We start from the raw sequence: 72,089 nt of genomic DNA on the forward strand, positions 1-72,089 counted from the left end.
TGTTCACGTCAGAAAGAGGCCAGTGGACACCATTATGACTCTGTCCCTAACATGAGGGGAATCTGGACTGGCTGAAAATGATAGTGATTATAAGGACTGGCTTCTTTCACCCAGATCAGACTGCAGCCATAGCCTAGGCATCAGCCCCACCTCTAGCGGGGAGGAAGTTTGTGGGCCCTGCACCAGCCTCTCAGGGTAAGTACAGGTACATTTAGCTGGCAGACTGAAGAGTGGGAAGTCTACTGGGGCAACTGTGGTCATTTTGCACATGCACACCATATCTTGTTGCTCACATCTGCAGTTCCATCCCTGCCTAGGCGAGGGGAAAGGGACTTTAAGCTACGTCAGTCTCCCTGGGAGACCACAGCCTAGGCCTGCACAATGTGGATCATTCCACACAGCTGTGGCACTATCCTAACATGTAAAGGATAAAGAGGGGAGGAGATTTATCAGTCCCTGGCAAAGCAAGGGCAGCTTGAGTCTCTACAGCGTTCAACACCAACTATATCCTTGGCTCCTACTATACAACCTGCAAGAGAGAAAAGGCAAGAAAGCCCTAAACTAAAGAGAGAAACATGCCCAGAATAAATACATATAGTAAGCCAAATGCCAAGACACCAACAAAAACTGCAATCCATCCCAAGAAACAGGAAGATATGGCCCAGGTAAAGGAACAAGGTAAGCCTCCAGATGACATAAAGGAGTTGAGACAACTAATCATAGGTGTTCCAACAAATCTCCTTAAGAAATACAATGAGCTGGCTGAAAAGATTAAGTATATTAAGATAACACTGGACAAGTACAAAGAAGAATGTGAAAGCATACACAGAAAAATAGGAGATCCTATGGGAATGAAAGGTGCAATAAATGAAATTAAAAATACACTGGAGTTATATAACAGCAGATTTGAGGAGGATAAAGAAAGGATTGGTGGGCTTGAAGAAATAGCCTCTGAAAGCAAACATAAAAAAGAACAGATGGAAAAAAGAGTGGAAAAATTGAACAAGGTGTCAGAGAACTAAATGATAACATGCAAACATATGTGTAAAGGGTGCCCAAGAAGGAGAAGAGAAGGGAAAAAGGGCAGAAGGAATATCTGAAGAAATAATCTTAGAAAAATTTGAAACCCAATTGAAGGACATGGATATCCATGTCCAAGAAGCAAAACACAGTCCCATTTGAATAAATCTAAACAGACTTAACTCCAAGACATAGTAATCAAAATGTCAAATGCCAAAGACAGAATTCTGAGAGCAGCAAGAGAAAAGCAATGCATAACATATAAGAGATACCCAATAAGATTAAGTGCAAAGTTCTCATGGAGGCAAGAAGACAGTCGTGAGTGTTACAGCTCTTTGAGAATTTGTCTAGTGGGTCTTCTGGATCTTGCTGGAAGGACCTCACATTCCCCATATTTTTTTTATACTAGTTTTTCTTCCCCTCCCCCACCCTGCTGTTACTGCTGTCTATGTGATAATCTGTCTCTATTTCTTTTTTATCTTTGTGATAATCTGTCTCTATTCCTCTTTCTTGTCTTCTCTTCTCATCTTTCCTGTCTAGAATTACCAGGATTTCATCCTGAGGAACTCTGATGTGAAGAGAGATTCCCTGTCAATTGTGCCACCTGGTCTCTTCAGTGCTTCACCTTGACTATCTCCTTGTCTATTATTGCTTCATGATCTTGGGGCGTGACTCACTTGCACGGGCACTGCCTCACCATGTGGGTATTTGGTCACCACATGGGCACTGGCTCGCTGGGCAGGTACTCAGCACACCACATGGACACTCGGCTTGCCAAGTGGGCACCCACATGTGCACATGGCACAGCATGCAGGCAATGGGCTCACCACTTGGGCACTGGTTTACCATGCAGGCACACTTTCTCTTCTTCCTGTTCACCAGCAGACCACAGGGACTGAACCTGGGTCTTCCCATATGGTAGGCAGAGGCTCTATCACACGAGCCACATCTGCATCCCACATTCCCTGTAAGAACAGAGTTAAGTTCCCATTAATAAACTGGGTGTTCTTTAAAAAAAAAAAAAATACAACATTGGTATGACATATTTAAGAAGCTGCAAGGGAAAATTTTTGAGCCAAGAATCTTATATCCAGCAAGACTGTCTTTTAAAATTGAGGGGGAGTTTAGAATTCACAGATAAACAGAAATTGAGAGAGTTTATAACCAGGAGACCAGCTTTGCAAGAAATATTAAAGGGTATGTTACAACCTGAAAAGAAAAAACAGGAGAGAGAGGCTTGTAAGAGAGTCTAGAAATGAAAAGTGTATCAGAAAAGGTAAACAAAAGTGTCAAAGAGTGGTGAAAATATGACAGATCAAACACCAATATTTAGGAATCAAATTGACAAACATTATAAAGCACTTACTTGTATTCCGAAAACTACAAATCATTGTTGAAAGAAATTTAAAAAGACCTAAATAATGGGAAGAACATGCCATGCTCACGTGTTGGAAGACTAAACATGATTAAGATGTTATTTCTACTCAAATTGATATACAGATTGAGTGCAATTCTGATAAAAATTGCACCAGCATTTAAAAAGTAAGTGGAAAGCATGATTATCAAATTTATTAGGAAGGGTAAGGGGTCATGAATACCAGAAACACCTTAAAAAAGGAAAGTGAAGTTGGAGGACTCTCACTTCTGGACTTTAAATCATATTACCAAAGTATACTGTTGAAAACAGTATGGTATTGGCATAAAGACAGATACACCAATGGAAATGAACTGATGGTTTCACAAACAGTCCACATCTAGGTTCAAGAGATTTTTCTCAAGCCTGTCAAATCCACCCAGCTCAGGCAGAACAGTCCATTCAATAAATGGTGCTGGGAGAACTGGATATCCTTAGCCAGAAGAAAGAAAAATGACCCTCTCACACACCTTATACAAAAATTAACTCAAAATGGAACAAAAACCTAAAGATAAAAGCAAGAACCATAAAGCTTCTAGAAGAAAATGTAGGAAAGTATCTTCAAGACCTGGTTTAGGTAATGGATTCTGAAAGGAGATAAGAGCAGGACTGACATGAACTACTTAAGTTTAAAGTAAGCAGAAGCTTTAATTAACCTTACTGTAAAACTGTGGAAACATACATAGATGATGGTAACATTATAGTGATTAACAGCTGGTGTATAAATGGGAATGTGGCTGAAAAGTATAGTCTAAGGATGTAAATTCTAATTGACAGAAAGCTAGAGAATAAATTGTAACTGAATAACACAGTAAACCCACAGGTGGATGACAATAGCAGTTGATGGTACAGATGTGAGAGTGTCCTTTGTGATCTAGAGTAGATATACATCACTATTTGCAGGGTGGGGTGAATGTGGAGAAGCATGGGAAAAATACAACTGGAATGATGTATGGACTCTGGTTTACAAAATTAGTGTAATATTCATGCATCTATGCCAAAGAGGTACTGTGTTGATAATGTGGGAGTATGGAAAAAGTGTGCGAAGTGTAAGCTATGAACCTGGAATAATTAGATGACATTCTTTCACAATTTTTAACGAATGTGCCACCACACAGTGGTGTGTTGAAGAAGGGTGTTGTATGGGAATTCTGTACATGTGCATGATTGTTTTGTAAGTTTACAACTTCTGTCATAAAAATATATTTAAAAAATAATAATAGGGTAGGATGGAGGAAAAATACACCAAATGTAAGATAGGGACTGTTGTTAGGAATAAGATTTTTATGACATTCTTTCGGAATTTGTTACAAATGTCGCACAATGGACACTGTTGGTAGTGGTTGATATATGGGACCCTTGTATGATGTTAGGCATGTTTGCTTCATTAAGTTCACAACTTTTAATATGCACTGTTTATGCATGTTCACATATAAGTCATATAAAAATAATAGGGTGGATTTGGGGAAAAATACTCCAAATGTAAGATACTTTGGTTACTAGTAATATTTTGAGGATGCTCTTTAATCATTAGTTAAAAATGTTTGACAACAATGTAAGGCATTTGTGGAGGATGAGGTATGAGAGTCCTGTATGTCATGTATGTTTTGTAAGTTCACAACTATTACTTTACATTTTTTGTTTACATAATTTTATGTAAGAGTGACAGACTTCAATAAATGAAGAAAATGGAAAGAAAAAAAAAAAACACCCGCAATTCAGAAGTCCCCTGGGTGGAATAAGAGAATGGAGGTAATGAAGGAAAGAATCAGGGACATGGAATGTAGACCGGTAACATGATCTAATGAAGAACACAGACTGGGGGAAAAGGCTAAACTAAAGTTAGCAGGAGGAGACGGGGCAAGATGGCATCTGAGTGAGTGCACCTCATAATCTCTCCTGCAAAGAAGTGGCTGATTAGGGATGGAGTCCTGCTGGACTGAGCAGTTTCAGGTACAGGGCAGGAGGTGTCTGGAAGCCGATTTGGTGAGACAGCGACAGAAGAGATTCTTGCAAGAGGTAGAATTTTGGGTTTCTGACACAGAGGTCAGAAGTTGTGGGCAGGACCCTTCCCCCTAGGGCTGGTGGCCCAGCTGCAGTGATCCCTGAAAACTTTGCTGTGCTGAGGTGTTCCCAAACCCCGAGTGGGCTGTTTCGGGGGCTTGGAGGGCAGGAGGTCTCTGGATGTCAATTTGGTGAGACAGCGACAGAAGAGATTCTTGCAAGAGGTAGAATTCTGGGTTTCTGACACAGAGGTCAGAAGTTGTGGGCAGGACCCTTCCCCCTAGGGCTGGTGGCCCAGCTGCAGTGATCCCTGAAAACTTTGCTATGCTGAGGTGTTCTCAAACTCTGAGCAGGCTGTTTCAGGGGCTTGGAGGGCAGGAGGTGTCTTGATGTCGATTTGGTGAGACAGTGACAGAAGAGATTCTTGCAAGAGGTGGAATTTTGGGTTTCAGACAAGGAGGTCAGAAGTTGTAGGTGGAATCATCCCCCTAGGACTGGCGGCCCGGCTGTGGCAATCCCTGAAAACTTGGTTCTGCTGTGGTGTCCCCAGACCCTAAGAAGGCTGTTTCAGGGGCTTGCAGGGCAGGAGGTGTCTGGAGGTCGATTTGGTGAGACAGTGACAGAAGAGATTCTTGTGAGAGGTGGAATTTGGGGTTTTTGACACGGAGGTCAGAAGTTGTGTGCAGGACCCCTCCCCCTAGGGCTGGCAGCCCAGCCATGGCAATCCCTGAAAACTTTGTTGTGTTGTAGTGTTCCCAAACTCCATGTTTACCAGAAGCATGGTTCCCAGGTCTGTATCCCCTAAACCCTGGTAGCCCACACTCCAGAGACTCACATACCTTGAGTCTGCAATATCACAGACTTCCCATTCCTGAATCCACCGCACCAAGAGATCCATCTGAGGTCAGTGATTACCCTAGCCTTCCAAGTTTTTTTTTTCTTTGAGCTTGGAGGAGCATGCCAGCTGACTTGGGGAGAGTCTGGGAAGAAAGGAGAGGGGAATCTGAGGAGAAAGCCCAATTTATCTAAACATCCTGGGATAGGAAACTTCCATCTGGGAGAAGGTGGAATCAGAAAATCAATTAGACCTCCCCTAGCACACCTAAGGGGAAGGGACTGTAGGACGTGTTATCCAAGCTTCCAATAGCATATTTGGGGTTTCTGGTGAGGTGTAGGTGCTCTCATGCTGGAAATAGAGAGTCATACTCTTCTGTGTTGAGTTGGTTCAACTAGGACTCACTTGAATCTCCTATGGGACATCTCAGGCTGCTTCCCTGCTGCCCTGGGAGAGAAGCGAGGAAGGGAGAAAGGAGGAAGGCCAGATCCCTAAGCGTTTTATTTAACTGCAAAGAGGATTCTTAGCCTGAAACTTTGGTTCTTTCTTTTTTTTTTTGTCATGGTTGCTACTGTTGCATTGTCTCCTGCTCTTTTCTCCCGTTTTATTACCCAAGGTCCTTTTTCATTTATTTTGTTTTTCTCTCTTTTTCTAGCTTGTTCCCCCCTTCTTTTCTTTGTTCCCCCCTTCTCTTCTCTTTTTTTTCCCCTTTTTCTCTCTTTTTCTTCTTTTTTTATTTTATCTTCTTTATATAATAGGTGCTGAAGGGAGCACTTCACATTTGCTGTTTCCTCATCATCCATTTCTTCTTTTCTGTGTGTATTGATTTTGGACACCTACACTCTCCCCTTTCCTTTACATCTTTCTAACCTCCATCATCTACTGTTTCTCTTACATTCTACCTCCCTTTCTTTGGCCCCCAAATTGTCTGACTTTTTATTTCTAATAACTTTGTTCTGTTTTCTGTCTTTTATTCACTATTGATATTATTGACTTTCTTTTCTCTTTCCTTTCTCTCATGAAAACACTGGCCTTTTAACTTACTATATTCCTCCCAATATTCAGTTGACTGTCTCATTATAGGTACTCTACTTACTGCTATAACTTTACACAACTTAAATAAGTCTAATATCTACTCTCCTAGATCTCACATTGTTGCACTGTTAACAATTATTACCAATACTACTTCATACATTTTCTTTTCTTACTTATTTTGCTTCCTCTGGCCCTAAACTTAGCCAGCAACAAGAAAATAGAGTAAGAAGAACAAAGTGACAAAGATAAGATGTAACACTTCTGCACGAACAACACTAATTACTCCCCATGACTAGACAAAGAAGCTAAGGAACTGATTAAACCCAACAAGATAAAATGATGACCAGACAGCAACAAAAAACTACAAACCAAACCAATAATCAGGAAAACATGGCCAAATACAATGAACAAACTAAAAACGAGTAAGAGAGCAGAACATCGGAGAAGTAATTAAAGCAATCAAAACATATATTAGAGACAAGCTTAATGAAGTAAAGGAAAGATTAACAACATGAAGAAAACACTTGGAGAGAATAGAGAAGAAATTTCAGTCATACACAAAGAGATAACAGATATGATGATGATGAACACCACAGTTCAAGAAATCAAAAATATGCTCTCAGCAAATAGCAGCAGATTACAAGAGGCAGAGGAGAGAATTAGTGACATGGAAGACAGTACATGTGAAATCAAACAGATAGTAGAACTGATCGATAAAAATATAGAAAAAACCCAGCTGTGACTTAGGGACCTGAATGAAAATGCAAAACACACAAACATACATATCATAGGCATCCCAGAAGGAGAAGAGAAGGGAAAGGGCACAGAAGGGGTGTTGGAGGAAATAATGGCTGAAAACTCACAAAATCTACTGAGGGAGATGGATGGACATGTCCAGGAAGCACAACACACTGCAAACACCATAAATCCCAACAGGCCTACCCCAGGATGTATACTTGTCAAATTACCCAATGTTCAAGACAAAGAGAAAATTCTAAAAGCAGCAAGAGAAAAGAAAGCCACTACATACAAGGGAGGCTCCATAATATTAACTGCTGATTTCTCATCTGAAACCATGGAGGCAAGAAGGCAGTGGTATGATAGACTCAAGGTACCAAAAGAAAAACATTTCTGACTACGAATACTCTACCCACCTAAACTAGCATTTAAAAATGATGGAGAGTTCAAAATATTCACAGATAAACAGAAATTAAAAGAGTATGCCAACAAGAACCCTACCCTTCAAGAAATACTAAAGGAGTTCTGCAGGAAGAAAGATAAAAACAGGAGAGGCAGAGTTGGAAGACACTGTAAGAGCAACAAAAAAGACAAAAAGAAAAGAAAAGCAAACAAACAAAACTGAAAAACACAAGTCCAAAGAAAATATGGCTAACATAAATAATTTCTTAAAAGTAATAACACTGAATGTCAATGGATTAAATTCACCTGTCAAGAGATCAGACTGGAAGACTGGATAAAGAAATATGACCCATCTATATGCTGTCCAGAAGAAACACATCTTAGACCAAGGAATTCATGGAGGTTGAAAGTTAATGACTGGAAAACAATCTTATGAGCAAACAATAACCAAAAAAAGGCAGGAGTAGCTATATTAATATCAGACAAAATAGACTTTAAATGTGAAACAATTGTGAGAGACTAAGATGGATACTACATATTAGTGAAAGGGACAATCTGTCAAGAAGATCGAACAATCATAAATATTTATGTTCCTAACAAGGGCACCTCTAAATACATGAGGCAAACACTGGAAAAACTAAGTAAAAGAATAGATGCCTCTAAAATTATAGTGGGGGACTTTAATACACCACTATCAACTTTGGACAGAACATCTCAGAAGAGAATCAATAAAGAAACAAAAACTATGAACAGTATATTAGAGGAGCTAGACCTAATAGACATATACAAATCACTACACATGAATACAGCAGGATATACATTTTTCTCAAGTGCACATGGATCATTTTCCAAGATAAACCATATGTTAGGGCACAAAGAAAGGCTCAAGGAATTCAGAAAGATCAAAATCATACAAAATAATTTCTCTGACCACAGTGGCGCAAAGCTGGAAATCTACAAGGGCCAAGGGCCCAGTTTTTACACCAAGATATGGAAATTAAACAGTAGACTGATAGAAAAACAGTCAAAGAGGAAATCTCAAAAGAAATGAATAACTACCTTGAAACTAATGAAAATGATAACACAACATACCAAAACATATGGGATGCAGCAAAAGCAGTACTGAGCGGGAAATTTATAGCCATAAATTCATACATCCAAAAAGAAGAGCCAAAACTGAAGAACTAACTGCACATTTGGAGGAATTAGTAAAAAAAAAAAAAAAAGTAATCCAACAGGAAGAAGAAAGAAAGAACAAAGATAAGAGCAGAACTAAATGAAATAGAAAATAAGAAAGCACTTGAAAAGATAAATAAAACCAAGAGCTGGTTCTTTGAGAAGATCAATAAAATTGACAAACCCTTAGGTAGACTAACGAAGAAAAAAAGAGAGAAGATGCAAATATACAAAATAAGAAATGAGAAAGGAGATATCACCACTGACCCCACAGAAATAAAGACTAACATAAGAGCATACTTTGAAAAACTATATTCCAAAAAAAAAATGACAATACAGAGGAAATGGACAAATTCCTAGAAACACATAAGCAGTCTATATTAATGAAAGAAGAAATTGATGATCTCAACAAACCAATCACAAGTAAAGAGATAGAATCAGTCATTAAAAACCTACCAATTAAGAAGAGCCCCAGGCAAGACGGCTTCACAGGTGAATTCTACAAAACATTCCAGAAAGAACTAACACCAATCCTGCTGAAACTCTTCCAAAAAATCGAAACAGAAGGAACATTACCAACCTCATTCTATGATGCCAACATTACCCTAGTACCAAAGCCAAAGACATCACAAGAAAGGAACAATATAGACCAATTTCTCTAATGAACCTAGACATAAAAATCCTCAACAAAATACTTGCTAGCTGTATTCAACAACACATTAAGCAAATTATTCACCATAACCCAGTGGGATTCATTCCGGGTATGCAAGGATGGTTCAACATAAGAAAATCAATCAATGTAATACACCATATAAACAGAGTGAAGGAAAAAAATCACGTGATTATATCTATAGATGCATAAAAAGCATTTGACAAAATACACACCCTTTCCTCATTAAAAAAAAAAAACTGCAAAAGATCAGAATACAAGGAAATTTTCTGAACATGATAAAGAGCATATATGAAAAACCTACAGCCAACATCATTTACAATGGTGAAATCCTAAAATCTTTCCCTCTAAGATCAGGAACAAGACAAGGATGCCCACTCTCACCTCTTCTATTTAACATTGTCTTAGAAGTACCTGCTCAAGCACTGAGGCAAGAACTAGATATAAAAGGCATTCAAATTGGAAAGGAAGAGGTCAAAATTTCATTATTTGCAGATGACATGATTCTATACATAGAAAACGCTGAGAGGTCTACAACAAAGCTTCCAGAACTCATAAATGAGTTTAGTAAAGTTGCAGGTTATACGATCAAAGCACAAAAATCAGTAGCATTTCTGTACACCAATAATGAGCAAGCTCAGGAGGAAATCAAGAAACAAATACCATTTACAATAGTAAATAAAAAATCAAATACCTAGGAATAAATTTACTGAAGATGTAAAATACGTACACACAGAGAACTACACAACACTGTTTAAGGAAATCAAAGAAGACCTAAATAAATGGAAGAATATTCCCTGTTCATGGATAGGAAGACTAAATATTAAGATGTCTCTCCTACCAAAACTGATCTACACATTCAACACAATCACAATAAAAATCAACACAGCATTCTTTAATGAACTAGAAAAACTAGCTATGAAATTTATTTGTAAAGGAAAGAGGCCCCGAATAGCCAAAGACATACTGAAAAAGAAAAATGAAAGTGGAGGAAACATACTACCTGACTTCAAAACATACTATGAAGCTACAGTAGTGAAAACAGTATGGCACTGGCACAAGGATAGATACACTGACAAATGGAACCAAATTGAGAGTTCTGATATAAATCCTCCTATATACAGTCAAACAATATTCGATAAGGCCACCAAACCCTCTCAACTGGGAGAGAATGGCCTCCTCAACAAGTGGTGCCTCAGTGGCAGACTTGGCCTAGTGGTTAGGGTGTCCATCTAACCCAAGGGAGGTCCACGGTTCAAACCCCGGGCTTCCTTGACCATGTGGAGGTGGCCCATGCTGGCCCATGTGCAGTGCTGATGTGCACAAGGAGTGCCGTGCCACGCAGGGGTGCCCCCTGTGTAGGGGAACCCACGCGCAAGGAGTGTGCTCCGTAAGGAGAGCCGCCCAGCACGAAAGAAAGTGCAGCCTCCCCACGAATGGCACCACACACACAGAGAGCTGACACACAAGATGACGCAACAATGAGAAACACAGATTCCCCTGTAGGTGACAACAGAAGCAGACGAAAAAGACGCAGCAAATAGACACAGAGAACAGACAACTGGGGTGGAGGGTGGGAAAAGGAGAGAAACAAACAAACAAACAAAAGGAAAAAAAAAAAGGTGCCTGGGGAACTGGATATCCATTTGTAAAAGAATGAAAGAGGATTACCAACTCACACCTTATACAAAAATCAACTCGAGATGGATCAAAGACCTAAAAATAAGAGCTAAGCCCATAAAGACTTTGGAAAGCAATGTTGGAAACCATCTACAGGATCTTGTATTAGGAAATGGCTTCATGAACTTCACACCCAAAGACATGTTAAATGACACCAAAAATGTATAGGGGCCGATAGGCTAAAATGTAAATCATAAGGTAAAACATAAGATAACTAAAAATTTAGAAAATTGTATAGTCTAAAATATAAACCACAATGTAAACACAAATGTTACCTTGTTTGAAAGCTATTGTCTCAATTACTGTACATCAGTTTCAGTAAATATATTATAAATATGTAAAAAGATTATTGCTGTGGAAGAGAAAAGGGTTTTATGTTGGATATGTGGGAGTACCGTATATTGTATATACAAATTACTGTGATCTAAAACTTTTGTGAAAACAAGCTTAATAATTAGGAAAAAAAAAGAATGGACATAGACACTGAGGAAAAGACGGAAGAAGTTGCCTTGCCAATTTGCATACAGGGCAACACTTATTGCAGTGATGGAAGGCAAAACATCAAAAACAAAGCTTTTGCATTTTTAAATTTTTTGATACCCCAATTAATTTTTACCTTAATTTTTCTAAATTAATATGCATTCTATATCTAACCTTTAAACCCATCACAATATTCCATTTTACTATTAATGGAACCTGGCAATATATTGGACTTCATTTTTGAATAAGTTTTGGATCACAGAGAGTTTCAACATGGCAGGGGAGGAATACTGGTGTGGGATGTTATTGACAGGGGACACATGGTTGGCAGGGAGTTCTCTGAGGTACATATCCACGGTACATAAAAATATTTGGATATTTTCATAGTGGTTATAATTAAAAACAAGTGAGGGAGTGCTATGTTCTTAGCCAGGGGAGCTCTATCACATTCCCTAAAGGAACAGCAACAATCCCCCAAGTGCAACAGCAAAGACCAAAAAAGAAGGAAGGTCCAACAATGAGCCCTTGATACTAATGACTATGTTTGTCAGCCTGTGCACCTGAAATAAGAACAAGGCCTAGAGCTGCAGGGTACCTAAGAGTTACCTCTTGAGAACCTCCATGTTGCTCAAATGTGGCCAGTCCCGAAGCCAAACTCAGCATGTAAATGCATTGCCTTCCCCCCAGCGTGGGCCATGACTCCTGGGGATGAGCCTCCCTGGTGCCAAGGGATTACTATCAAGTACCAGCTGATGATGTAACTAGAAAATGACCTTGAATAAAAGGGTCAACTCAGACCAGCAGAATATCTCAGTCTACATATAATACCAGGAGTTAAAAATGCTTTTTGACCTGAATAAAAGGGGGAAATGGAAAGGACAAATGTGTTTATATGGCTGAGTCTCCATAAGCTGGGAGGTTATCAGAGGAGTCGCCCTTATGCACACCTCAGCAGAGTCCCACAAAGTAGATACAACCCCAGGTACTGGTTCTTCTGAGGGCTACAGAGATCCACAGGTTCTATGGTCATGGCAGATGGAGTTCAGTGCCATGTCAGTTGGCCCTACTTTGGAGTTTGTGTTTCTGTGTGATGGAGCTGGACTCAGATGTGATCTTTGTCCACAAGCCTCTCCTGTTACTTTTACCAGACCTGTAGTTGGCACTGGGGTTTAGTGTATACCCAGGGGACCTGAATCTCTGGACAGACCATGTGATAGCCAGGTCCTAAGCCTCAACAGACTTGCAACTGCTACACTCTGGTTTATTGGACTTACCCACTCAGCTAACAGGGAGGTGAAGAAGGTCATCCACCACACCAGGGAGCCAAGAGTGCCTACAACTGAAAGCAGGAGAATTGCATTCAGCAACCATGTGGAATCTATGCCCCCTCTTGATACAGATGTGGACACAACCATTCCAAGGTACACATAATGGAGGAATAGAATATGGATTAGCATGGTCTTACTGATATTCTATACATAAACTATTGTGATTAGTAATCGAAGAAAATGTGGCATTGGTGTGGAGAAAGTAGCAATGGTGGCTGCTGGGGATAGGGAGTGGGAGGAAGAGATGTGATGTGGGGGCATTTTCGGGACTTGGAGTTGTCCTGGGTGGTGCTGCGGAGACAGTTACCAGACACTGTATGTCCTCCCATGGCCCAATGGGTGGACTGTGGGAGAGTGTGGGCTATGGTGTGGACCGTTCACCATGAGGTGCAGCGGTACTCAGAGATGTGTTCACCAAGTGCAGTGAATGTCTCATGATGATGGAAGAGGTTGTTATGGGAGGAGGAGTGGAGTGAGGGGGTGGGGGGTATAAGGAGACCTCATATTTTTTAATATAACATTAAAAAAAGAAAGACAAAAAAAAGAGAAAACAACAAAACACAGATTCCTGGTGCCACTGATAAGGATAGAAGCAGTCACAGAAGAACACAGTGAATGGACACAGAGAGCAGACAACTGGGGGGAGGGGAAAGGGAGAGGGAGAAATACAACATTAATCTTAAAATAAAGTTAACAGAACGTCAGAAAGCTGTAGGACAGTTAACATTCAAGCTAAATGCTGATGGGAGAAGAAAGAATGGTTCACAATAAATATGGGCTAAAACAGACTGAACACTACCCAACCTTGTGGCACACAGATCCGAGAAGCTAAGAAAATCACACCCTGACACATCATTAAAAAAAAACAGCTGATAATCAAAGATGAAAAATTCTGAAAGGAACCTAAGAAAAATGACACATTATAGGAGAATAACAATTTGAAGGCCTGTCATTTTTCCTCAGATCCAGTAAGAGGCCAGAAGAGGGTAAAACAGGATCTTTAAAGTGCTGAAATAAAAAAATACCAACCCAGAATACTACATACAGCAAAATCTGTTCAAGGATTGAAGACAAAAAAGAAGACAAATGAAGAGGACAGAGAAATCTAAATTCATCACTTGACAAGTTGCTCTGTAAAGATGTGAAAGCAACATCTTCAGATAGAAGAGAAATAATTGTAAGAGGAAAACTTTGAACTTCATGACCAGAGATGGTGAGTATCTGGGTATATATGACAACCTATTTCACAATTGTTAATTTTTTTTATTAAATAGTTTTTCTTAAAGATACATAGATGACAAGAAATGTTACATTAAAAAATATAAGAGGTTCCCACACACCCCACAACCCACCCTCCCAACACCTCCCACATCAATAACCTCTTTCATCATTGGGGCACATTCATTGCATTGGGTGAATACATTTTGGAGCACTGCTGTACTGCATGGATTATAGTTCACATTGAAGTTTACACTCTTCCTCAGTACATTCAGTGAGTTATGCAGGGTATATAATGTCCAGCATCTGTCCCAGCAATATCATTTAGGATAACTCCAAGTCCCCAAAATGCCCCCACATCACATCACTTCTTTCCTCTCCCTGTTCTCATCAAGTACCGTGGCCACTTTCTCCAGATCAATGCTATGGTTTCTTCCATTACTAGTCACAATAGTTCTATAGTAGAATACCAATAAGTCCACTCTAATCCATAATTAATCCTCCCTCTTGTTGGACCCTGGGTTGGTGATGTCCACTCCACCACTGTATTGAGAGGGGGCTTAGATTCCACATGGTTGATGGATGCGATTCTCTTGTTTGGAGTTGTAGGCACTCTTGGTTCCCTTGTGTGTTGCTTGACCATCTTCACCGTCCTGTCAGCCAACCTGTGCAAGTCCAACAACCTGTGCAAGTCCAACAAACTGGAGAGTAGGAGCTGCAACTCTGCTCAGGGCCTGAGTGGAACATGGCCAGTCCAGAGATTGAAGTCTCCAGGGTCTACACCAACCCCAGCACTAACCACAGGTTCAGTAAAAGTGACAGAAGAGGCTTATGTAGAAAGTTCACATCTGAATCCAATGCCATCACACTCAGGAACACAAATTCAATATACAAATGAATAATGAGCAGAAATCGGATGATTTTGGGGGTAGATGGCCATACTGCAGGTACAGGAAATGCATATGACAATTATAACCAAGAGTAGGGTTTAAATACCCTATATAACTGTGAGGCATCTACGTTTTACTTGAATTGTTAAAGCATTAACTGATTAGTATGTGAGAACTTATACCCAGAGCACCCACTGAAAACAATTCCAAACAAAGTAAAAAACTGGAGAACCAGATCAGCCTTTATCTAGGAGATACGATTAAGCAGCTAAAAGAGTGGCACAGAGGGTTTTTATGTGAACAAAAATATTCATTTCTCTTGGCTAGAGCATGCCATTGGTTTTGTTTTCTAGGGTTTTTTTTTTGTACAGTCACAGAACTTTATTTCTAAATCAGACAGTAAGTACTCAAAGGTTAAAGTTTATAAAAAAAAAAAAAAAAAAAGAGAACATAAATACCTATATTGACAATGTCCTAATTCTAGTGCCCAAGAGGAATTCTAACCAATGCGAAAACAAGTGATGTCCCTGAACTAGAAACAACTTCAAGAGTTTTTGGTTGGGGTTGTCACTGGTGTCCCGGTTTCTTGGAAGAACCTACCTATGACTTTCCATTTCATGGCCTCCTACTTTGAATTCTCAGGCATTCCTAATCCTAGGGCTATAGTCGCTGGGCAAGCTTTGCTCCTCCCAAGGGTCAAAGACCTATCAGGACAATGAAAGAAGGGCTCTGATGGCTTGGGAATACAGAATCTGCATTCAGGCCTCTGAGGGTCAGGGGAGGCCTGGCCTCCCTCCTGTCCAGACCCAGGCCTTAAGAGAAAACTCCCTAACAAAGCACAGAAAGCAGCTCCACGCAGAACTCCGGGATCTCTCTGAACCATGCACCATAGAAAATGCTGTCAGGAGCTCAGACTCCATTCCAGGTTTGCTGCCCCTGAGAAGGAGAGAGGTCCAGCCCTGTCTGTCTCCCAGCTGCTCCACAGGTACACAAAGAATGTGAGTGAGGATGGGCATCTTCCTATCTCCTCAGCCTCCATGAAAACCCCAAGAAAGATCCAGATCAATCAGGCCTCCAGTCACCACAGAGCAGAAAAAAGTTAAGGGATGGCTCACCCACATCTGACAGTTCCAGGCACCATTAACATTTAACATAATATTCCTCTGCTGTCACACAGGTGAGGGGCCCACCTGAGGCTGCCATCATGCGTGTGTGCGCAAGCACACCCCAGCTAGGGTACTGAGTCACTGCTGAGGATCTAGACCCAGGAAAAGGAAGCAGTGCTCTGGATGATTCAACAGTTCCCCGGGTGGAAAGACTGAAGCATCCCTGCATGCAGCACCTCACAACCTTCCTGTACTTTCCCTGGCCTGCTCCTGGACTGCTCCTCCACCAACTGCCCCTGCAGCTTCCCACAATAATTCACAGCTAAGGATATGGGAAGGACTCCCCAGGCCCAGGGCTCAGCCTGGGATCCACTGCAGTGGCCACCTAGGTGGGTCCTTTGCCTCAGAAGAAATGCTGCTCAGCAGACCCATCCTTTCCTCACTGTCCCAGCCCCACCTGACATGCTGGCACACCCTCTCCCCTCAGCCTCTTTCACCTCGCTGAGCCCTGCTGCCACCCCATCGTCAGATACCAACCAGGCTGGGCTGTGTGCTAGGCCCTCTTCTGCCCTGGATCCCGGCTGCGACGGTTTGCTCGGTCGGTAGAGGTGGGGTCTGGCTGCGGACGAGGGGTCGGTCCCACTTGGGACAAGGGGTCGGTCCGGCAGCAGACGAGGGATCGGTCTCACAGAGGTTGCACGGTTCGGCTGACGGGGTCGCCCGGGGAAGCCGGCGACGAAGGGGTCGCCCGGGGAAGCAGGCGACGAACTGGGGACAAGGGAGGCCAGGCCCTTGTCGGGGGCTCTCAGGACTGGAGGGCGCACGGCAGAAGAACTACCGCGGAGACAAGGTAAACATGCAAGTCCACTTTATTGAGGGAGAGGCAACAGTTTTATAGGGGCTGGGGAAAGCTGATTGGTCGAAGCCACGCCCTGTTCTGATTGATTGCCGGAGAAAGGTCAGTGGGCGGTACTGGACGGGGGAGGGGTGGTGGTTAGGGATTGGCTGTTGCTGTTGCTGGGGGAAGTGGCAGGGTTTAGTGATTGGTGGCTGCTGTTGCTGGGGGAAGGGGCAGGGTTTAGGGACTGGTGGCTGCTGTTGCTGGGGTGGAGGGCAGACTTGAGTTTCCCGCCCACGCCTGGCTGTTGCTGCTGTCGGGGGGGAGGGAAAAGGGCAGACTGGATTTTTCCGCCCTGCGCCTGCGCAGGGAGAAAGAAGAAGAAGGGTGCCGCCCCACAGGCATCGTGTGGCGCCATCCGGGAGGAGGGGCAGCCGCGGAAGCATGGCTGCCAAGAAGGGGAGACCCGAGGGCACTCTGCGCCCATGCCGAGCTTCCTTCAGGGGTGGCGGTGAGTCCGACCAGCCACCCTATTATGGGGGCAGCGGCTTGGCCTGCCGCAGCTGCTCCCCCGCCAGGCCAGCAAACCACACTTCAGCCCGAGGGGTGACCGCACCCGGCCCCACAGGAGGTGGGAACTGTGAAAGAAGCCCAAAGCCTGCTCCTGCAGCTGCTACTGAGGGTCCTCCTCCTTCATGGTAAAACCCATTTCGGGGAGACCCCTGAATGGGGAGAGAGGAGTCCCTCTGCATCCCTGAGTCTCTGTGACAGCTGCAGCTGATGCCGGTTCTGCCTTCCCCACAGCTCCCAGCACCTCCTCCCTCCCCAGGTATCCCTTCATATTCAGAATGAGGTCAGTGATCCTGGTGTGTGTGAACTCTCCTCACTCCTTCTCATGGACACCCCTTCCACCACTGGGCCTGGGGACCATCACTCCATGGGCCTTACAGAGGTTGCTTCTGCAGCCACTTCTAGCCCCTCAACCAGCACACCTGCAGCCTTGGCTTCCCACCTTCCAAACTTGGGGGGGACTCTGAGGAATACCACATCCCTTCACCCCACTGCTCTGTGGGCCTCCTGCTGACTGCAGTGTGACTACCTTCCCATCTGACCAGACACTTCAGACATACCCAGTGGCATCACTGCCTCAGCCTGCACACACTTGGGTTCTGCAGCCCTACCCCGAAATGTAAACTCCCCTTTACCCCTAGAGCCACCCACCATCTCTATTTGGAGTTCCTGGTGGGCAGCCTCATGGAGCCATTAGCTCTAACCATTCTTTCCAGTTTGCAAACCTCACAGCTCCCAATTCAACCTCTCCTCATGGCTAGCCAACCCCAGGCAGCAGCACACAACTGTGTGGCACTTTGGGGGAATGATACACCCAAGTTCCACCTTGGGCAGCCATGCCAGCCTCCAGCTGGTCTTTGGGTCCACCCCCACTGTTCTCTCCTCTGACACAGTCAGTGCCTCTGGCTTTGCAGCCACCACCATGCCCTGTTGCTGTGTGACCAATTCAAGCCCAACATGAAGCAGCGATGCTCAACATTAGGCAGCACCACCCCAGTCGTCTCCAGGTTGGGGGCTTTAGGAGCACAGAAGAGTTTTGGGAACCAAGTGAAGGTCACAGATAGGAGCTCCAAAATTGAAGCACTCAGTGTAAGAGCAGAAAGGAGTGGGCCCCCCCACACCACGAATCACTGTGAGGTAAGCTGAGGCCTAAAGCCGTGAGAACCTGAAGCCGTGGGAACCTGGAGCCAGAGCACCCTGTGGCCAACATAGGGACCAGCACCCCTAAGAGTATCCCTGTGTTTGGAGGCACTGATGCCCCTACATGCTGCCCAATACCCAGGGGCCTGCCCTGGCAGGGCCCCCTTACCTCCCGTGGAGGGTCCAGAACCTCTCAGAGCCCTGTTGCGTTTACATGAACGTCCATCCCAACCTTTATTCCCACCAAACCCACCAAGAGCAGCTTGGCCTTCAGGGTTCTCTCATAATGAGTCAGGGCTTTGCAGGAGACAGAACTGGTGGGCCCTCAGCCCATCCACTCCTCTCCAGGTGGGCTTCCACCATCTCAGGGTCTAAGAGGCAAATGTTGGCCTGAGGCAGCAGAACCTCAAGAAGCAGCCTTGTCCACTTTTCTGCAGGCTGGATCTGGTGTTGTTCAGTTTAAAAATGTTACATAAATAGACCCTTTTCTCTTCACTCCTAGAGCCAGCTGGAGCCCCAGAGACAAAGGTTTCCATTTCCTCTGTGTTTCCTGCAGTTTTGCTTCTCAAGTTGGGGGTTTGTGCTGTCATCTGGTAGGATCCCAGCAGTAAGATTACTCGGACAGGAGAGGAGCCCTCGGCCCGCCCCCTCCAGATGTGGAGCTGGCAGAACCCACTGCTGCCCATGGGTACCTCCTGCCTTTCCCATTTTCCTTGTCAGTCTTCCAGATCTTTTATAAATGAAACCTGGTTCTTTCACATAATTTTTCTATCCTCTGTAAATCAAGTATAGAGAAGCCATTGACTTGTAGAATTGGAGACAGATGAAGGAAGGATTAACTCTTTCAAGTTTCTGATGTCTCAGCTAATGGGGTGGGGAAAGTAGCACAACAGAGGAAATCTGAGTAGAAACCTGACCTATAAACATTAAAAATGTGTTTAGACTTTAAGGGATGGGAGCTCATGCTATAGTGGATCCAGGGAAAGGAAAGATGGGGTGCCCAGGGTAAAAGTGGTCTGGGGAAATGGATTGGTAGATGGGGAACCTGGGGTGAAGAGGGCCCTGGAGAGGGGGAGAGATAGGTGGAGGCCCAAGACAGTGGGCCCAGGGCAGGGGAATACGCTGAGTCATCACTACTACACACAATAAAACACATGGGATATATTAAGTGTTTTGAAGCTGGTGGTTATTTTTACTTTTAATTAAGTTTAGACAAATCACAGATCACCTAGAGAGTGTGAGCTTGGCATCCAGGCCACAGGACCAGAGTGAACAAGGGATGAAAAGTCACCTCTGCTCTGTAAACACTGAAATGCATATGTCTAAGATATGACATATTCCTAGAGATTTTATCTTAAAATAAGCATAGGATCCACTCAGTCCATCACTCTCCTTTCAGAGGAATAGGGATGGAAGGAGGCTATTTGGGGAGGCGGACAAGTTAAAATTAGATTTTAATTATAAAACAAAGTCTAAAAATTAGGGATGTTTTCTTATCACCATTTTACAGATGAGGAATAGGCAAAAAGACCTCAAGTACTTTCCCTGAAATGACCACCAAGTGCATGTCAGGATCTAAGTATAGGGAAGCAGTCTGTCTTCAGGCTAAACCACTGTGAATATGACTTCAGAAGTCAAAATTCCACCCAAGTTGGCCTGACCTCAAAGTCAATGACAAGTCTCAACTACATCCAAGTGCCACAAATGTGAGTCTGAAAGTGCCTGCCCTGCCAGGAGAGTCACTGTATACATGGTGGAAACAGCTGAGCACTAGGCACTGTCCTCCACTCTTTACACTCTATTAAATGGTGAGTGAGTGATGACTGTATATGTGCCCCTGTGTTAGGCCCAGGGCAGGGAGGGATGAATGAAACTTTATGGAAGTGATTGACAATCCAGCAAGAGATAAAGAACCAGCAAATACAACTTAAAGGGTCAGTGTTAGGGTAACAGAGCAGGTAAGAAAAATGTTGGAGTGGATGTGGTTCAAGCAGTTGAGCACCTGCTGCCCACATGGGATGTCCCAGGTTTAGTTCCTGGTGCCTCCTAAAAGCAAAAAAGCATACAAATGAATAAATCAACTCAAAGGAGCCTATGTGGCTCAGTGGTTCGGGGCCAGCTTCCCACATACAAGGTCCCAGGTTCAACGCCCAGACCTGGTAACACAAGACAAAAAAATTTTTTTACCTAAGTCAGAAGAGACGAGACTGGAGCTGGGGATCAAAGGAGGAGAAGGAAGCAGCCAAGGTGTGAGAGGCTATTTCCACATCAAGGAAACAGTCAGTGACAAGTAGAGAAGGAAGACAGAGCATGAGTCACTGGGTAACCTCCAAGGTAGGTGGGCATAGCAAACAAACCCATTAAAAAGGGTACAGTATTTAGATAGACATTTCTTTAAAAAAGATACACAAATGGGAAATAATCATATGAAAACATGCTCAAGTCCATTAGCCATTAGGGAAAGGCACATCAAAAGCATGATGGGTTATCACTCCACACCATTCAAATGGAAATTATTTTTTAAACTGTAAACTAGCAAGTGCTGGTATCGATGCAGATAAACAGGAAACCTTATACACTGTTGGTTGGAATGTAAAATAATGCATTGGCTGTGGAAAACAGTTTTGCAGTTTCTCAAAAAGTTAAACTTAGAATTACCATATGACCTGGCAATCCCACTTCTGGACATATATCCAAAAGAAATGAAAGCAGAGATTCAGACAGGTATTTGTATGCCAATCTTCAGAGCACAACAGACAAAAGGCAGAAGTCAAATAACCACCAGCAGATGAATGGATAAACAAAATGTGGTAAATATATACAATGGAACATGATTCAACTGTAAGAAACAATGAAACTCTGATGCATGTGACAACATGGATGAATCATGAAGACATTATGTTCAGTGAAATAAGCCAAACACAAAAGGACAAATATTATATGATCTCACTGGTATAAACTAATTATAATAATCAAACTCATAGATTTACAATCTAGAATATAAGTTACCAAGGGATAGAACAGTGGTAGAGAATGGAAAGCTGATGCTTAAATTGTGCATAATTTCTATTTAGGTTGACTGTAAATCTTTGGGAATGGATATTGGTGATGGAAGGACCTTACTATGGAGCATGTTTGTGAATGTGGTTGAGGAAAGTAGTTTTAGGTTATATACGTTACTAGAAGGAAAGTTAGAACCCCAAACATGGGATTGTTTAACTACGTGAACACTGTTGTGGATGATGCACTGCAGTTAATAGTACAAATATGAGGTTGTTATTTCATGAATTATAACCTATGACACTACTACATGTTGTTAATAATAGGAAAGTATATGGAAAAATATACCTAATGTAAATGGACTATACTTACCAGTAATATCTTAATATTCTTTCATCAATCATAACCAAGGTAGCACACTAATGCAGAGTCAACAAGAAGGATACATGGGAACACAGTTTTTACATGAATTTTCTGTAAACATAAAACTTCCCTAATTTTAAAAAATTACAATAATTAAGAAAGCATTATGCTAAGTGAAAGAATCTAGGCACACAATACCACATATTCTATGATTTCATTAATACAAAATGTAAAGATAAATTTATAGAGATGGAATTAGATTACAGGTTATGTAGGGCTGGGTATGGTAGAGGGATTGAGAGGTGACTGCTAAGGGTATGGGGTTTTTCTTCTTGGAATGATGAAATTGTTCTAAACTTGATTGTGGTGATGAATGCACAACTCTGTGATTATACTTAAGTCACTGTTGGCACACTTTGGATAGATTTATGGCATGTGACTGTATCTCAATAAAACTGCTTTAAAGACTCAGGCACACATTGTGGAGGTCCCTGTAGTACAGTATAATAACTCTGCATTTTACTGTAAGTTGGGAATGCATGGGGATTTCACTAAAGAGTGACAAGGGACTGAGAACTGCCTTAGGTTTGAACAGGATCATTCAGGTTGCTAGATAAAAATCGACCACAGTGGCAAGCAGGTCAAAGGCAGATCAGTTATGCAGCTATCACAGTAGTCCAGGCGAGCGATATGGTGGATGAGACAGAACAGCAACAGTTAGGGAAACCAGGTGGTCAGGTTTTGCACATATTTGAAGTGTTGATGTTGGATTGATGTGGGGTAAGAAAATGACAAAATCCCAAAATCCAAATGATAGAGGAATGAACAAACAGGAGGAATGCAACTATGGACTAAATTAGACTGTTATTATTCTAATAATGGAAGAACTTGTAACATTGATAGACAGTGGACACAAGAGGTTCTGAGGGGAGGGAGAGGGAAGAAGAGGAGTTAACATGGGGCATTTTTGAAACACTGGAATAATTTGGCATGATACTGCAATAACAGATACAACTCATACATTTTTTCAAAACTTATAAAAATGTGCTGTGCAAAGTGTAAAACATAATGTAAACTACAGACCATACTTAGTAGCAATGCTTCAATATGTGGTCATCACGTGAAACAAATGGACCACACTAATGAAAGATATTCATGGGAAAAGGGTGTTAAAGGGAAGGAGTAGGATATATGGGAATTCCCCATATTTTGATGGAACATCAATGTCATCTAAAGCTCCTTTAAAAATAGAGAAAAAAATTTTTTTGCTTCAAATTATGACACTGAAGCAGAAGTATCAATGGAGTCATGCTAGGCAAGAGAAAGACTGGGGCATCATCAGAACTAGTTCATAATTGAACACATGGAAAGATTCCAAAGGGACAGTACACTGACTGAGACCGTAAAAAAAAAAAAAACTGATACATTGGTCTTCACCAAACTTTAAACCACTGATCCGCAAAAGAACTATAAAGGCAAACTACCAACAGAATAATATTTGGAAATTTAACTATGACAAAGAAAGAACAGATACCTAGAATATCTGGAACAGGTATCTAGAATATTGGGACTGGATGTGGCTGAAGCAGTTGAGTGCCTGTTTCTCACAAGGGAGGTTCTGGGTTCAGTTCCAAATACCTGCTAAAATAAACAAAAACAAGCAAACAAAGGAAAAAACATGGCTTAGTGGTAGAGTACTAGCTTCCCACTTACAAGGTCCTGGGTTCAATCCCTTGCCCTAGTACCATATACACACAAAAAACAATATAGATATCTAGAATAAATTAAAAGAATTTCAAATTTCTCAAAATTCAACAATGAGAAAACAATTCTGTTAGAAAATGGGCAATACTTATGAATAAACTTTTCACCATAGTAGATATATGGATGGGAAATAAGTACATGAAGAGATGCTTGATATAATTAGCTATTAGAGACATGTAACCTACACCATTATCACACATAACTACACACTATTAAAGCAACTAAAATAAAAAGTGACAACACCAAATGCTGGTGAAATTACAGAGAAACTGAATCTCTCATACATTGCTTAAGGGAATGTAAAATGGTACAGTCACTCTGAAACTAGTTAGCCTGGAAGCGGCTGTGGCTCAGTCAGTTGGGCTCCCATCTACCATATGGGAGGCCCTGGGTTTGCATCCCGGGGCCTCCTTGTGAAGGCAGGCTTGCCCACATGCTGTGGAGAGCCTCCAGTCCAGGCATTGCGGAGTGCCACCGAGCCCGCAAGCGCAGCTGAGTGCCAACTCAGCAAGGTGACACAACAAAATAAAAGGGAGACAAGCAAAAACACAGAAGTGCATGCAGTGAATGGACACAGAATAGACAAGAAGCAAGCCACAAGGGGGGGGGAGGGAAATAAAATAAAAATAAATACAGACACAGAAGAACGTACAGCGAATGGACACAGAGAGCAGACAGCAAGCAAAATGCCACAAAGTGGGGGAGGGGGTAAAAAAAAGCCAAACTGGTTAGCAGTTTCTTATAAAACTAAATATATACTTATCATACAGCCCAGCAAGTGCACTTCTGCACATTAATCACATAGAAATGAAAACTTATGCCGAAACTAAAACATCAGTTTTTTCTTTTTAAAAGATTTAATCAAACAGATAAACCTCTAGGCTAACCAAACATAAAATAAAGAAGATACAAATTACCAATACCAGGAATGGAAGAGGGATCACTATTACTGGTTCGAGAGACGTTAAAAGGATAACTCAAACAAGACTATGAACATCCCTACGTCCAATAAGTTTATAACTTAGATGTAATGGCTCAAAATTCCTTGAGAGATGCAAACTATCAAAACTCACACAAGAACAGATATATAATCAGAATAGTCCTAGAGCCATTAAAAATTTGAATCAATAATTAATAACATTCCAAAAAAGAAAGGACCAGGTTCAGACACTGGCAAATTCTACCAAACATTTAAGGAAAAATGAAACCAATTCTCCACAATCTTTTTCAGAAAACAAAGCAGAGGTGACATTTCCTAACTCACTCTATGAGGACAACATTAGCCTAATGGCAAAACCAGATAAAGATATTAAAGGAATGGAAAACACATACCAATATTTCTCATGAATATAAAACCAAAACTTTGTCACTGTTTAGGGGACTCCTGGAAGGAAAATTCATGTAACAGGACATATTCAAATGCCTGTCTTGACCCCTTCAGAATCTTTATTATTATTGTATATTTTGTGGGAAAATACACACACCCATTTTAAGAAAAATCAACTGTTGATAAAGCTACACAATGAAAGGTAAGCCTGCCTCTCATCTAGCCCCTACTCCCTCAGCTCTTCCCCCTCCCAGACACCCACCTACCAATTTCTCTCACCTCCTTGCTGGACAGGCCCACCGGGCACAAAAATAAGTGCCTGTGTCTGATTTTACAGCCTATTTTTTACACGATTTTTTTTTAACTTAAATTTTTAAGTTATTCGGTCATTAAGTCAACCTTTCTTAAAGAAATTTCCATAACAGACCTAATAGTGTGACCATATGATATAAAGTCACATCAGGATACTCTTAGTGAGGGGGTGGGGCATGAAAAGGTAGGACAACAGACATAAACCAGGACTGCCCTGGACAAATGGGAACACACTATGTTAATAAAGAAGGGTCAGTTCCCTCCCCAGTGCGCAGGACTAACACCTACCACAAACATCCCCAGGCTGCAGAGCTCAAGGTGGCCTGGCACCTGAGGAGCCACAGCCATCACCAAAGGCCTGGCTGCCGAAGCCTGGACGCCAACTGCCAAGGCCTGCAGCCTGCAGTTGAGCATCATGGGAGGAGGCAGGGCAGCTTCCAGGGCCACCCACCAACTGCCAAGGTCTGCAGCCTGGAGCTGAGCATCATGGGAGGGGGGGGTTGGCTTCCAGGGCCACCCACCAACTGCCAAGGCCTGCAGCCTGGAGCTGAGCATCATGGGAGGAGGCAGGGCAGCTTCCAGGGCCACCACCAACTGCCAAGGCCTGCAGCCTGGAGCTGAGCATCATGGGAGGAGGCAGGGCAGCTTCCAGGGCCACCCACCAACTGCCAAGGCCTGCAGCCTGGAGCTGAGCATCATGGGAGGAGGCAGGGCAGCTTCCAGGGCCACCCACCAACTGCCAAGGCCTGCAGCCTGGAGCTGAGCATCATGGGAGGAGGCAGGGCAGCTTCCAGGGCCACCCACCAACTGCCAAGGCCTGCAGCCTAGAGCTGAGCATCCTGGGAAGGGGGCCAGCTTTCAGGCCCACCCACATGTAGGCCCACCCCACCACAGGGCCCAGCCAGGGCCTAGGGACTGGGTTGGCCCTGCCCACCTCCTGGTTCAGGCACTCCAGGGTGCAGACACTGGACCATCTGTACCATTCCTCACATTTTTAGTTTTTTTTCCCAACTCCTTAACATTCTCCACTTAATGTGTTATCAGCTCTTTTGGCATTTCACCTTCTCTTTCTACTTAAGCATTATCTTGTCACCCTATTTCTTAGAGATTACATTTCAGGTTGAAGTATTTTTTGAATTTTATTTTCTTATTTCTTCTCATTCATTTTCTGCATTTTTTATAAAATTTATATCTTGTCATATATTGGGTATTTTCTTAATGCCTTTTATCTAATTTTCAGAAAGTACATTTCAGCACATAATGTAGATCACCATTTGTTGTGAATTTCTCTGCCCTCACTTCTTTTCTCCCTATTATTACCTTGGTACTTGAAAATAAAATAATGTGGATTTTTTTGTTAGTATTCATATAGTTTAAAAAAGTATATAGACAGAAATGAAATTGAAAACAGCTTTCCCAACAATATTGATCTGTTTCTCTCTCTACATTTTTCATGAAATGTTTTCAAGTAAGAAATCTTTCTTGCTGACATTTCTGGATTCTGTACTTCTACCACTCTTAAAACCGGGTCTTCACTCTCATTACTTCTATTGAACCTTTTGTTCCCTATTTTCTTCTTCCATCTGGCTACCAAATATTCCTGTTATATGTACTCCTCTACTGAAGAGAAAAATTACCACATTGCCAAAATCTAATCATTCCCTATAAATGTCTATATATTCTCAAAACCAGTTATCCATAAATGTCTATATATTTTAAAAATCAATTATCTATGTTATTTGAATAACTTATGCTGTATTTGTGAATTACCTTAATTTTTTATATTTTTATTTATTGTATCCCTACAATCATTAGATTTTAGTTTCTCTTATTTTATAATGACTAAAGAGTTATCAACTTTCTATGTTTTATATCAATCTATTTTTATACAGATTTGGTGTTAGCAATCATAGTTCATATTCAGCAAATTCTTTAAAATTTCTATTGCTTTTGATTCACAATCACAGAGGTTCAGAGTCATTTATATTTGGACTACAATATTACCACCATATGGCATAATACGTATCATCAGGCACACATATCAGCACCCCCCAAAGTAATCTTTATAGTTCCCATGATCCCCAAGGATTGTGCTTAATATGTGCCCTTGCTCCATTAAAAGTACTATTTTATAAATAACCTCTAAAAGAAAAATTCATTTAATTGGTTTCACTGAATTTTTAAAATTTAAGAACACATCAAAATATTTCAGGTATTGTCTACCATTATCTTATTACTAAAACTTGAACATATGGATATTAGTAAGAATTAAGTTCTTCAAAACCATAAAAATGGAGGTATCCTACAATTAACTCACATTCCAGGATTTCAGAAATGCACTTGCAGGATGCCAACAATGTGGGGACTTTCTGCTGCTGACTAATTCATTTGTGGAAGTCATTCTACTGTGTTCACAGCTGCATCTAAAAAACCCACAGCTAACATCATACTCAATAGTGAAATACTGAAAAACTCTCCCATCAGGTCACAAACAAGGTAAGTTAGCTCACTTTCATCACTGCTTTTTAACACTGGACCTGAAGTTCTTGCCAAGCAAATGGGTAAGAAAAAGAAATAAAGTCATTCAAATTGGAATGGAAGAAGTAAAGCTTTCCTTACACACTGCCGACATAAGCTTTTAAATACATAATTTCAAAAGATTCAACATAACTAATGCAATATAGACTTTAAGCAAACTTGGATTGTATGAGATACACACAAAAAAGTCATTTTGTTTATATAGTACAGCAAAAAAAAAATCTGAAATGGACTTTTTTTCAAAGTCCATTCAATAAGCAGGCTAACAAATAAAATACCTAAGAATGAATGTAATGAAAGGATAGAAACACTGAAACACTAGCAAACACTCTTGATGAAACTGAAGAAGACCTAAACATATAGCAAGACATCCATTATTCAAGGATGATAAGACTGCATTGTTCTACTATCAGTACTACCCACAAGGAACTACAGACTCAAAATAGTTATAAAAATCACAGCAGGGTGCAGAGGTGGCTCAAGTGATTAGGCACCTGCCTACTATGTGGTAGGCCCAGGTTTGGTTCCTAAAAAAAGATAGATGAGCAAACAATGCCAGGGGAATAAATCAGTCTTAAAAAAAAACAAAACTCCCAGCAGCCATTTTTTTTACAAAAATGGAAAAACCAATTCTCAAATTTAAATGGCATCAGTAAGGGACTTGAATTGACAAAACAATCACCTTTCTCCTTTGTGAGACTGGGAAAGATTAATTTATAATAGAAGGGCTTTCACTGAGATGAGGCTTAGGTAGGAATTTCTGGGATTCTCAGGGATATTGGGGTTCACAGAAATTTGGGTTGTAATTCTCCCTGTTAATAGAGGGTCACTATTTTCTGGAAGTCTCCTGGGGACTCAGAGGCAAGGATGTGGAATATCTCTGACAGCAGTGCCATTTTTCTCTTTTGGGGAATTTTCATTCAGGCTGGGTGCAGCCTTGGGTTCTCAGAAGGAAGTAGAGGTCTCTGAAAGAACAAATAGTTGACCATCTTCCCTCCCTTGTATACCCTAAATCATAGGATCTGCAGTGAGTTAAACATAAGCAAGGGTATGACACTTCAATCAACATCACTAGTGACCAGTAAAATTCATAAGAAAACTAGAAATTCTCTGTTGGAGAAAAACCGGCTAGGACACGGAGACTAACAGACCACAGGCAGAATATGTATTTATTGAGAAGCTCTCCCAATGGAGGGGGTCTGAAGAACAGGCTTCAGTCCCCCCACCAGCATGGTCCGGGTCTGAAGAGAGACTTCAGCCAACTCCTGGAAGGAGGGTGGGGACTTGAATTTATACTGAACTTTCCTAAGCAGGGAAATGAGTTAGTGGGAGGGAGTTGAGGGTCTGAGTGAATTACTGGGATGGGGTTGAGGGAGTTTATGGCTTCTTGGGATGCTGCAGGAAATGTTTCTTTTCATGTGTAGGGATTAAAGGATATGTAAATAGCGAAGGTTTCCATCTCAGTTTTCCTCTGATATGCAGGTACAGGTAGTAAAGATCTCCATTTCCCTCTATTCCTGACCCTATGAGGTTTCTTGTTTAACCTGTGGGAAAGTGCCTGCCATGCCCTCAGACACAGGAGAGGGGGTTTGCCTTTTCCCAGTGCATATCAGGGGAAACTGAGATACAGCTTGTTAATTATTGCAAACCTCTCACAGTCTCACTGCTACATCTTTTGGAATGGACACGATCTAGGTGAGGAAAGACTTAAATAGCAAGGTTCACTCTCCAGGCTGCTGAGAGAGTTGTTCGGGTCTTTACTCAGGGAGACAACTGTTGTTGATCACCTCCAGAGAAGTTCTCATATCACTGATTGTACTTTTCAACCCAGAATTTCTATTCCTGTTGATTTTATACTTTCTAGCTCTTTACTGATATTCTCTATTTCGTGAGACATCATTATCATGTTTTCCTTTTACTCATTGAGCAGATTAAAAATTGGTAATTTAGATACTAGTCTAGGAAAATGGCACTGATGTAGATGGGCACTGCTCAGTTCTTCTGCAAAAAATGGCAGCGAGGGGGCAGGGGCCTCATCTGAGTGAGCTGTCTTGGAATCCACACAGCAGGAGGCTGCAAGCCTGCAGGCATCATTCAGCAGGCAGTTGCACAGAGAGATAAAGAGCCCAACCTAAAACCAAGTAGATGATCCCTGTGGCTAGAAAAGCCTGGGTAAATCCTACCCTCAAGGCAAATAACCTCTGTGGAACCCCTGGCTCACAAAGGCCAGCTGAGTGGGAGGGAAAAATTCCCTAGAGGAAGGGGGGTTTGGCTAAGTGTGGGGAGTGGTTTCCTTTCTGTGGGTTTGGGCACCTGAGCCCCCTTTCAATCTTGGGGTAGATACCAGCCACACTGAGGTGGCCCTGGGGCGAGGGGAGAGGGACTCTGATCAGGCAGGCTGCCACACCCAGCTGCACTGGGAGAGAGGAACTTGGTCAAGGAGGGGTGGAGACAGGCTCCTAACTACTAGCCTGACCCCTGAGAACTGTTTTAGAAGTCCAACTGCCTAAGGGAAATGGGGGCAGGAAGAGCCAGATAAGCTTTCAGGGGCCTATTTAGCCTATAGACCTGCTGTAGCTCAGTAGGGGAATTCCTGCTTTGCTTGAAGATCCCTAGTTTGAGCCCTGGTACCTCCTAAGGGATCCAGGGAGAGATAAGGCACACAGCCAGCACCTTAAGATAGGGAACTTACTGACTGAGTTTCTATTGTTTTCTTCTGTGGTATACTGGATATATTTTTTTCCTTTTTCCTTTATTTTACTCACTAAAACTGGATACATCACCTGCAGAGGGCAGGTTGCCAGGTGACTGATGAGCACCAGCAGCCTGAGAAGGCCTCCAGGGGCCTAAGAGTGAAGGCTGCTTTCCCTAGATTGTTTGTTACTGTGCTGTTTCTTGTTTATTCTTTTCCCTTTGTTTGAATTTTTTTCTTTTACTTATTTTTCCAAGTTACTTTATTTCTCTTCTTTCCTTCATTTTTCCATCTTCTGACTTCTGTAGCTTTTCTTCCATTCCACGACTTCTTGTTTGGCCTTCATTTTTTTCTTTTTCTTTCTCTCTTTATTTTCCTTCTATTCTCTTCTCATCTCTTCAGCCTTTTAACTCACTCTACTTCTTTTCTATTTTGTTCCTTTATTTTTTCCTACGCATCTGTCCAGACTTTTAATTTGTTGTTTGTTTCTTTTTTAAAAAATTTATTGAAATATATCACTCATACATAAACATACATAAATAAGTGTATAATAGTTGTGAACTTACAAAACAAACATATATAACATCTTACCCTACCACCAATAACTTGCACTGTTTTTAAACCTTTTGAACTAATGATTAAAGAGCATTGTCAAAATATTACTATTATTTTCCCCTAACCAATCCGATTATCATTTTCGTATCATTTATATATGAGCATACGTAAACAATTAAGTGTATAGTAAAAGTTGTGAACTTAAAGCAAACATGCATAACATCACACAGGGGTCTCACCCATCAACTCTCCACCAACACCTTGCATTGTCATGAGATGTTTGTTACAAATTATGAAAGAATATTGTCAAAACCTTACTACTAATCATAGTCCTTATCTTACATTTGGTGTTTTACCCCAACCCACCCTATTGTTTTTTAAATATATTTTTTGACAGAAGTTGTAAACTTATAAAACAATCATGCACATGTGCAGAATTCCAAACACCCCATCAACATACCACAATGTGGTGTGTGATTTGCTACAGATAAAATAATATCATCTGATTGTTACCATGTCCATAGTGTACATTTGGCTCACATTTTCCATACTGCGTCAGTATCAACACAGTACATCTTTTGCATAGATGCAAGAATATTACTACAAACCACAGTCCACAGGTCACTCCAGCTATATTTTTCCATGCTTCTCCACATTCTCAACACACTGCAGTAGTGATATACATTTGTTCTAGCTAACAAAGGACACTCTTGCATCTGTTCCATCAACCACAATTCCCATCCACCTCTTGGTTTACTGTGCTATTCAGTTCCTAGATTATTCTCTAGCATTCTGTGAATTGGCATTTACATAACTACACTACCATTTCAGTCACATTCCCATTTATAAACTAGCTGTTACTCACTGTGTGTTACCATCCATCCTAAAAATTTCCACATTTTTACAGTAAAGCTAATTAAAACTTCTACATACATTAAACATCAGTAGTGCACTCAGTCCTTCTCTTATCTCCTTTAAGAATCCACCACCTACCACCAGGTCTTCAAGATATTTTCCAATAATTTCATCGAGAAGTTTTATGGTTCTTGTTTTTTAGTTTTTTCATCCATTTTGAGTTAATTTTTGGATAAAGTGTGAGTTAGGGGTCCTCTTTCCTTCTTTGAGCTATGGATAGCCAATTCTTCAGCATCTTTTGTTGAATTGATTGTTCTGCACGAGCAGTGTGAGTTTCACAGTCTAGTCAAAAATCACTTGACCATACGTGTGAGGGACTGTTTCTGAACCCTAAATTTGGTTCCGTTGCTCTACTGTGTCTGTTTTAGGCCAGTAACATGCTGTTTTTTACCACTATAGGTAAGTATTATGATTTAAAATCTGGAGATGAGGGTTTACTTTTTCTTTTTATGATGTTTCTGACTATTCCGGACTCCTAACCCTTCCAAATAAATTTAATGATCATGTTTTCAATTTTTTCTTTAATGCTGGTAGAATTTTTATCAGGATTTCATTAAATCTGCATATCAATTTGAGTAGAATTGACATCTTAATATTCAGTCTTCCGATCCATGAGCATGGAATGTTCTTCCAGTTATTTAAGGCTTTTTAAATTTGTTTTAACATTGAGTTGCAGTTTTCTGAATACAAGTGCTTTACATCATTGGTTAAGTTTATTTCTGACTATTTGAGTTTTATCTATTTTATTTTCACCACTCTTTCAGTTACTTTTATTAATATAATCTTCATTTCTAGACTCTCTTCCAGGCCCCTCTTTTCTGTCTTTTCTTTTCAGGCTCTAACACACCCTTGAGTATTTCCTGAAAATCTGGCCTCTTGCTTAGAAATTCTCTCAGTTTCTGTTTATCTGTGAATATTCTAATTTTGCCCTCATTTTTGAAAGACAGTCTTACTGGATATAAGATTCTTGGCTAGAAGTTTTTCTCTTGTAGTATCTTAAATAAATCAGAGCACTGTCTTCTTGCCTTCATGGTTTCCGGTGAGAAATCAGCATTTAATCTTATTGGATAAACCTTATATGTTATGCACTGCTTTTCTCTGGCTGTTCTCAGAATTCTTTGTCTTTGGCCTTTGACACTCTGATGAGTATGTGTCTTGGAATTGGTCTATTCAGATTTTTTCAGATGGGAGTACATTGTCCTTCTTGGACAGGGATATCTATGTCCTTCAATAGGGTTGGGAAATTTTCTACCATTATTTCTTCAGATATTGCTTCTGCCCCTTTTCCCTTCTCTTCTCCTTCTGGTACACCCATGACATGTATGTTTGCATGACTTTTGCTGTCATTTAGTTCCCTGAGACCTTGTTCAATTTTTTCCATTCTTTTCTTCATCTGTTCTTTTGTATGTTCACTTTCAGAGGCCATTTCTTCTGCCTCCTCAAATCTGCTATTATATGATTCCAATGTTTTTTAAATTTCATTTATTGTACCTTTCATTCCCAAAAGATCTGCTATTTTTCTATGTATGCTTTCAAATTCTTTGTGATCATCCAGTGTCTTAATATTGTTAATCTCTTTAGCCATCTCATTGAACTTACTAAGGAGATTGGTTTAAACATTCATAATTAGTTGTCTTAACTCTTTATGTCACCTGGAGGCTTATCTTGTTCCTTTAATTGGGCCATAGCTTCCTGTTTCTTGGTGTGGATTGTAATTTTTTGTTGGTGTCTTCACGTCTGGCTTACTAGAGTATTTTTCTGGGTGCAATTTTTCTCTTTAGTTTAGGGCTTCCTGTTCTTTCTCCCTTGCTGTATGTGCAGTAGGAGCCAAGCATTTAGATGGTGCTGTAAGCTGTGGAGGCTCAAGCTGCTCTCATTGCACCAGGGACCAATGAAGCTTCTTCCAACTTTCTCCTTTGCCAAGGGTAGGGACAGAGTCACAGCTATGTGGAATAATCCAAGTTCAGGCCTAAACTGTGCTGCCCAGAGAGACTGATGAAGCTTCACATCCTTTTCTCCCCTACCTGGGGTGGGGATGGAGCAGCAGGTGTGGGCAGCAATTTATGTAGTGCAGATCCAAGATGACTGCAGTTGCCCTGGTAGACTTCTGATTTTTAGTCTATGCCAGCCAAAGTTACCTGCAGTTACCTGTATATGCTGGTGCAGGGTTCCTCAGCCTCCTCCCTGCCAGAGGCAGGGCTGAAGCCTAGGCTAAGGCTGCAGGCTGATCTGTGTGATAGAAACTGATTACTGCTGACACAGAGTTTCAGTCAGTTCAGCTTCCCCTCGACTGCGGTGGAATAAAAGTGGCAGCTACCAGTCTCTTTCCAACTTGGGCTGCTTCACACCTCAGCTGTTCCTAGGGTTATCCCCTTAGCCATCCAAGACTACCAATCAGTAGCCAAAATTGGCAGCCAACTGTCTCCTCCTCTCCTGTTTCTGGGAAATGGAGTTTCCAATTCCAGCCACAGAGCAGCTCCTGGGGTGGCTTGTGCCACTAGAGTAGGATAATCACCGGCCTCCGTAGCTTGGCCAGTAATTTCCTGGAAAGGCTGGTGCGGTCCCCACAGCTTCCTCCCTGCTGGAGGTGGCACTGGGGCCTAGGTTAGAGCTGCAATATGATCTGGATGGAAAGAAGCCAGTCCCCACCAGCACTGGGATTTTCAATCTGCCCTGTTTCCTCTTGTGCCAGGCGCAGAGTTATGATGGCAGCTCCCAGCCTCTTTGATTTGGACAGGCTCAAACTTTAGCTGTTCTCCAGATCATACTGTAGCCCACTGAATTTACTCATCAGTAGATGAAATTTGTGCCCAACCATCTCTTCCTCCCTTGTTCTTGGAACTCCTTACTCCACAACCATCTTGTTGGTTCTCTATGTTGTTTCTTGTTTAAAGGTTTTTCTATTCCAACACTTTTTATTCTTATTCCCTTGTATTTTTAATGAATTTTTTACTCATATCATTTAGTTTCCTAGCTCTTGTACACTTCCTCGTCTAACTTTTTTGTATTATTATTACCATTATTCTTCTCTTTTCTCTGATCCTTTTTTTTTTTTTTTACAAGGGAACAGAGACAACTGCAAGGATATTGAATAAAAGGGACCAAGTATCAAAAAATAACCTAGAGGATTTCTGGGAAAATGATGGTTGAGTAGGTAGGTAGAGACACACCCTCTAAGAAAAAAAGAGGAGAGGGCAGGGACCTGTCTAAAGGAGCTGCTTTGGATATATAGAGAACAGGAAGGTACCCTGAGTCATCTAGAAAGGTACTAGATAAAGAAAACTGAGTTGCTTACCCCAGTGGTTGGAAACAGCACATATACCCCACAATCACAGCAAGTAACAGCATGGCCCCTGGCTTGCTGCTGCCAAGGGTCTGGGAGGAGGAGTTCCCTGGGAGGAAAGGGGTCTGGCACAGCCAGGTGGTTTTTTAGTGGTGACTTTGTCTAGCTGTGGCCCCTGTGAATCTCAGAAGGACCCTGACCTGACTGGCCGCCCACCTGGGGAGAGAAAGCAATTACACCAGAGAGGGTTTGAGCACAGGCACCTCATCAGTAGGACTCTAGCAAGCTACAGAAGTCTAAAAACACCTTGGGGAAAGGTGGCAGCTAGCTATCTAAAGAGCCATTAACCTAAGAAGACAATTTAGCTCAGTTGAAGAATTCCTGATTTGACTATAGGAGGCCCCTGGTTTGATTCCCAGGTCAATGAAGAGCATGAGCCACCTGGTTGTCAGGTATCATCCAGCTTGTACTTTATGACAAGGAAAATAATATTCTTTTTGTTTCAGGCTTTCTTGGTTCTGTTATTTCTTTAAAACAAAACAAAACAAAACTTCTTTAATTTTAACTTTTTAAATTGTAATTGTAAAAACCCAGTACATCACCCTCAGAGGGCAGGCTACAGGGTGAATGATGAACAGCAGCAGCTCGAGAAGCTCCTTAGGGGCTCAAAGGGAAGGCTGTGTTTTCTCCACTGTTTTGTTGCTGTTGCTGCTGCTTTCTTTCTTGTTTGTTGTGACACCCCTTTCTTTGTCATCCCTCCTCCTTTTTTTACTTTTACTGATATTTTCTACCTATGTTATTTCTTTTCTTTCCTTCCTTTCTCTATCTCTTGTTTTCTGTTGTTTTCATTCATCACAACTCTTTTTGTTTGGGTTTCAATATTTTTTAATTTTTATTTCTCTCTTTTTTCTGTTTCCTTTCCTTATTTTTTTACTTTCTTTTTTCTTCTTCTATTCTATTTTCTTTTCCTCTCTTTTTATCGTTCCAGGCTTTTAATACATTCTATATATTTTTCTCTATTTTGTTTCTCATTTCACTTTTTCTATTCCTCTTTTTACATCTTATTTTTCTTTACTATTTATGATCTTTTCTCATATAAATTATTTTGCTGGGTCTTTTACAGCACCCCTTCTACCTTTTATTAGTAGCAGTACTACTACTATTTTTCTTTCTCTATTATTATATCTTTGTTTTTCTCTGGTCTTATGTTTTTTCAAGGGAACATAGACAACATAAAGGAAATAGAATAAAAGGAACAAAGAGTCAAAAGGAAACCTTACAAGACAAAAAGAACAAAATATAACCCTAGAAAGAGAAGTTAACCAACTGAATTAACACATCAAAATAAAAAGACGCCTAGACACCAACAAAAAACTGCAAGCCATACTAAGAAACAAGACATGGCCTGGTCTAATGACAAACTAAAAGATAGGAGGAGATAGAGAACATGGATAATCAAAGAAATACCATGAATCGACTTAATGAAGTGAAGGAAGAGATTAAGGATATCAAGAAAACACTGAGGGAACATACTAAAGAAATTGTAAACACACCTAAAAAGATACCAGATATAAGGGTGATAAATGGCACAATGCCGGAAATAAAAAATACACCACTAGCACATAATAGCAGATTTGAAAAGGCAGAGAAAAGAATCCCTGTTGTGGATCTGAAATCAGATAGTAGAACAGATACATAAAAAGATATAAAAACTCCAGGAGGGACTTAAGGATTTGAGTGACAACACAAAATCCGCGAACTTATGCATTACAGGCATCTCAGAAGGAGAAGAGAAGGGAGAGGGGACAGAAGGAGGGTTGGAGGAAATAACGGCTGAAAATCTCCCAACTCTATTGAGGGATATGGATGCACATGTCCAGGAAGTGCAGCACACCCAAACAGTATAAATCCTAGCAGGGCTACCACAAAACATGTACTTGTCAAACTGTCCAATATTCAAGACAAAGAGAGAATACTAAAAGCAGCAAGAGAAAAGAGATCCATCACAAACAAGTGAAGCTCAATAAGATTAGGTGCTGATTTCTCATCTGAAGCCATGGAGGCAAGAAGGAAGTAGAATGACATGGTTAAGGTGCTAAAAGAAAAAAACTTCCAGCCAAGATCTCTATCCAGCAAAGCTGGTATTCAAAAATGAGAAAGAATTCAATATATTAACAAATATACACAAATTAAGAGAGTTCATCCACAGTAAACCTGCCCATGAAGAAATAGTAAAGAGAGTTCTGCAGGATGAAAGGAAAAAAACAGGAGAGAAAGACATGGAGGAGAACATAAGAATAACTGAAAAGATAAAAAGAGAAATTAAAACATATGGTATAGGCGAGTAGATGCAGGTCAGTGGTTGAGTGCCTGCTTCCCATGTATGAGGTCCTGGGTTAAATCATCGATGCCTCCCAAAACAACAACAACAACAACAACAAAAAACTTGATTCCTAAAATCATATGGCATATATAAACCTGTAGAAAATTTGGCTAATATAAGTAATTCCTTGGCAGTAAGAACAGTGGATGTTAAAGGCTTAAATTCTCCAATCAAGAGATACAGATTGGCAGAATGGATAAGGAAATATGACCCATCTATATGCTGCCTACAAGAATCTCACCTTAGACCCAGGGACACAAGGAGACTCAAAGTGAATAGTTAGAAAACAATTTTACAAGCAAACAATCAGAAAGGGGCGAAAAGTAGCCATACTAATATCGCATAAAATAGACTTTAAATTCAAAACTATTTAAGGGACAAAAAAAGGACATGATATATTAATAAAGGGAGAAATTTCTCAAGGAGAAAGAAAAATCATAAACACTTATGCACTTAACCAGGGGCCTTGAAATACACAAGGTGAACACTGGAAAAACAAAGTGGAGAAAGAGATGACTGTACAATTATTGTGGGGGACTTTAATACACCATTATCACCATTAGACAGAACATCTCAACAGAGAATCAATAAATAAACAAAGACCTTGAATAATACATTAGAGGATCTGAACCTGATAAACATATACAGAACATTACACCCAAATACACTGGAACGTACATTCTTTCCAAGTGCTCATGGACCACTCTCTAGGATAGACCACATGGTAGGCCACAGAACAACTGTCAATGAATTCAGAAAGACTGAAATTATACAAAATAATTTATCTGACCACAACGGAATGAAACTGGAAATCAGTAAGGGGCACAGAAACAGATTAGGCACAAAGATATGGAAATTAAACAACACACTCTTAGACAATCAGTAGGTAAAGGAGGAAATTCCAAAAGAAATCAGAAACTACCTTGAAACAAATGAAAATGACAACACAACGTATCATACCCTATGGGATACAGCAAAAGCTGTACTGAGAAGGAAATTCACAGCCTTAAATGTCTATATTAAAAAAGAAGAGAGTGCTAAAATCAAAGATCTAAATGCACACCCAGAGGAACTGGAAAAGAACAACAAACTAACTTGACAGGAAGGAGAAAGAAGGAAATAACAAAGATTAGTGCAGAACTAAATGAAATTGAAAATAAAAAAGAACTAGAAAAAATAAAACCAAAAGCTGGTTCTCTGAGAAGATTAATAAAATTGACAAAATCTTAGGGAAGAAAAAAGATGCAAATACATAACATAAGAAATGAAGAAGGGCATATCACCACTGACCGCACAGAAATAAAGTGTATTATAAGAGGATACTTTGAAAAATTTTATGCCAACAAAAAAGATAATTTAGAGGAAATGGACAAATTCCTAGAAACACACAGGCAGCCTACATTGATGAAAGAAGATGAACTAAACAGACCAAGATGTAAATGACTTATGCACAGAAAACTACACAACACTGTTAAAGGAAATCAAAGAAGACTTAAATAAAAGGAAGAATATTCACTATTCATAGATAGGAATACTAAACATCATTAAGATGTCCATTCTATACAAAGTGATTTACCGATTTATTGCAATCCCATTAAAAATTACCACACCATTTTTTACTGAATTGGAAAAACTAATTATGAAATTTATTTGGAAGGACAAGAGGTCCTGAATAGTCAAAGATGTATTGAAAAAGAAAAATGAAATCAGAGGAATCACACTACCTGACTAAAGGACACTCAAAACTGTATGGTATTGGCACAAGGACAGACATACTGATCAGCAGACCCAAGTTGAGAGCTCTAATGTGGATCCTTGCATACACAGTCAACTGGTATTCAACAAGGCCACCAAGCCCATTCAACTGGGAGAAAACACCCTCTTCAACAAATGGTGCTTGTAGAACTGGATAACCATATCCAAAAGAATGAGAGAGGAACACCATATCATACCTTATACAAAAATTTACTCAAGATGAGTCAAAGATCTAAATAGAAGAGCCAAGATTATAATGATCTTGGAAGATAACGTAAGGAAGCTGATACAGAATCTTGTATTAGGAAATGGTTTCATGAACTTTACATCTAAAGCACGAGAAGCAAAAGAAAAACTATATAGATGGGACCTTCTCAAAATTAAAAACTTTTCTACCTCAGAGGAGTTTGTCAAGAAAGTGAAAAGGAAGCCTACACAATGTGAGAAAATATTTGGTAACCATATATCCAATAGGGGCCTAGTATCAAGCATATATAAAGGAATCCTACACCTTGAAAATAAAAAGATAAACAACTCATTTTAAAAATGGGCAAGTGATTTGAATAGACACTTCTCCAAAGAAGAAATACAAATGGCTAAAAAGCACAAGAAAAGGTGTTCAACATCACTAGCTATTAGGGACATGCAAATCAAAACTACAATGAGATATCATCTTACACCCATTACACTGGCAGTGATTAGAAAAACAGTGGATTACAAATGTTGGAGAGGACATGGAGGAATGGAAACAATTATCCACTGCTGGTGGGTATGTAGAATGGTGCAGCCATGGGAACCTAACTGTAGAATGACCATATGATCCAAAAATCTCACCGCTAGGTATATACACATAAGAACTGACAGCAATGACACAAACAGATATATGCACACCAATGTTGAGAGTGGCATCATTCACTATTGCCAAAAGTTGGAAACAACCCAAACGTCCATCAACTGATGAATGGATAAACAAACTGTGGTATACACATACGATAGAATATTACTCAGCTGTAAGAAGGAATGCAGTAAGAACACATGGGATAACATGGATGAATTTTGAAGACCTTATGTTGCGTGAAGCAAGCCAGGCACTGAAGGGCAAATATTACATTACCTCAGTGTAATAAGTGAACTAAATAAATTTTAGTTCAGTGAACTAAAATTGAACAGACTCACAGAGCTAGAAGCTGGAAGATAGGTTTACAAGAGACAGGGAGAAGAAGGTTGTGAGCAAATGCCCATATGGGCAAAATCCTTGATAAGGTGGAAGTATGTAGTTGTGCGGTGGATGGGCATGACAGTGGTAAGTGATACTACAGGGTTGGTCTGTGTGAGGAGGGATGGTTGGACTATCCATGGAATGGGGAGTATTAGGGGTGGGACCAGGCACCATCTGGATATTTGAAGGTACCTTCTTGAAACTACAAAGTTCAGAATGTTCTTTTGGCAATAAGGTAGGAGAGTGTTACTGGTTTAGGGTGTTGGTTCTGGGGAGCATTCGGGAGAATGCACACCTGGGGCAGGCTTCTAGGGAGTGTATGAGTGTTCACCTTGTCATAGTGTGTTGTATCAGTGGGTGGGACCTAATGAGCGGGAAAATGTTGGACTCCCATCCTGAGGAGTACTATGTTCTCAAATAGAGGGGTGGGTGTCTCTTGAGAGCATAGGCAGTGAAGGACAGGCGAGTATGTCAAGCTCTCAATGTTGGTGCAAGTAACTATGAATCTTGCTCTGTAAGGAGTGAAGCTTGGGGTTGCCATGGGTTCCTAGGGGTGGGGGAAGGAGGAACAGAGTAGCTGGAACATGGGGCATTTTGCAGGCAATGGAAGTATTCTACATGATCTTTTTTCTTCTTTTTATTTTTTTGTTCTTTTATTAATTTTCTCTATATGATCTTGCAATGATGGATACAGGCATGTTTAAAATTCATCAAATTTATGTAAGTGTATGGTCTAAAATGTAAACCATAAAAATGTAAATCAATGACAATGTTTAGTAAGAATGTTTCAATATTTGTACATCAGTTGTAAAAAATGTACCATAAAATGTTATTAAGAGGGGAAAGGGGGAGAGGGGGAGAATGTTGGGTATATGGGAATAGTCTATTCTGTACATGACTTCTCTGGTAACCTAAAGCTTCTTTGAAGATAAAATGCTCAATTCATACTTGTTAAATAACAGTGATAAACAGAGGCCCTTTCCTCAACAAGAAAGTTTCCCTGAGTAATTCATGAGCACAACCACCAATGTACTGACAGTTGTATCCTCTCAGTCCCTCCTAGGGACACACTGGAGAAGCTTCCTAATGCCAGGCAAAAGAGGAAAACCCACGCAATCCTTAGGTAAGATTTCCTTTCTTTGCTTGAAATACTTACGTTGCTTTCTTGTTTTTGTGTTTTCAGTCAAGATTTGAAAACATCATGTAGATCATAGAATTTAGGTACCATCCTCTTGTGTGTGTAGTATGTGCATATGTGTGTGTGAGTGGAATCTCTTATTAGCTGATTTCTGGTTCTAAGGGCATTCAATGTTGGTAGTACCAGATTGGAAAGTGTATGGCAGAAGGACTTTTAATTGGTAACAATTTTCCTCTTTCAATTAGAAATGTTGTAATTGTCAACCGGAATGGACTTGAAATAAAATTCCTCAATACTCAGGCTTCTTCTAATCTTGCTTTTGTGCTCTATGACACAACCACTGTTTTCCATCTGGTTTTCTGGAGCAACAAAGAGAGCAAAAAATCCATGCGAACAATACCCACCATGATACAATACTCACAGTGATTTTTTTTCCTTCACAATGGGTGGCCTCAAGTACAAGAGGAATCTCTTGGCTGAGGAATCTCTCTGGCTGAGGAAGGAAATCTAAATGACTGTGATGGGGTTTCCTTGTTGGCTTTAGCGAGGATAGTGCATTGATAACATTTCCCATGTGGGAGTGAGGATTACGGATGTGGCGAGAGAAACTGATTTTCAGGAAAAGATCTTTGATCACGTTACTACAGTTCCTGGAATCAGCTGGGTTCCCTTTGGGGGGTCTAGCTTACCATAAATTGGAGTTGCGCTTTGTCAAGGTGTAAATCTATGTCATGGGATTGTGCATGTTTGTGTGTGTATGTGTGCTACTATGTATTTATCCTAAACATAGGTCTTATTCACACAGGACAATTGCCACTGTCAACTATGTCAAGAATATAATCTTACCACTGCCAAGTTTACATATAGAACTCATTCAGTCATTATCACAGTCATATGTAGTGGGTTTGTTTATTACACACACAACTGAGATGGACGATCCCAGGCATGGAGACAAATGTTTCCAATCTCATGTCGAAGAGGCCTAACATGTACCCCCATCAAGTAACCTCAGTGTTGATACAATGAGACTACCCTTAAACTGTGAAATGGGAATATTAGATACTGAACAAGGGAGATCTAGCATCTGTGCATACTGTTGAAATTTCCCAAGCCTAGAGTTTCCAAATACGGCCCAACATTGTAAGGTAAGCTAAATAGTCAAACCACTTATTGCAACTTCCACATGCCTTGATTTCAATCTGATAGGTGTTTTATGTAAACATAAAATGACAAGATTTTCTTGAAACCCAACTTTAATTCACATGTGTCCACTAGGCAACTTATGAATAAGGGGATCAAAAATTTAAACTGTAAATAAAGTATTAATAATGTTCCTGTCTTTGACTGTAAGTCACCAACAGCTCTTTCAATTGTGAATGATTTTCCCAGGTCTTTGTCTTAAGGATAAAGAGTGAAAAATTGTTTCTTAGTCAAAAAGCTACTACCCATGACACCAGTCCATCAGTAGCATGAAAATCACTATCTGCCCAAGAAGAGGGAGCATGGGAAGATATCACCGAGGAACTGCCCTACAGTTGGTAATATGGAAATGCAATCATGTCGATTCAAGAATAATGACTGCAGTTTATTCAGTCCCATATGGAGGGAAAATCCATAAAATGCCTAAGTCATATTCTTCTTTTACATGTGAACATTTTAATTTACTAATTAAATCAGAAGTGCCACAATCACAGAAATAAGGATGCATTTACAACTCAAGACTGGTTCACATCTAATAGTGGACAGTGTTTCAACCCAAAGTGTGGACATTAGTCTATTTCTGAACATTAGATGAAATACACTCCTCTCGTGGCAGCCTGATATTATTTATGAATTCCAAAATGAGATATTGATCATGGTTGTAAACTGGTCTGTTCTAGTGGGCATGATACCCCTCTGATTATATTAAATTAGAAGGTTTCACTTTTACTTTATTAAATCAAGATTAGGCAGATGTTCGTTCAGGGAGAAGATAGAAAAAGATGCAGAGAAGAATACAGAGATAAGCCTGATAGTTTGGAGCTAAAGAGAAGAGAGCAGCTGAGAAGCCCTGAGAGCTCAGCCTCATGCCAACCTACAGCTGGGAAGTGAGGAAGCTGGGATGATGGAGCCTTAAGGGAAGAAGGAAGACTGGGCCCTTGTAGACATGCCCACCATCTTGTTTCAACATGTGGCAAATGACTTTGGGTAACAAAGTACCTCTTATAGTACCTTGAGAGGGATACTTTAGGGCCTTCTGACTATATGCTTCTACCCCAAATAAATACCCTTTATAAAAGCAACAGATACCTGATATTTTGCATCAGCACCACTTTGGCTAATACCCCTGAAATAATGCGTCCATATTTTGAAAAAATTAACACTTTATTCAGAGAAGTTTTAGATTCACATGAAAATGAATACTTTAGATAGTTCTAAAGTTCCTACATCTTCCCCTCCCATCTTTCCCCTCCTTGCTCAGCATACTGCATTAGTTGTTTAGTTTGTACAATTACAGTGCCGATTTCAATACATCCCTATGAAGGCTCAATATCTGTTGAAAAGCTCTGCAGGGAAACGGACTTGGCCCAGTGGTTAGGGCGTCCGTCTACCACATGGGAGGTCCGCGGTTCAAACCCCAGGCCTCCTTGACCCGTGTGGAGCTGGCCCATGCGCAGTGCTGATGTGCACAAGGAGTGCCGCACCACGCAGGGGTGTCCCCCGCGTAGGGGAGCCCCACGCGCAAGGAGTGCACCCTGTAAGGAGAGCCGCCCACCATGAAAGAAGGTGCAGCCTGCCCAGGAATGGCGCCGTCCACACTTCCCGTGCTGCTGATGACAACAGAAGCGGACAAAGAAACAAGACGCAGCAAACAGACACAGAGAACAGACAACTGGGGGAGGGGGGGATAATTAAATAAATAAATCTTTAAAAAAAAAAAAAAAAAAGAAAGAAAAGCTCTGCAGGCTCTGACCAAGGTATATTGTCTCATATTGTGGAAAACAGTGAAGCAGTCCCTCAAAAAATGAAATATAGAGTAACCATATGACCAGCAATCTAACAAATCTATATACAGACATATATACACATAGATATATAAAATAACTATGTATTGAAAAATCGACTAAGATACTTGCAAACCAATGTTTACAGCAGCATTATTCACAATAGCCAATGGTCAAAACTATGCAAGTGTCCACCAACAGATGAATGAACACCAAAAGAAAAAGTGCTATATCCATATAAGGGAATTCAGCCATAGAAAGTAATAGAAGTTCTGAGATGTCCTACTACATGGATGATTCAATATGATTATACTGAGTCAAATTAGATGATACAAAAGACAAAGAGTGTATGATTCTGCATATGTAACAACATCTAGGAAAAGAAAACAGAGAAGGAAGGAGATTAAGGATTATTAATAGGAATTAAGGGGAAAGGGCAATGAGAGTAATACCTATAGATAAGAGTGTCCGTTTCAGTTAATGAAGAAATTTTGGAGATTAAAAGTGATGTTAAAGATTGTTAACATAATTGATGCCAATGAGTTAATTGTACCAATAAAAATGGCTAAAATGGGAATTTTCTTTACAGACATGTCAACTTATAAAATTTAACAAAACCTTATAAAATACATGCGACAGGCAAATCCATAATGAACTTAATGTCAAGGAGATACAGGAAATTTAGTTGGGCTTCAAAATGGGCAGAAGGGTATGGGCTCTGTGTGAGTCAGTGTGTAATTTAGAACCATTATTACATGAACTATTTCACATTAATTTAGATTGCCTTTAGCTACAAAGCCAAGGACTCTACTTCTAATAATTTTCCTGTTTTCACTAGTCTTTCTCACATAGAGAAAGTCTGAGTAACATCACATGTATGCTTTATAATCAAACAGCCCTGATCACTATAGGCCCTTGTCCTAGTTAAAGTTCCCCAGGTAATGTATGAACTGCAACCAGCGCACTGACAGCTACTGTTTCCCTCAAGCTCCCATCAAAGACCTGATGGAGGGGCCTCCTAGTGACAGCGAGATGAGGAGACTGCCTCTAATGCTGAGGTAAGGCCACCTGTTTTTGTCTAAGACAGAAATGTTTCTTTCTCACATTCCTTTTCACATTGAGTACAGATCTTGCTACATGTTGTACCTACAGACACAAGCTGCTGTTTTGTGGAAGGAAGAACTGAAAAGGAGAATCCTATGAACAGATCCCTGACACAAGAGGGCTTTAAAAATGTCAACATCTGACTGTCGCACTGTTAAAGGCCGAAGATGGAGAGTCAGTAAGTCAGTGAATAAACACACCTGGTGGAGAAAAGGAAGACTGATGGAAAAATACACTGTTACTAAGTGATCATTTTTAAATGGTAAGATATCAATATTTTCATATCTATAATTATTATTTTTACCACAAAGATGAGTGAGTAGATGTAATAGAATGCATTGCCTGCAACTGAATTGATTCCACCAAAAAAACCTTGCATTTAATCAAGTAGAAATTCCTGTAGTATATTTGGTTAATGCAGAATCAGTTTATTCAGATTCATTGAGGCTGAATTCATTGGCGATGTAAAGAAGACACCAGCAAGGACTTCCAAGAAGATGGCAGAGTAGAAAGACAGGGCACTCTCTCATTCTCCAGAAAAGTAGCTGGAGGACAGGTTGAAATGGACTGGGAAAAGATCTTTGAGGCACTGGGAGAGCAGGAAAACACCACCAGAGGAATAGAGACAGCTGCTTAGACACAGAAGAAGCCATGAGGAGAGGACAGAGCTGTTTGCCTGATATTCTATGGCTGACCTTGTGAAGAGAGGCAGAGCTTAGAGAGCCTCACAGCCTAGAGATGACCTTGTGGTGAAAACACAGGAGCTGATCCTGGAAATGAACCACAACAGGAGAGGAACCCAAGAAGCCTGAACCTTTGCAGACATCAGCAGCCACCTGCCTCTAATACATGGTAAAAGACATTGATGAGGGAAGTAATTTATACTTTATCACCTGGTAAATAAGCTTCTAAACCAAATAAATACCCTTTACAAAGGCCAGCAGATTTCTGCTATTTTGCCTCAGCACTTCTGTGGCTGACTAAGACCCTGGGTCCAGAGCCCAGTTTTGAGCAACTAACAGGGACAAGCCTAATGATCCAGGTTGAAACAAGAATCAAAGAGCAGCGGTAACACACAGACTCCAGCCACCAAATCCCATGAAAAGGGAAAGAAATTGAGCATCTGAGTAACCTGCATCCTAATCAGATGCCTAACGTGAGCAAAAATTTACAAGCCAGACTAAGAAAATAGAAAACATGGCCCAGGAAAAGGAATACGTCAAAGCACCAAAAGACACACAGAACTTGAGAGAACTAATTAACAAAATGTGTGCAAATTCTGAAATGAAATTAATGACATGAAAAAATATATGGCTAAAGAAATGAATGACATCAAGAAGATACTGAACAAGCACAAAGAAAAATGTGAATTCTGACATAAAAAAGTAACAGAGCTAATGGGAATGAAAGACACAATAAGTGAGGTAAAAAAACTCATTAAAGGCATAAAATAGCAAATCTGAAATGAGAGAAGAAAGAATAAGTGATACCAAAGACAGAACAGCTAAAACTGAAGGGAGAAAAGAATGCAAAAAAATGAGCAAGGGCTTCAAGGAGTTGAGTGACAATGCAAAAAGCAACAACATTCATGTTATAAGAGTTCCAGGAGAAGAGAAGGGAAAAAGGGGAATAAAGAGTATTTGAGGAAACAATAGCTGAAAATTTACCAACTCTCATGAAAGAAATGAACCTACATTTCTAAGAAGCCCACCATATCCCAATCAGAATAAATGCAAGTAGACCTATTCCAAGACACATACTACTCAGAAGGTCAAATGTCAGAGATAAAGAGAAAATTCTGACAGCAGTAAGGGAGAAGGGTACCATCACTTACAAGGAACACCCAGTAAGACTTAGTACAGCTGCCTCATGAGAAACCATGGAGGCAAGGAGACAGCAGTATGATACAACTGGGATACTGAAAGAGAAAAACTGCCAGCCAAGAATCCTGCATCCAGCAAAACTGCCCTTCACATATGAAGGTGGGTATAAAATATTCACCAGCAAGGAGAAACTAAGACAGCTCATAATAAAGAATCCATCTTGAAGGATATATTAGAGGAAGCCTAGAACCTCAAAGAAAATGACAGGAGAGAGAGGCTTGGGAGAGAGAATAGAAGAAAGAATAGTAGAAAGGATAACCAAGAAAGTAAAAAGACAGACCAAAATCTGATGTGGCATAGGATAACCAAAGAAGAAAATGGTGGAAATAAGCAATGCATTTATAGTAATATCATTGAATGTGAATGGATTAAACTCACCAATCAAAAGATGTATGCTGACAGGATGTATTAAAGAAAAAGCATAGCCATCTATAAGCTCCTTATCAGAGACACACCTTAGACCCAGGGATACAAACTGCCTGAAAGTGAAAGGTTCAAAAAAGATACTCCATGCAAATAGTAACCAAAAAAGAGCAGGGGTAGCTATACTAATATTGGACAAAACAGACTATAATGCAAAAAAGTTATAAGAGATACAGAAGGACATTGAATTTTAATAAAAGGGACAACCAAACAGGAAGATATAACAGCATTAAGTATCTATGCACCTAACCAAGGTGCCCCAAAATATACGAAACAAACTCTGGGAAAAGTGAAGGGAGAAATAGGCACCTCTACTATAATCACTGGAGACTTTAACACACCTCTCACATCATTAGATAGAATTAGACAGAAGATCAACAAGGAAATAGAGAACTTAAACAATATGATGAGTTAGACTTAACAGACATACAGAAAATGCAGCATTCAAACTCAGTGGGTTATACATTCTTTGTACATGCCCATGGATCCTTCCCCAGGATAGACTACATGTTAGGGCACAACACAGCTCTCAATAAATATAAAACGATTGAAATTATACAAAGCACATTCTCAGATGCTCATAAGGGAATGAAACTGAAAATCAGTAACAGACAGAATAAAGGTGAATTCGCAAATGTGTGTGGAGGTTAAACAACACACTCCTAAATAACCAGTGGGTCAAAGAAGAAATTTGAAGTGAAATCAGTAAATGTATTCAGAAAAATGAAAACAAGATCACAACTTTTCAAAACTAATGGTATACAGCAAAGGCAGTCTTGAGAAGGAAATTTATAGACCAAAAAGCCTATAGTAAAAAAGAAGAAAGAGCTAAACTCAAAGAATTAACTGAACAACAAGAGAAACTAGAAAAAGAACAGCAAACCAATCCTCAAAGCAAGCAGAAAAAATAATTAAAATTAGTGGAGAAATAAATGAAATTGAGAAGAAAGAAAAAACTAGAGAAAATCAAAATCAAAAACTGGTTCTTTGAGATCAGTAAAATTCACAAACCCCTAACAAGATTAACAAAGAAAAAAAAAAGGAAGCAAACAAATACAATTGGGAATGAAAGGGGAGAAGTTATGACTGACGCCACAGTACTAAAAAGGATCATAAGAGGATATTCTGCGAAAGTGTATGCCAACAAATTAGACAACCTAGATGAAATGGGCAACTTCCTAGAAATGCACAACCAACATCATACTACAGGAAATAAAAGAACTTGAACCAATCACATTTAAAGTCACTGAATCTATCTTCAAAATCTCCCAACAAAGAAACTCCAGGACCATGTGGCTTCACAGATAAATTCTACCAAATATTTCAAAAAGAACTAACACCAATACTGTTTAAACTCTTCCACAAAGTTGAAGAGGTGGGAAAATAACCCAACAATGTTTATGAAACTAACATCAACATAATACCAGAACCAAATAAAGACACTGTAAGGAAAAGAAAATTACAGACCATTCTCTCTAACGAATATTGATGCAAAAATTCTCAACAAAATATTTATAAATCGAATCCAGCAGCATATCAAAGGACTTATACATCACAACCAAGTGCGATTTATTCCTGGTAGGCAAGGCTGGTTCAACATAAGAAAACCAATTAATGTAATACACCACATGAACGAACTGAAGGAGAAAAACCCACATCTCAATTCAGCTAGAAAAAGCATTTGAGAAAACCCAGCATCCTTTCTTATAAAAATATTTCAAAAGAGATGAATAGAAGGAAAGTTCCTTAAAATGATGAAATGCACACATGAAAAACCCACATCTAATATCATAACCAGTGGGGAAAGCTTTCCCTCTAAGATTGGGAACAAGACAAGAATGCCCATTAGCACCACTGTTATTCAACATTGTAACAGAACTGCTATGTAGAACAATAAAAGGAGAAAAAAAATTAAAGGCATCCAAATAAGAAAAGAGGATGACAAGATCTTATATTTAGAAAATTTTGAAAGGTCTACATCCAAAGCTACTGGAACTAATAAATGAGTTCAGCACAGTGACAGGCAGCAAGACTGACACAGAGAAATGAGTAATGTTTTTGTTTTTATACATTAGTATTGCACAATTTGAGAAGGAAATTAGGGGAAATTCCATTTCCAATAAGACAAATTTCTAGGAGTCAATTTAACAAAAGAAGTACTTGACTATCATGGAGAAAATTACGAAACTATGCTAAAAGAAATTTTAAAAGACCGAAACAATTGGAAAGACACTCCATGTACATGGACTGGAAAACTAAATGTCACGAAGGTGTGAATCCTACCAAAACTGATTTATAGATTCACGGTAATACGAATCAAAATTCCAAGAGTCTACTTTACAGAAATAGAAAAGACAATTACCAAACCATTTCAAAGGGAAAGGGCATGTGAATATACAAATGTATTCTAAAAAAGAAGAGTGACATAGGAGGAATTTCACTGCCTGATGTGAAACATATTACAAAGCTACAGTGGACAAATCAGCATGAAAATACCATAAAGAGACACAATGATCAGTGGAATTGAATTCATTAGAGAAATAAACCCTCATCTATCTCTATGGTCAGCTAGTTTTTTGACAAGCTTACCAAGTCTGTGTTACTGGGAAAAAAACAGACTCTTCAGCAAATGCTGCTGGGAGAACTGGTTATCTAGAACCAAAAGAATTAAAGAGGACCCCTATCTCACTCTCTGTACAAGAACAAACTTGGGAAGCGGACTTGGCCCAATGGATAGGGCATCCGTCTACCACATGGGAGGTCCATGGTTCAAACCGCGGGCCTCCTTGACCCATATGGAGTTGGCCCTCACACATGCTGCGCGTAAGGAGTGCCATGCCATTCAGGGGTGTCCCCCGCATAGGGGAGCCCCATGCGCAAGGAGTGCATCCCATAAGGAGAGCCACCCAGCACGAAAGAAAGTGCAGCCTGCCCAGGAATGGCACCACGCACACAGAGAGCTGATGCAGCAAGATGAGGCTACAAAAAGAAACACAGATTCCCATGCCACTGACAACAGAGGCGGACAAAAAGAACATGCAGCAAATGGACACAGAGAACAGACAACTGGTAGGAGAAAGGGAGAGAAATAAATAAAATAAATCTTAAAAAAAAATAAAATAAAAACTCAAAATGGATCAAAGACCTAAATATAAAAGCAAATACCATAAAACTACTAGAAGAAAAAGCAGGGAAACATCTAAAGACTTTGTGGTACATGGTAGTTTCTTGGACCTCACACCCAAAGTACAAACAACAAAAGAAAAATTACATAAATGGGACCTCCTGAAAATTTGAAACTTTTGCACCTCCCAGGACTTTGTGAAAAGGGTAAAAAGCCAGCTGACTCAATGGGAGAAAATATTTAGAAATCTACATGTTTCATAAGGGTTCAATATTCAGAATATGCAGAGATATGCTACAATTCAACAATAAAAAGACAAATTACCCAATTAAAAAATGGGCAAAGACATGAATAGACATTTGTCCGAAGAAGAAATACAAATGGAAAAAAACACATGAAAAAATATTCGACCTCATTAATGATTAGGGAAATGCATATGGAAACAACGAGATAGAATTTCAGAGCTATCACAATGGCCACTAGTAAAAAGTCAGAGAACTACAAGTGTTGGAGAGGATGTGAAGAGAGAGGAACACTTATTCACTGTTGATAAGAACACAGAATGGTACAGCCACTGTAGAGGACTGTTTTGCAGTTCCTAAAGAAGCGGAATAACAGGGAAGTAAAGATGGTCAACCACCACACTAGGGAACTGAGAGTGCCTACAACTCCAAGCAGGAGAATCACATCCATCACTCATATGGGATCTAAGCCTCCTCTCGATATAGAGGTGGAGTGGACATCACCAACCCAGGGTCCATAGGATGGAGCAATAAAATATGGATTAGAGTGAACTCACCTGTATTCTACTATAGAAATACAGTGACTCTAGCAATGGAAGAAATTTTATCATTGATGTGGAGACAGTGGCCACAGAAGTTGCTGAAGGCAGGTAAAGGGAAGAAGAGATATGATGTGGGAGCATTTTGGGGACTTGGAGTTGTCCTAAATGATATGGGAGGGACAGATGTAGGACATTACAGATCCTGCCATAACTCTGTGAATGTACTGGGGAGAGTGTAAACTACAATGTAATCTATAATCCATGAGGTGCAGCAGTGTCCCAAAAAGTATTCACAAAATGCAATGAATGTGCTATAAGGATGAAAGAGGTTGTTGATGTGGGAGGAGTGGGTGGGTGGGGTGTGGGGTATGTGGGAAACTCTTATAATTTTTAATGTAACATTTTTTGTGACAATAGAAAATAATTTTAATTAAAAAAAAAAGAAATTGAATATAGATTTGCCACATGACCCTGCAACACTACTACTGGGTATATACCCCAGAAGAACTGAGAGCAGTGACATGAATAGACATCTGCACACCTACATTCATAGTGGCATTATTCACAATTGCCAAAAGCTGGAAACAACCCAGGTGTCTATCAGCTAATGAATGGAGAAACAAAAAATGGATAAACAAATGAGACAATATTATGCAGTGGTAAGAAGAAATGAAGTCATAAACCATGTGACAACATGGATTAACCTGGAGAACAGTATGGTCAGTGAAGCAAGCGAGACACAACTGGACAAATGCAGGAAGCCTGCATTACTATGATCTAAATGTATTGTGTAAGATAATGTATGATTCCATTTACATAAAATACAAAAATATATTAATTTATAGAGAAAAAAAAGTATTTGTGTAAAATAAGCCAGAAATGGGATCTGTTGATGGCAGGGGAAGCATGGAGAGATCGAGAGGTGATGAATTCTTACTTGTTTTTAATTTCTTATTATTATTACTGAAATAATGAAAATGTTCTAATGATGAATGAGGTGATCAATGCACAACTATGTGATTGTGCTGAATACCACTGATCGACCACTGTGGATAAATTGTATGCTTTTGAAAAAAAAAAAAAAACAAAAAAAGGCAAGCGGCACTTAAAAATGGGAAAATATGTGAATAAACATTTACCAAAGAAGCAGCATTTGATTCTTTTCATCGCTAGGAAAATACAGGTTAAAATCTGCTACACATACTAGAATGGTTAAAATCAAGAGACATAATACAAACTGTTAGGGAAGATGTGGAAAAACTGGAGCCCTTGTACATTTCTGGTGAGAATGCAAAATAGTGCTGCCACTTTGGGAAAAATTTTGTCAATTTCTTAAAACTATAAGCTTACCATAATTCTTGCTAATTCCACTCCAAGAAATTTATCCAAGACAAATGAAATTTTGTCTGTCGATTCCTAGGGCAAGTGCATAGCAGTCAAAACTGGGAAAAAAAATACGAATGTCTATTAGCTGCTGCATGGATAACAAAAGGTGGTACATCCACAAATGGATCTGCACCTTTATCTAATTTTAGGCACCCTGACCCTCCCTGGCGCCGAGGTATTACTATCACTACCAGCTGCTGACTAAACTAGGAAAAAACCTTGAATAAAAGGGAGAAATGGTAAAGACAAATGAGTTCACATGGCTAAGAGACTTCAAATGAGTCGGGAGTTCATCAGAGGGTTTGCACTTACTCATGTCTCAGCAGAATCTCAGAGATAGCCAAAGTAGATACAACCCTAGGTCCTGGTGCTCCTGAGGGCTACGGAGACACATAGGTTCTATGGTTATGACAGCTGGCTCTGGAGTTCAGTGTCTTGACAGAAGGCCTTACTTTGGAATTTGTGCTCCCGAGTGTGATGGAGTTGGACTCAGATGTGGCCTCTCTACACATGCCTCCTCTGTCACTTTGACTGAACCTGTGGTTGGTGCTGGGGTTGGTGTATGCTTCGGAGACTTGAACCTCTGCACTGTCCACGTACCAGCTGGGCCCTGAGCCTCATCAGAGTTGCAACACCTACTCTCCGGTTCCTTGCACTTACCCAGGTCAGCTGACGGGGAAGTTGAGAATGGTCAACAACCACACCAGGGAACCAAGAGTATCTAAAACTGCAAACAGAAGAATAGCATCCATCAGTCATGTGGGATCTAACCCCCTCTCAATTTAGATGTGGAGTGGACATTGCCATCCCAGGGTCCACAGAATGGAGGAATAAATTAAGAATTGGAGAGGACTTGCTGGTGTCCTTCTATGTAACTGTTGTGACTCTAGAAGTGGAAGAAAATATATCATTGACAGAGAGACGATGGCCACGGGAGTTGCTGAGGGCAGGGAGAGGGAGGAAGAGGTGTGATGTGGGGCATTCATTGGGTTATTCACCAAATGCAATGAATGTTTCTTACTGATGAAAGGGGATGAGAATGTGGGAGGAGCAGGGGTACGGGGGTGGAGTGCAATATATGGGAACCTCTTATGTTTCTGAATGTAACGTTTTGTGTGATCTATTTATCTTTAAAAAAGCCAATAAAAATTATTTAAAATAAAAAGTCATGTGTGAAATGAGTATGGATAAAACTGCATATGACTCTTTTCTTTGAAATTAAACAAATGTATGTTAATGCTACAAAATATTAATATCATAATGTCACTTATGTTAAGTAAAAGGAACCTGACACAAAGTACTACATACTGTATGATTTAATTTATATAAAATGTAAATCAGTTTATAAAGATGAAGTTGGATCAGTGGTTATGCAGGGCTGGGGAAGGACAGCTAAGGGGCGTGGGTTTTTTCTCTTTAGAGTACTGAAGATGTCTTCAAATTTTTGTTGTGATGAATGCACAATGTTGTGATTATACTATAAGCCCTGATTATACACTTCGGAGAGATCATATGGTATGTAACCACTACCAAAAGGAAAAGAGTGTCCCTGGGACCATGGGGAGCTCTGAGGGAAGCCAAGGCTGAAGCTGTCCTGGGCCTCCAGTGCAGCCACAGCCAGGAGGGGACAGGATGGGAGTGGGTCTCTAGAACCCAGAGCTCACATGACCTGTGTACTCCCAGAAAGCAGAATGCAGTAAAACAGGAGAGGAAGACAGAAAACAAAAGACTCAAGGGACTCGCCAGGGCTTTGACCCAAAGAATGCAAACACCTAAGAAGAGGAAGAGCCCACACCTGCAGACTTCTGGGGTCTGATACACACTTTTAGTTGCAACTGTTGTGATCCCTGTAAAATGCCCAGGCTGGACACAAATCTGCACCTGTAGGCCACTCCCGGGAGGGGTCCCCATTCACTGTGCTCCCTGCAGGCACACACCGGGTGTCAGTCATGCTCTCCTGGGCCTTCCCAGGAGCCCGTTCCCTGGGAGTGATCAATTCCCCTCAGCAGTGACCCCTTTAAGAGCCACTGCTGCAGGCCAGTCCCTGAGCCTGACTTTTCCAGGTGGGAGGAGAAAGCCAAGCAGCCTCCACCTGGCTCCAGAGGCAAATTTGAAGTGCACGGCCTGGGAAGGGGGTGTGGAAAGGGGAAGCACCGCAGGGACCTCAGAGGATCAGGAGGCAGAGAGTGGGGCAAAGGGGTGGACCATGGTGGGGAATGGGGGAAGGGGGGATGGAGAGGGGAATGCAAGGAGGGAGGGGGGACTGTGGAGGGGGAGAAGGGACCATGGAGGGGGTGGAGGGACTGCAATGGTGGAGGAGGGGTCATGGGTTGGAAGGGCTGTGGGGGCAGAAAGAGAGGAGGCAGGAAGGAATGGGGGGGGCAGGACGGACTGTGGGGGGAGGAAAGACCATATAGGGGTGCAAGAGGGACCATGGGGGGCAGGGACTATGGGATGGAGAAGGGACCATATGGGAGAGGGTCCATAGGGGTGGAGGAGGGACTTTGGGGGAGCAGGAGGGACCATGGGGGTGAGAAGAATCTCTGGCAGGGAGGGACCATGGGGAGGCAGGAGTGAAAGTGAGAGTAGAGAGAGCATGGGGGGGTAGGAAGGATGGTGGTGGGCAGGAGGGGACATGGGGAACAGGAGGAGGCAAGGGGGGACAGGAGGGACCATGGGAGTGAGGAGGGACTGTGGGATGACAGGAGGGACAGTGTGGGGGGGAGACCTTTGGGTGGAGGAGGAACTGTGGGAGTCCAGGAGGGACTGTAGGGGGCAGGAGGGAACATGGGGATGGAGGATCATGGAAAGGAGGGACCACAGAGGATGAACTTTGGGGAGGAGACCATGGGCAGGGGGGTCATGGTGGGGAGGGACCCTGGGAGAGGAGGAGGGACTTTGGAAAGGCAGGAGGGACCATGAGGGGGATGAGGAACTATGGGGGGGAAGGGACTGTGGGGAGGCAGGAGTGAACAGGAAGCGATCATGGAGGACAGGAGAAACTGGGGGAATGAAGGACCATGGTGAGCATATGAGGGACCTGGGGGGGGGATGAGGGACCACAGGGGTGAAGAGGGACCATGGGGGGGAAGGTCGGGATGGGGGGGACAGGAGGGACTGTGGGGTGGGTGGAAGAGGGAGCGTGGGGGGGCAAGGAGGGACCATGGGGGGCAGAACCCTGGGGAGGCAGGAGGAACTGTGGGAGTGGAGGGAGAATGGCAGAGCAGGAGGTACCATGGGGGAACAGGAGGGTCCTTGGAGGGAAGAGGAGGAACCCTGGTGGGGAGAAGGTACTGTGGGGGGAGAGTGGAAACCCTAGGAGGGACTATGGGGGTGGAGGAGGGACTTTGAGGGAAGGAGAGACCCTGGGAAGGCAGGAGGAACTGTGGGGGTACAAGAAGCATAGCAGAACAGGAAGGACCTTAAAGGGAATAGAAGGGACTGTGGCGGACAAAGGGGATGTTGGAGAGAACAGGAGGAACCTTCGAGGGAGGAGGGACTGTAGGGGAGAGGAAGAACTATGAAGAGGAGGAGGGGCTGTGGGGAAGCAGGAGGGACCATGGGGGGGGGCAGGAGGGTCTGCGAGGAGGCAGAGGGGGACAGTGGGGGGAAGGGACCATGGTGGGGAGGAGGGACCAAGGACGGTCAGGACGGACTTTGTAGGGGCAGGAGAGTCCTTGAGGGTGAGGAGACCTTAGTGGGGAGGGACCTTTGGGAAGTAGGAGTGACCTTGAGGGTGGAATGAGCATGGGTGGCAGGAGGGACCAGGGCAGGGAGGAGGAACTGTGGGGGGACAGCAGGGACCATGGGGAGGAGGACTGTGGGTGGAGGGGCTGAGAGGGCAGGAGAGACTGTGGGGGGAAGAAGGGACAGTGGGGAGTGAGGGACTGTGGGGGTGGAAGAGGGACTTTGGGGGCGCACAAGGGATCTCAAGGTGAGGAGGGATCCTGGGGAGGTGGGAAGAACTGTGGGGGTGGAGGAAGAATGGCAGAGCAGGAGGGACCATCCAGGAACAGGGGAGCCTTGGAGGGAATAAGAGGAACCTTGGGGGTGAAGAGGGTCCATGGGGGGAGGGATGTGGGGTGAGGAGGGACCCTGGAGGATAGAAGGAACCTTGAGGGGGCAGGAATCTTGGGGAGCAGGAGGGGCAGTAGGGGGGGCAGGAGGGGCCATGGGGGGGCAGAAAAGATTGTGGGGGTGTGGGATCATGAGGGGGAATGTAGGGGGCGAGGAGGGACTTTGGAGGGCAGGGATGGAGAGGGGAGCAGGACGGCCTGTGGAGAGGAGAACCATTGGTGGGGACAGTGGGCGGGGGTGATCATGTGGGTGAGGGACAGTAGGCAGAGAGGAGGAACTTTGGGGAGCAGAGGGGACCATGGGGGCCTAAGAGGGACCATATGCGGGGAGGTACGTTAGAACTGGCAGAGGGATCATGCTGGGGCTGGCGAAACAGTGGGGGCGAGGGAGCAAGGCGGGAAGTCGGGGGCAGGGATCTTGCAGGGGTGGGACTGTGGGGGGAGAGGGAGGGACTGTGTGAAGGAGGGGCCATGGGGTTGGAGGAACCGTGGGGGAGGGACTTTCGGGGGGTGGGAGGGACAATGAGGGGGGAGGAAGGGTCCTGGAGAGGACAGGAGGACCGTGGGGGGGGGCGGCAGGAGGGGCCGGGGGGGGGGGCTTAAAGGAGCTCGGTGGGAAGGAGGGACCATGGTGAGGAGCAGGAAGGAGCGTGGGGGAGGGTGGGCCGCCCTTCCCGTGGGCCGCGGGACCCTTATTCTGACACGGGCCCGCGCCGCAGGCCAGCCGGGCTGGGCCAGGACCCCGGACTGGACCCTGCGCCCCCCGCCCCGCCCCCGGAAGCTGCGCCCCGCCCCGACGCCAAGTCGGGTCCCCAAACTTACTGCTACCGCGGGCCGGGGACACGGACGGGGTCCCGGGGTGCGGAGCCGAGCGCTCCCCGGAGCCCCCTACACCGGCCGACGACATGTCCCTTCTGCTCTCGGGGTCCCGGGCGGCACCCCCAGGACAGGCCAGCAGGTCCTCGAGCGTTCCCTAAACACCACGGGCTCTTGAAGGAGCCGCCGCGCCGTAAACTGGGTGGGACTTGAGGGCCGGAGCTTCTGCGCCTGCGCCTGGGCCAATGAGGTCCCGCCCCGCTCCGGGTCTCCACGCCCCTAAGAGGGCGTGGCCCTACCCTTGACGGACAGCGCCAGGCACCCAATCACATACTGTCCGACTTGCTTGCAGGACGCCACCTGTGCAAAAATCGAACAGTTATACATACCAATAACCATCAATCTGAGGAGGAAATCAATAAAAAAATATATCATTTATACTAGTAACTTAAAAAATCTCATAGCTAGGAATGAATTTAACTAATGATGTAAATGACATGCACAGAAAACTATACAACACTGTTTAAGGAAATCAAAGAAGATGTAAATAAATGGAAGAATATTCCCTGCTTATGGATAGGAAGAATAAATATCATTAAGATGTCCATCCTACCCAAACTAATCTACAGATTTGATGCAATCCCAATGAAAATCAACACAGCATTTTTTAGTGAATTGAAAAAAGTACCTATGAAATTTATTTGGACGAGCAAGGGGCCCTGAACAAAGACATATTGAAAAAGGAAAATAAAATCAGAGGAATCATGCTACCTGACTTTAAAACATACTACAAAGTTACAGTGGTCAAAACTGCATGTCTTGTCGCAAAGGCATACTGACCAATGGACCTGAATTGAGAGTTCTGATACAGATCCTCACATATACAGTCCCTGATGTTCGACAAGGCCACCAAGCCCTCTCAACTGAGAGAGAATGGCCACTTCAACAAATGGAGGTTGGAAAACTGTACATCCATATGCAAAAGAATGAGAGAGGAACACCAATTCAAACTTTACTCAAAAATCAACTCAAGATGGATCAAAGATCTAAATATAAAAGCCAAGGCCATAAAGACCTTGGAAGATAAGGTAAGGAAGCATATACAGGGCACTGTGATAGGAAATGGCTTCATGAGCTTCACATTCAAAATAGGAGAAGAAAAATAAAAAATAGTTGAAAGGGACCTCCACAGAATTAAAACCTTTTGCACCTCAAAGGAGTCTGTGAAGAAAGTGAAAAGACAGCCTACCCAATGAAAGAAAACATTTGGTAACCATATATCTGATAGGAGCCTAATATCCAGCATATGTAAAGAAATCCTTTACCTGAAAAACAAAGAGACAAACAACTCATTTAAAAAATGGGCAAGAGATTTGAACAGACACTTCTCCAAATAAGTACAAATGGCTAAATAGTACATGAAAAGACACTCAACGTCACTATTAGAGAAATGAACATCAAAACTACAATGAGATACCATCTTACACCCAATAGACTGGCAGCTATTAAAAAACAAAGAACCACAAGTGGTGGAGAGGATGTGGAGGAATGGGAACCCTCATCCACTGCTGGTGGGAATGTAGAATGGTCAGGCATTGTGGAAGACAGATTGGCCATTCCTCAAAAAACTAACTACAGATCTGCCACATGACCCAGCAGTTCACTGCCGGGTATATACCCAGAAGAACTGAAAACAAGGACATGACCGATACATGCACACCAATGTTCGTAGTGGCATTATTCACTATTGCCAAGAGTTGGAATCAACCCAAATGCCCTTCAACAAATGAATGGATAAACAAAATGTGGTATACACGTACCATGGAATGCTTACGATGGAATGAGTACAGTTGTAAGAAGGAATGCAGTATTAACACATGGGATAACATGGATGAATCTCGAGAACCTTATGTTGAGTGAAGCAAGCCAGCTATTAAAGGATAAATATTACATGACCTCTCTGATATGAATTAAGCAAATCGAGCCAACTCAGAGAGCTAAAGTCTGGAAGAAAGGCTTACAGAAAATATAAAGGGAGAAGAAGGTTGTGAGCAAATACCTATACAGACAAAATCTATGATAAAGTGGAATTGAGTGGTGCAGTGAAGGGATATGACAGGGGTGTAGGGATACTACTGGGTTGGACAGTGCAAGCTTGACAGGATCTATGTTGGGGCAGATGAATCAGAAGGAGGAAGGGGAAAATGTTGGGGGAGCGACCAGGTGAACACAGGGAATTGGCAGGTATGTGGTTGAAACTACAATGTTGAGAAAACACTTTTGGCAACACAACAAGGAAGGGTTACTGGTTCAGGGGGTTGGATGGAGAGCATCTGGCACAGGATGCACCTGGAGCTGGCTTCTAGGGAGCGTGTGAGTGCTCATCTTGTCATAGTGTGTTATATCAGAGCTATACAATGCCTGGGAAGGTGTTGTACCCCCATCTTGGGGATGCCTAATGTTCTCAAACAGAAGGGACGGTGCCTCTCAAGAGCATGGGTGGCTCCTAAAGGGGGAGGACAGTCCAGTATGTCAAAGCACTCTTAGCATTATTGCAAGTATCTATGAATCTTGTCCTTCAAGCAGTGAAGCTTGGTTGTCACTATGGGCCCCAAGGGGAGGGGCAGAGATGAATAGAATAGATGGAAGAGGGGCAATTGAGGGACAATGGAAGTGTTCTGCATAATCCTGCAATGATGGATACAGATCATGTTAAATTTCACTAAAAACTTATAAAAAGTGTATGGTCCAAAACGTAAATCATAATGTAAACTACTGACCTTGGTTAGTAGCTATGTTTCAATATTTACACATCAGTTGTGGTAAATGTAACATCCACATGTAAAAAGATCATTGGTGGGGAAGGGGGAAATTGGGGAGGACGTTGAGTATATGGGAGTCCCTTGTATTCTGTATGTGACTTTACTGTGACCTAAAACTTCTTTGAAGACATAATGACAAAAAATATAAAAATGTGGTAAGACACTGAGGAAGAAATGGAAGAGATGGCCTTGCCACTGTACATACAGGACAGCACCTATCTATTATAGTGATGAAAGGCAAAACATCAAAAAAAGTTTTTGTAGTATTTTTAACTTTTTAATACCCCAATTTTTAAACTTTTCTTAGTTTTTTAAATTAATACGTATTTTCTTTCTAATGTTCAAACTAATCATTACTATTTCATTTTTCTTGTAATTGAATTTGTCAATATATTAGGCTTCATTTTTAAAGAAGTTTTGGATCACAGAGGATGCAACTATGGGAGAGGAGGAACATTGGTGTAGGGTGTCATTGATGGGAGATGTATGGGAGGGAGTTCACCTTGGCATGCATATAGGGTACATGGGGTATAGCTATAGTGGGTAAAGTCTCACACAACAAGGGTCGGAAGGCTGGGTTCTCATCTGGGGAGCTCTGCCACATTCCCCAATGGAACACCAAGAATCCCCCAAGTGCAAGGGCTAAGACCAGTGTAGAAGGATGGTCCAGTGATGGGACCTTGATACTGATGACTATGCTTATGAGCCTGTTGTGCTTGAAATTTCAACTTGGCCTATTGTTGCAGGGTGCCTAAGAGTTACCTCTGGAATGCCTCCATGATGCTCCAATATGGCCACTCTCTGACCAAAGAGCATATAATTTCATTACCTTCCCCACAGCATAGGACAAAACTCCCAAGGATGAGGCTCCCTGGCACCGAGGGATCACAACCAAGCACTGCTGGTGATGAAACTGGAAAAAGACCTAGAATAAAAGGGGGAAATGGTAGAGACAAATGAGTTTATGTGGCTAAGAGACTTCAAAATGAATCAGGGGGTCATAAGAGGGGTTGTGCTTATGCACATCTCAACAGGATCTCATAGACTGCCAAAGATGATACAAGACAACCCCAGGTAGCGGTGCTCCTGAGGGCTATGGAGACACCCTGGTCCTATGGTCATGGCAGATAGCTCCAGAGTTCAGTGCCTTAATGGTGAGCCTTAACTTGGAATTAGTCCTCCTATGTGTGATGGAGTTTAACTCAGAAATGACTTTCATCACATGCCACTTCTGTCCCTTTATTGAACCTGTGGTTGGGGCTGGGATTCCTCTATGCCCAGAAGACTTGGATCTCTGGGCCATCCATGTACCAGCTGGGCCCTGAGCCTCAGTGGTGTTGCAGCACCTACACTGCAGTTCATTGGGCTTACCCAGGTCAGATGATAGTGAGGTGAGAAAGGATAACCACCACACAAAGGAACTGAGAGAGTCTACATCTGTGGGTCTGAGAGTCACATCCACCAGCCATGTGGGAAAGACGTCCCTACTCAATTAAGTGAAGGTGTAGGCACTGCCATCCCAGGGTCCTCACAATAAGAGGAATAAAATATGGACTAGAGTGTGTTTAACTGGTATTCTACTATAGAATTACTGTGACTCTAGCAATGAAAGTAATTATATCATAGATGTGGACACAGTGGCCTCTGTAGTTGCTGAAGGCAGGGAGAGGGAAAAGGAAGTGTGATATGGAGGCATTTTCAGAACTTGGAGATGTCCTCAATGATATTGCAGGGACAGATGCAGGACATTATATATCCTGCCATAACCCACTGAATGTACAGGAAGAGAGTGTAAACTACACTGTAAATAACAGCCCATGCTGTCTAACATTCAAAATGTATTTGTCAAATGCAATGCATGTACCACACTAATGAAAGAAGTTCTTGATGTGGGAAAAGTGGGGGACATGGGGAGTGGGACATTTGGGAACCTCCTATATTTTTAATGTAACATTTCGTGTGATCTATGTATCTCTTAAAAGGAAGTAAAAAATATATTTTAAAAAATTACCTAGGGGGCAGCAGACTTGGCCCAGTGGTTAGGGCGTCCGTCTACCACATGGGAGGTCCACGGTTCAAACCCCAGGCCTCCTTGACCTGTGTGGAGCTAGCCCATGTGCAGTGCTGATGCACGCAAGGAGTGCCGTGCCATGCAGGGGTGTTCCCCGCATAGGGGAGCCCCACGCTCAAGGAGTGCGCCCCATAAGGAGAGCCGCCCAGCATGAAAGAAAGTGCAGCCTGCCCAGGAATGGTGCCACACACATGGAGAACTGACACAAGAAGATGATGCAATGAAAAGAAACACAGATTCCCGTGCCGCTGACAACAACAGAAGCGGACAACAAAGACGCAGCAAATAGACACAGAGAACAGAAAACCGGGGTGGGAGGGAAGAGAAGAGAAATAAATAAATAAATAAATCTTTTTAAAAAATTATCTAGGCAAATTATGTTCAACCTGTATTAGTGTTGAAAGAATTGAAAGAAAGTTAAATAAATAAAAAGATTACCTATATAAAAACAATGATAGAAAAAAATCCTGAAAAGTCATGCAAGTAAGAAAAGGATTACTTGTAATATAATATGTTTAAAAATTTCAACACTATATATTCAAATTCTTTGTATTTAAAGAAATTATGCATTAAATCTTAAGAATAAATACTTTTCTAGTTAAAAAAAAAATGTAGAAGCCTATTGCTAACAGCCATGTCCTAAAAGAAACCTTCAAAATTTGTCAGGGAAAAGGAAAAAGTTATAGATCAGAAAATTTCATCTTCTGAAAGAAAGTTAGAGCATCAGTGTTGGAGTAAGGAGGTTTAAATAAAATATTTTATTTTTCTAACAAAAAAAAGTTAAAATGGTGACTCAGACTCTCAGCATGTGAATCTAAAGGAACTTCAACCAGAGAAGGGCAGCACCGTGGACAGTTCTTCAAAGCTGTGGAGCAAATGCAAAGAAGCCTAAGGCTTAGAGTGGGAACTGTTTTCAGAATCTGGTTCCATCCTGGTGGGATTACTGGTTCATATGGTAATTCCATACTTAACTTTCTGAGCAACTGTCAGCCGTCCACAGCAACTGCCACTACTTTTTATTACTACCAAAAATGAGTGAATGTTCCTGTTTATCCATATCCTCTCCAAGCCTTGTAACTGTCCATTTTTTCTAATAGTTGTCATTTTAGTGGGTGTGAAATGGTATCAGATTGTGGTTCTGATTTGCATTTCCTTAATAGCCTCCACATCACATTTCTTCCTCCCACTCCCTACCCCCAGCAGCCACCATGGTCACTTTCTCCACACCAATGCCACATTTTCTTCAATTACTAATCACAATAGTTCATGAATAGAATATCAGTAAGTCCACTCTAATCTATATTCCTCCATCCTTGTAGAATGGTTGTGTCCACTCCACATCTATATCAAAAGGGGCGTAGATTCCACATGGATGCTGGATGCAATTCTCCTGCTTTCAATTGTAGGTACTCTTGGCTCCCTGGTGTGGTGGTTGACCTTCTTCACCTCCCTGTTAGCTGAGTGGGGTAAGTTCAATAAACCAGAGTGTAGGAGTTGCAAGTCTGTTGAGTCCCAGGACCTGGCTATCACATGGTCAGTCCAGAGAATCAGGACCCCTAGGTATACACTAAACCCCAGGGCCAACTACAGATCTGGTAAAAGTAACAGGAGAGGCTTGTGGACAAAGATCACACATCTGAGTCCAGCTCCATCACACAGAAACACAAACTCCAAAGTAGGACCAATTGACATGGCACTGAACTCCATCTGCCATGATCATAGAAACTGTGGGTCTCTGTGGCCCTCAGAAGAACCAAAACCTGAGGTTGTATCTACTTCATCTGTCTGTGGGATTCCGCTGAGGTGTGCAACAAGACGACCTGTCTGATAATCTTCTGCCTCTTCTTGGAGACTCATAGCCATATAAACTCACTTGTCCTTTTCATTGCCCCCTTTTATTCAGGTCAAAAAGCATTTTTAACTCCTTGTATTATATGTAGACTGAGATATTCTGCTGGTCTGAGTTGACCCTTTTATTCAAGGTCATTTTCCAGTTCCATCATCAGCTGGTACTTGGAAGTAATCCCTCGGTGTCAGGCAGGCTTATCCCTGGGAGTCATGTCCCATGCCGGGGGGAAGGCAATGCATTTACATGCTGAATTTGGCTTTGAGACTGGCCACATCTGAGCAACACAGGTTCTCAGGAGGTAACTCCTAGGCACCCTGCAGGTCTAGGCCTTGTTCTTATTTCAGGTGCACAGGCTTACAGGCATAGTCATTAGTTCAAGGGCTCATTGTTAGACCTTTCTTCTTTTTTGGTCTTTGATGTTGCACTTAGGGAATTGCTGCTGTTCCTCTAGGGAATGTGATAGAGCTCCCCTGGCTAGGACATAGCGCTCCCTCAGATGTTGTTTTTAATTGTACCCACTATGAAAATATCCAAACATTTTTATGTACCCTGGATATATGCCCTGGAGAACTCCCTGCCAACCATGTGTCCCCTGTCAATAACATCCCACACCAGTATTCCTCCCCTGCCATTGTTGAACCTCTCTGTGATCCAGAATGTCTTCAAAAATGAAGCCCAATATATTGCCAGTTTCCATTAATAGTAAAATGGAATATAGTGATGAGTTTAAAGGTTAGAGAAAACATATTAATTTAGAAAAACTAAGGTAAAAATAAATATCAAAACATTAAAAAATGCAAAAGCTTTGTTTTTGATGTTTTGCCTTCCATCACTGCAATAAGTGTTGTCTTGTATGCAAATTGGCAAGGCAACTACTTCTGTCTTTTCCTCAGTGTCTATGTCTGTTCTTTTTTTTCCCCTAAATATTAAGCTTGTCTTCAAAAAAGTTTTATATCACAGTAATTAGTATATATATTATACAGTACTCCCACATATCCAACAAAAAACCCTTTTCCCTTCCACAGCAATAATCTTTTGACCTATTCATACTATATTTACTGAAGCTAATGTACAGATATTGAGACAATAGCTTTCAAACAAGGTAACGTTTGTGTTTACATTGTGGTTTATATTTTGGATTATACAATTTTCTAAATTTTAAGTTATCTTAAGTTTTATATTATGATTTACATTTTAGCCTATCAGCCCCTATATCTTTTTGGTGTAATTTTACATGTCTTATATCCATCCTTGTGTACTCTTGTGGAACACTTCTATTGCCCACAAAGTTACATAGATTCCATCTATTCAATACCCCTTTCCCCCTCACCTCAGAGCCCACACTGACAGCCAATCTTCATTGCTTGAAGGGCCGTGTTCAGAAATACTTGCAATGGTGTTGAGGGCTTGACATGCTCAACTGCCCTAATGCATTGGGAGTCACCGTTTCTCTCTAGAGATACAATTCCCTGTATTTGAGAACATGAGCCCTCCCCAGGATGTGGGTATACCTTCACTCTCATTATATGGGTCTCTATCCAATGATATAACCCACTATGGAAAAATGAGCACTCACATACTCCCTAGAAGCCTGTCCTGTGTCAGATTATCCCCTTTAAGCATCTTAAACAGGTAACCTTTCTTATAATATTTTTGAAAGTTTTCTCAGCATTATACTCTCAACCAAATACCTGACAATCTCCTAAGTTCTTACGTTCCCCCACTCTCCCCAAAATTACCCATCCTCCCATCCCTAGTCCTCCTCAAGCCCCATCCAAAGGTAACCCTATTCCCCCATTTTATCCCTTCCTTGTACAAATACTTACCTCCAGCTTATCATAGTTTTCACCCATGTAGGTGACAGCTTACATCCTTGCTCTACCCCCCAATTTTCTTTAAGCCTATCATCCAGTCTCTAGCTCTCTGAGGCAGCTTGGTTTACTTAATTCATATCATTGAGGTCATGTAGTATTTGTCCTTCAATGCCTGGGTTGCTTCACTCACCATAAGATTCTCGAGATTCATCCATGTTATCTTGTGTATTTGTAGTGTATTTGTTCTTAAAATTGAGTAGTATTCCATTGTATGTATATACCACATTTTATTTATCCATTCATCTGTTGATGGGCATTTGGGTCGATTCCAAATTTTGGCAATAGTGAACAATGCTGCTCACAACATTGGTGTGCACATATCAGTTTGTGTCCTTGCATTCAGTTCTACTGGGTAAACACCCAGCTGTGGCATTTCTGGGTCATATGGCAAATCTATAGCTAGTTTTTTGAGAAGCTACCAAACTGTCCTCCACAAAGGCCAGATCCCTCTGCATTCCCACCAGCACTGGATGATTATTCCCATTCCTCCACATCCTCTCCAGCATTTGTAGTCTTCTTTTTTTCATAGCTTCCAATCTTATGGGAGTAAGATGGTGTCTCATTGTAGTTTTGATTCACATTTCCCTAATAGCTAGAGATTTGGAGCATTTTTTCATGTGCTTTCTGGCCATTTGAATTTCTTCTTTGGAGAAGTGCCTGTTTAAATCTCTTTCCCATTTCTTAAATGAGTTGTTTATCTTTTCATTTTCAAGATATAGGAGTTCTTTATATATGCAAGTTATAAGTCTCTTATCAGATATATGGTTGCCAAATATTTTCTCCCATTGTGTGGGTTCCCTTTTTACTTTCTTGACAAACTCCTTTGAGGTGCAGAAGGCTTTAATTTTGAGGAAGTCCCATTTATCTATTTGTTCTTTTGCTGCTCGTGCTTTTGGTGTGATGTTCATGAAGCCATTTCCTATTACAAGGTCTTGTAGATGTTTCCCTACACTGCTTTCCAAGGTCTTTATGGTCTTGGCGCTTATATTTAGGTCTTTGATCTATCTTGAGTTGATCTTTGTATAAAGTGTGAGATGGTAATCCTCTTTCATTCTTTTACATATGGATATCCAGTTCTCCAGGTACCATTTGTTGAATAGGCCATTCCTTCCCAGTTGAGAGGGTCTCATGACTTTATCGAATATTAAATGACTATATATATCAGGATCTATATCTGAACTCTCAATTCGGTTCCAATGGTCTGTCTCTCCTTGTGCCAGTACCATGCTGTTTTCACTACTGTAGCTTTGTAGTATGTTCTGAAGTCAGGTAGTGTGATTCCTCCAATTTCGTTTTTCTTTTTCAATATGTCTTTGGCTATTCAAGACGTCATTCCTTTCCAAATAAATTTCATAGCAAGTTTTTCTAGTTCCTTAAAGAATGCTATGTTCATATTTATTGGAATTGCATTGAATGTGTAGGTCAGTTTTGGTAGGATAGACATCTTAATAATATTTAGTCTTCCTATCCATGAACAGGGAATATTCTTCCATTTATTTAGGTCTTCTTTGATTTCCTTAAACAAACTTGTGTAGTTCTCTGTGTATTAGTTTTTTACATCTTTAGTTAAATTTATTCCTAGGCATTTGATTTTTTCATTTACTATTGTAAATGGTATTTGTTTCTTAGTTTCCTCCTGAGCTTGCTCATTATTGGTGCACAGAAATGGTACTGAATTTTGCACATTGATCTTATAACCTGCGACTTACTAAATTCATTTATGATTTCTAGAAGCTTTGTTGAATACTTCTCAGGGTTTTCTATGTATAGGATCATGTCATCTGCAAATAATGAAATTTTGACTTCTTCCTTTCCAATTTGAATGCCTTTTATTTCTGGTTCTTGCCTCAGTGCTCGAGCAAGTACTTCTAAGACAATGTTAAATAGAAGAGGTGATAGTGGGCATCCTTGTCTTGTTCCTGATCTCAGAGGGAAAGATTTTAGGATTTCACCATTGTAAATGATGTTGGCTGTGGGTTTTTCATATATACTCTTTATCATGTTCAGAAAATTTCCTTGTATTCCAATCTTTTGCAGGGTTTTTTATCAGGAAAGGGTGCTGTATTTTGTCAAATGCTTTTTCTGTATCTATATATATACTCATGTGATTTTTATCTTTCAATCTGTTTATATGGTGTATTGCACTGATTGATTTTCTTATGTTGAACCATCTTTGCATACCTGGAATGAATCGCACTTGGTCATGCAGTATAAATCATTTACTGTGTTTTTGAATATGGTTAGCAAATATTTTGTTGAGGATATTTGTATCTAGGTTCATTAGAGAAATTGGTCTATAATTTTCCTTTCTTGTGGTTTCTTGGTTTGGTTTCGGTATTAGGGTAATGTTGGCAGCATAGAATGCATTAGTTAATGTTCCTTCTCTTTCAGTTTTTTGGAAGAGTTTCAGCAGGATTAGCATTAGTTCTTTCTTGGATGGTTTGTAGAATTCACCTGTGAAGCCATCTGGTCCAGGGATCTTCTTAACCGGGAGGTTTTTAAAGACTGATTCAATCTCTTTACTTGTGATTGGTTTGTTGAGATCATCAATTTCTTCTTTCATCAATATAGGCTACTTATGAGTTTCTAGGAATTTGTCCATTTCCTCTGAATTGACTTTATTTTTGGAATATAGTTTTTCCAAGTACCCTCTTATGATAGTCTTTATTTCTGTGAGGTCAGTGGTGATATCTTCTTTCTTATTACTTATTTTGCTTATTTGCATCTTCTCTCTTTTTTTCTTTGTTAGTCTTGCTAAGGGTTTGTCAATTTTATTGATCTTCTCAAAGAACTAGCTCTTGGTTTTGTTTATCTTATCAAGTGCTTTCTTATTTTCTATTTCATTTAGTTCTACTCTTATCTTTATTCTTTCTTTCTTCTTCCTGTGGGGTTACTTTGTTGTTTCTTTACTAATTCCTCCAAATGTGCAGTTAGTTCTTCAATTTTTGCTCTTTCTTCTTTTTTGATATATGAATTTATGGCTCTAAATTTCCTTCTCAGTACTGCTTTTGCTGCATCCCACAAGTTTTGGTATGTTGTGTTATCGTTTTCATTAGTTTCAAGGCAGTTATTAATTTATTTTAAGATTTCTTCTTTGATCCACTGTTTTTCTTAGAGTGTGTTGTTTAATTTCCATATTGGTGTGAAATCTGGCCCTATGGCCTTTACAGATTTCCAGTTTCACTCCACTGTGTTTAGAGATATTATTTTGTATGATTTTGATATTTCTGAATTCATTGAGCCTTTCTTTGTGGCCTAGTGTATGGCCTATCTTGGATAATGACCCATGTGCACTTGAGAAAAATGTATATTTTGCTGTATTTGGGTGTAATGATCTGTATATGTCTATTAGATCCAGCTCCTTTAATACACTGTTCAAAGTTTTTGTTTCTTTATTGATTCTCTTTTGAGATTTTCTGTCCAAAGTTGATAGTGGTGTATTAAAGCCTCCCCCTATAATTGTAGAGGCATTTATTCTTTCACTTAGTTTTTCTAGTGTTTGCCTCACATATTTGGAGGTGCCCTTGTTAGGAGCATAAATATTTATGATTGTTCATTCTTCTTGAGACATTGTCCCTTTCACTAATATCTAGTATCCTTCTTTGTCTCTCACAAATGTTTCACATTTAAAGTCTATTTTGTCTGATATTAATATAGCTACTCCTGCCTTTTGATTACTGTTTGCTTGTAAGATTGTTTTCCAACCATTCACTTTCAACCTCCATGAATCCCTGTGTCTAAGATGTGTTTCTTGTAGACAGCATATAGATGGGTCATATTTCCTTATCTAATCTCCCAGTCTGAATCTTTTGATAGGTGAGTTTAATCCATTGACATTCAGTGTTACTACTTTCAAGGAATTATTTATGTTAGCCATATTTTGTTTGGAATTGTGTTTGTCATATTTTGTTTGTTTTTTCCTTCTCTTTTTGTCTTTTTTTATTGCTCTTACACTCTCCTCCAACTCTGCCTCTCCTGTTTTTTCCTTTCTTCCTGTAGAAGTTCCTTTAGTATTTCTTGAAGGGCAGGGTTCTTGTTGGCATACTCTTTCAATTTCTGTTTATCTGTGAATATTTTGAACTCTCCGGCATTTTTGAATGCTAGTTTAGCTGGGTAGAGTATTTTTGTTGGAATTTTTTTTCTTTTAGTACCTTGACTGTATCATACCACTGCCTTCTTGCCTCCATGGTTTCAGATGAGAAATCAGCACTTAATCTTATGGAGTCTCCCTTGTATGTGATGGTTTTCTTTTCTCTTGCTACTTTTAGAATTTTCTCTTTGTCTTAAGCATTGGATAAATTGACAAGTATATGTTGTGGTGGGCCTGTTGGGATTTATGGTGTTTGGGGTGCATTGTGCTTCCTGGACATGTACATCCATCTCTTTCGTAGATTTGGGAAGTTTTCAGCCATTATTTCCTCCAACACCCTTTCTGCCCCCTTTCCCTTCTCTTCTCCTTCTGAGATGCCTATAATACGTATGTTTGTGCATTTTGCATTGTCATTCAGGTCCCTAAGTACTAGCTGGATTTTTTCTATCTTTTATTGATCAGTTCTACTATCTGTTTGATTTCAGATGTACTGTCTTCCATGTCACTAATTCTCTCCTCTGCCTCTTCTAATCTGCTGCTATTTGCTAAGAGTGTATTTTCGATTTCTTGAACTGTGATGTTCATCACCATCATATCTGTTACCTTTTTGTATATGTCTGCAATTTCTTCTCCAAGTGTTTTCTTCATATTGTTAATCTCTTCCTTTACTTCATTAAGTTGGTCTCTAATATATGTTTTGAGATCTTTAATTACTTGTCCGATGTTCTGCTCCCCTTCATGGATTTTAGTTTGTTCATTGGATTCAGCCATGTTGTCCTGATTATTGGTTTGGTTTTTAGTTTTTGTTGCTGTCTGGTCATCATTTTATTTTGATGTGTTCAATCAGTTCCTTAGCTTCTTTGTCTAGTCTTGGGGATTAATTAGTTGTTGCTCTTGCATAAGTGTTATGTCTTCTCTTTGTCATTTTGTTCTTCTTCCTCTATTTTCTTGTTGCTGGCTAAGTTCACTTTGAAGGAAAATATTAGGGCCAGGGAAAGCAAAATGCATAAGAAAA

At 41.2% G+C, this 72,089-nt stretch overlaps 1 long non-coding RNA gene and 1 other non-coding gene across 2 annotated transcripts; one reads left to right on the plus strand and one right to left on the minus strand.

The window, feature by feature from the left end:
- Positions 1-1,340: 1,340 nt before the first annotated feature.
- LOC111767328 (U7 small nuclear RNA) lies at positions 1,341-1,403 on the plus strand. Its single transcript, XR_002799178.1, has one exon. It is a non-coding gene; the product is annotated as a U7 small nuclear RNA (small nuclear RNA).
- A 21,808-nt stretch (positions 1,404-23,211) lies between these two features.
- On the minus strand, positions 23,212-58,518 carry LOC111765035 (uncharacterized). The gene is made up of 4 exons (XR_009183902.2): positions 58,375-58,518; positions 54,137-54,203; positions 53,441-53,532; positions 23,212-23,548 (listed from the first exon to the last, which is right to left on the minus strand). It is a non-coding gene; the product is annotated as an uncharacterized lncRNA (long non-coding RNA).
- Between the last annotated feature and the right edge of the window lie 13,571 nt (positions 58,519-72,089).

Source organism: Dasypus novemcinctus, chromosome 28, assembly GCF_030445035.2.
Source record: "Dasypus novemcinctus isolate mDasNov1 chromosome 28, mDasNov1.1.hap2, whole genome shotgun sequence".
Lineage (NCBI taxonomy): Eukaryota > Metazoa > Chordata > Mammalia > Cingulata > Dasypodidae > Dasypus > Dasypus novemcinctus.